The sequence below is a fragment of the Cajanus cajan genome, chromosome 1 (assembly GCF_000230855.2).
Source record: "Cajanus cajan strain Asha chromosome 1, NIPB_CcT2T_4, whole genome shotgun sequence".
NCBI lineage: Eukaryota > Viridiplantae > Streptophyta > Magnoliopsida > Fabales > Fabaceae > Cajanus > Cajanus cajan.
Genome location: NC_138517.1, coordinates 35,728,255 through 35,800,343, shown reverse-complemented (window position 1 = coordinate 35,800,343; position 72,089 = coordinate 35,728,255). Strand labels below are relative to the sequence as shown.

Below are 72,089 nucleotides of genomic sequence, written 5' to 3'. Positions count from 1 at the left end.
GATCAACGAAAAAGTCAAAACACATCTTTTGATTCACCTTAAAATGGTTTGTTTTGAGACTTGCTTTGAGGTTGTACTCATCCAATTTGTTTGATCATGAAGTTGTGAGATATTTGATTAGCATGGCATGAAAGATCAGTAATTGAACATGTAGCCAAGCTAGTGAGTGAGAGAGACTAAACAATGCATCTATCATATACACTTCTACTTTGAGAGCCATCATCATAGCATATGTGTTTACATTGGTTGAGTCTTGAATGATTGCTCTTGTGAGAAAGTTTTGGACAGGATCAAGGCATCCTATTGTGAATAACTAAAATTGTTTGAAGCCTAAAGCCAAACAGCCAGCCATAATTGAATCCATCCTTTAAAACCTGTTTGAGCCTTAACCTTCAAATAACCCTAAACCTCTCCCAAACACCAACTCTTCACCCTAACCAAACTCTTGAGAGTAAATGAAAATGAATTGGGGATTAAGTTGGGGTAGTTGGTAAAAAAAAAAATTGCCAGGTTGAAAGAAAGTGGTGAAATTAAGCTAATGCAAAGTTGAAGGGAAGAGTCACCCCTCCATCATTTTCACTGTTCAAATTCAAGTGTGCTTGTTAGTTTCATTCTATCATGATCATATATTCAAAAAAAAAACAAAAACAAAAATAAAAACAAAAAAAAATCAAGTCAAAAGAAAAATAAGCAAGCACCTGTACAAATAGTCTTAAAAGAGAAAGGGGTCTCTTGAAATCTAGGCAGAGAATCTTAAGGAAAGAGGCTGTGTAATTAGAGGAAGAATTTGGGCTGAGAGATCTAGTTGAAGTTGAATATTTAGAGTAAACAAGATGGAGCGTTTGGTTCATTTTCATTCTACTCTCTTGAGTTTAAACCTTGTTAATCTGGAAAACCACACTCCTTTGTTAACCAAGCCTCAATCAACCCTCAACCTTCAAAAAAGTCCTTGTGATCCCTAATTTTCTCTCAAAGAGTAATACTGAAGAGATGATATCAATGCTTATGTTCATAGAAATGATGATTGGAATTGAGAGAAACACTTACCCTGGAGAGCCATTGTGGAGAGAGTATGTTCAAATATTGGTTTGTAATGTTCATGCTATGATTTGCCTTGCAATTTTTGTGGTTGGGCATATTGTTGTTGTGGGCACCTCAATGAGTAGAAATTGGTTTATGATGCTGAATTGATTGAGTGTTTACCTATTGTTGATATAGAAGAAATCTCATGGTAGGAAGTGTCCTTTTTGGTTTTTGATTGGTATCTTGTTGGGGACCAACAAGAGATTAAGTTGGGGAAGTTGTTAAGTGTCTTTTATGCATGAATTGCACTCAACTTTTGGTACTCTTTTTGGTAATTGTAGATATTTATATATGTTATTTTACCCCCTAAATTGGAAGAATCAAAGTATACTAAAAGGGTAGAAGAGTAGTAGCAAATCTTAATGTTTTCCCTTCATTTTTGTAGAAAAATTGAGAAGACAGAGTTCCACAGCCATAGTTGTGGATTTGGAGCTCGAGCTGTGGAAATCTGGGAAGGAATTAGGAGGTCAGAAAGTTGCAGCTATAGCTGTGGATTTGGAGTTATAGCTGTGGAAATCTGGAATGTGCATTTTTGGGTCCAGAGACTTGGAGCTAAAGCTGCAGGTTCACGGCTAAAGCGCTGAGGCATGGGAGATCAAGAAAAGTTACAGAAACTCATAGCAATAGCTCTGGTTTCATAGCTACAGCGTTGGGAGTTGCTTAACCATGAAGGAGTCTCCACAGCTATGGCTGTGGATCCATAGTTGGAGCTGTGAAGCTTACTTCACCATGAAGAACTCTCCACAGCCATAGCTGTGGATCTATAGCTGCAGCCGTGGGAGAAAAAAATCTCATTTTGGCCCCTGTTTCGAAGCTCATATAAAAGGAAAAGAAGGAGAAAAACAGGGTAACACAAAACACAAAGAGAAAAACAGGATTTGGAGCATGAAGAGGAGAAAACAGGGCAAGAGTGAAGATTGGGAAGTTGGATCATTTGGGAACGAAGATCAACCCCTTCTCTTCATTTTTTAATTTATGATTTCTTCTTCTACTCCTCTGATCTTGTAATGGCCATGTGTGGCTAAATCTTTTGAGGATTGGTCCTGGTGTAACTACTAACTCTTCTATTTCTTAAATCTATATATGCATTTCATTCTCATTACTTGTGCTTGATTCTACTTTTAATGCTTATACCGGCTTGATCACCCGTTATATGATATTTGGTTTTTGAATCTGGTTGGAAAATGTTTTTGAAAACCCGAACTGAATCTTGCGCCTAAACATCTCTTGCTCTAGGAATAGACTTGATTTGTTTAGTCACCTTGTTCAAGTTATTGTTCTTAATGCAAAGTGTTAATCATAAAACATAGAGGAATCATGTTTTAGATTAATTACTTTAGAATTCAATTTTGAGGGATCTTGTTGAATTACTAAATGAACGTGGAAGTCATGAAGATGAAATCATATTTATTTTAAGGAAATTTAAGAGTTAGCAAGTGCTCCAGGGTCCAATCCTTGTTTTATATAATTGTTCTTATAACTTTTACATTACCGTTTTAATTTTGTTTCACATTAGCTCACTTCCAATCATATCAACATCTCTTTATTAATCATTGGAGTAAGAATTACTAAATTCTCAAATCCCTGAGGATGATACTTAAATACTACATTGAAACTTGGTCCGCTTGCCAAGTGGTGTGTTTGCGAAAATACCCATCAACTTGTTATTGAGATTGTACAAGTACATGATTCCTCTCTCTCGCTCAAATCCACTACTTTTAGAGACTGTCATAGGGTTGAAGTCTTTGGTAACCACCTTGACCTCTTCCTTGGACATGACTCATTATCTATAATGAAAATATGATAAGAGGTAATCCAAGCTCATGAACAAGCTTTCCAACAAGTTCCAATTTAGACCTTAGCTTTGAAGAAGACTCAAACTATGTGTTAACCTTTTGATGGATTAAAAAAGGGAAAGAAGAAGAAAACAAGGAGTAGGAGGAAGAAACAATTTTTCTTCTAATAGTTTTTGAAACAAACTTGGTTTTTATGCTCCATTTCAAAGGGAGATTTATGTTTCAAACTCTTACATTTTGAAGTTATACATTCAATTCTGATATACCTTATATATGCTTTAATATATATGTTAGTATATATGTTTGGATATATATATATATATATATATATATATATATATATATATATATGATCTGTTAGTATAAACATATGCTCTGTTGTATGATCTTTATCTTCACATGCAATATGTATATATCGTCTAAAATTGAACACGACTAGGTCTCATATGCTTAAAAAGTTGATTTCTCAAAAGCGTGTTTGTTACCATCAAAAATGGGAAGATTATTATATCAAAGGATGAATTGGGACCCCTCAAATGTTATGTTTTAATGATAACAAACTAGTGATTTTACAAATCATAAAATGAAAAATCTCTAAGACGATAACATAAATCACATGTTACAACAATATAAACTAAATCTTATGCATGTCCACATATCGGATTGAACGTATCATTTGTCATAGATGAATGTTTTAAATATCATATTTAATATGGTTGATATTCTTATCATATATTTTTAACTTTTTCTTTAATAGATTGAAGCAATAAAAGCTTTTCTTGATACTAACAACGTACAAAAAAGGGAAAAGATTTTCTTTCCATTAGAGAATGGATGACTAGATACCTATATTAAGTTAACCAAAAGTTGTTTGCAACCAACACATATGTTCCTTACCTTTTGTACCCTGAAATTGATAATCATCTTCATTGATCAAATAAGAAGTGACCATTTGGTGAAACACATTAAAAGAAAACATGAAAATCACCAACAAACCAATCTCCACACAAGAAAGCAAGACAAAACACATCGACAAGTGAGACTCAAAGATTTGCAACAATCATTTTCACTTGCTACTCATAAATATAGAAACATGACAAGCTTGGACAAGAACAAGCAAAAAACATTTCTTTATTCTTTCTATGTAAAGTTATTCTTGGTACTAAATAATTTTATCACATCTTGCTTGTAAGATAATTATTTGTTATTTACCCAACTTAAACTTTGTGTTTTACCTTGAAGCTTGAAAAGACTTTGTGTTTAAAGAACACTTGGTATTGAAGCTTAGAAAGACTTTATTGTTTAAAGAATATTTGAGTAGTTTACTTGAAAAGACAAATCAAAGAACACTTAGATTAAGCCAGAAATGACTTGTGAAAGAATACTTGTACCTTTGTGAGAGATAGTGAGACTTGGTCAAGTTGATCAAAAATAGGATTTAGTCTCGGTGGTTGAGAACAGCTAGTATAAATTTATTTGTGTTCTTTGTTGTACTTTATATGCAAACTTTTAGTTCATGTATCTATTTTACTACTTAGATAAAAGTGTTGAAATTTTTTATAGACACAATTTAACTTCCTTTCTTGTATCTATCTTTACTCTATAGTTTGGTATCGGAGCTCAACCTTTAGCGGGATTAGGCATCTAACAAAGTTAAAGGAAATGTTCATAAATTCCTTTTTTACAAGGCCACCAACTTTAATAGAGAATACTACTTGTATTGGAAAGACCACATGAAGATGTTCGTAAAGTCCACCAAATACCACCTATGAAATATTATGATAGGAAGTGATAATAGATTATGAAGGAAATGTGAGAAGTCCTCAAAGTAACTTATAAGGGAACTAAAGGTGTGAGAGTTAGAATAGTAGTCACTCTTTAGAGGCACTATGAGTTGTTCTCCATGAAGGAGAATGAGACCATTGAAGAGATGTTTGGAAGATTCCAAACTATTCTCAATGGGTTAAAATCCCTAGGAATTGACTCAAAGCTCAAAATAACTTGAAGATTCTGGTCATCCTTCCTAAAGTTTGAGAGCCTAAGGCCACTACTATCACTAAAGCATGTGACATGAAGACTTTCACATGCATGATATTTTTTGGGGGCCCTAAGAGTTCATGAGGTTCATCTGAACAATAGAGATCATATGAAACTAAATGATTCTATTACTCTAAGAACAAGTGAAACCAATCAAAAGAAGGAGAAAATGAAATCCTTAAAGGGGTAGTATGACCACAACAACTTGGACAAAAGCTCGAAGGACTCCATCAACGATGAGATTTCTCTCATGTCCAAAAAGTTTAAAAACATTTTGAAGATGAAAGGAAGACTAAAATGTTTCCATAAAAAGAGAGACAAGTTCAAGAAATTAATCAAGGAAGAAAGCAAAAAAGATCATTTGCTTCGAGTGCAAGAAGCTTGGACACATAAAGGAAAAATGCCCAAAGCTCAAGAAGAGATGGTCCATAAAAAAAGAATGCCAAGAAGAGCTTGATGACCACTTTGGAAGATCTACACAGTAGCATCAACTCAGACGACGACAAGGCCAACATTTTCCTTATGGAAGAGAGAGATGAAACAAGGATAGAGGTAAACACTAATCTCAACTCCATTTTTTATTTGTCTAGTGATTTAGACACTAGTTTTGATGAGGAAGAGGTTTTCTATGAAACTCTTCTGGCAAGCTCTCATATGATCACTCTTGAGTACAAAAAGTTTAAGAAAAAATACAAACTCATGATGTTAGTAAATGAGAAACTCAAGATGGGTTTATCAGATGTTGCCAAAGAGATTGAAAAGGTCACAACTTCAAAAGCTGAAAACGTACAACTTATAAAGGATCTTGCCAAGTTTGTAGATGGTTCTTCTAAAATAAACAAGCTTTAAAAATATAGAAGATTACCATATGATAAAAATGATCTTGGCTATGAGGGTAATGAAACTAAACAAGACACTCTTTTATAATGTTTGTGGTAAGGGTGGTCACCACACCAACAAATGTAAGTTGGAAAGGAAACATAAGGTGCCTAGAGATAAGAGCACCAACAGAAAAGATCCAAAAGAATTTGGCTACCCAAGTCTCAAATAATTTTTGTTGTAGATATCCTTAGTGAAAAGAAGAAAGGATTCACACTCGTACTTAGATAATAACGGCTCACAACACATGATTGGATAAAGATCTATATTCCTAGATTGCCAACCACATCATGAAACAATCTCGTTTGAAGAAAGTAGCAACAAAAAGATCAAAGGTATATGTAAGATTGATAAAGATTCTAGACCTAATATTTAAAATGTTTTATATGTTGAAGGATTAAGATATAATTTGCATATAATTTTCTTAGCATAAATCAATTTTATAATATGAATATACTACATCTTTTGACAAAGATACACACATAGTCAAAAGCTGTAAGTGATGAGTCTATATTGTTTACTACCTATAGAAAAAACAATTTGTGTGAGATTAAACTAGATGATATGAGCAAATTAAAATGTGACTTACTTAGTTTCTATAGAAGATGAGAAATCGATTTGGCAAAAAAAGTATGGGGTATATCAATTCAAACATATTTCTATGTGAAGCGTGTTAGAAGGGAAAATAAGTTAAAATATCTTTTGAATCTAAAAAAGTTGTTTTTAGTTTTTGACCTCTTGAGTTGTTACATATGGATATGTTTCGACCAATTAGAACGCTTAGTTTGGATGGTAAAAAAATATGAACTTGTACTCGTTGATGATTATTTTAGATACACGTGGATTTGCTTCCTAGCCCACAAACATAAGTTTTTTTTTCTTCATGTTTTTTAGACATTTTGTAAAAAAGTTCAAAATGAAAAAAGGTTTTTATATTTTTGTCATCAAAAGTGACCATGGGACAAGACTTGCAAACATTGATTTCAAGATTTTTTTTAAAAAAAATAATTATATTTTTCACAATTTCTTTTCATCGAGAACAACTCAATAAAATAGGATGTTGAAAGGAAAAATCGTACTCTTCAAGAAATGGCAAGAATATTTTTCTTATGAAAATTCATCTGCCAAGTACTTATGGGCAGAAGTTGTTAACATAATTTACTATATTCAAAACAGAATATTGATTAGACTACTATTGAAAAATACTCTTTTATAAATTGTAAAGGAAAAGATCTAACAAATCATACTTTCATCCATTTGGATGTGAGTATTCCATCTTAAACAATAAGGATCAATTGGAAAAGTTTGACTCTAGAGTGGATATGAGTATCTTCCTTAAATATTTTGATACTTTGAAGGCGTACAAAGTTTTCAATTCTAGAATCTTTATTGTAGAAGAATCAATCCATGTAAGATTTAATGATTTTTTAACGACTAATATAAGACTATCAAATCTAAAAAAGGAATTTGTAGATTTTCAAATCGAACCAAATAAGGTTTCTAGACTAAATGAAATAGGACACACAAATAACCAAAATAGAGGACAAACTAAACAAGTAGACGATACCTCTATATCTCAAAAGGATTGAAAGTTTGTGAATATCATCCTCAAGACCAAATCCTTAGAGATAGAACTAAAAGAATAAGGATAAGATCTACCTTTAGAGAAAAGGACTTAGTTTCAAAGATTGAACCTAAGGCAATAGACAAAGTCCTTATGGACTGATTGGATTCTGATCATGCAAGAAAAGCTTCGTTAGTTCTAAATAAATGTTTGGACTCTATTACCCAAGCTAAAGCATCATTGGAACTAGATAGGTTTTTAGAATCAACAAACTAGATGTAGAAAGCAAAGTGGTAAGAAATAAAGTTAGATTAGTAGCTCAAAGCTATAATTATTAAGAAGGTATAGATTTCACTAACATATTTGTTCCAATAGTTAGACTTGAAGCTAAAAGAATCATGTTAGCTTTTGCATCTCTTAAAGATATAAATTTTTTTCAAATAGATTAAAAAAATACTTTTTTAAATGGTATAATTGAACAGAAATTCTACCTTAGACAACCACCCAACTTTGAAAACCTACAACCCAACACACACTCACTAACTATATTAGGTCCTTTTGTAAATATTTAGAAGAATATATATATATATATATATATATATATATAATTGTTTATTAATTTTGAAACATGTTGATTATGCAACACAAGTACATGACAACAATAAATCACATATACATTATTTATTATTTAAATTATATTACCAATAATAAAGTTAAGTTTGAGACATTATGCAGCTACAATTTTACTGTAACGATTTGTAACTTAATATCTCTTACGCTTGCTTATACAAACAATATAATTAAATTAACAAATATTAGTTTAAAACTATTCATATAACTTTTAAAGCAAACATGTCAAATAAAAAATAAAAATATTTATTACAAATATATTTTAAAAAATTACTCCCTTGAGTCCATAATTTTTTTTATATTTTAAAGTTTTTTCACACCTTTTAAGAAATATTTAATATTAATATATTAAGTATAAAATACTATCATTTAATATCTTAAAAAAAATATTTATGAAATATGAATTAAATAAAGGTAATGTAGAAAAAAAATAATTAACATTACTTAGAATTCATAAAATAAAATTTTTTGGATCAAAAGAGAAAGCCTAAAACCTATAAAAAAAAAAGGGGAAATTATGAATGGGGGAGTGGCATATATCCTATGTATGACACAAGTCATCAGTACTCCTTTCAGACATTTTTTTTTATGTTTAACATTTTACACACTCCTAAAAAATATTTCATTTGTTCTTATTTATTACCTAATTTATCAAATAATAAAAATAGTTAAATTAATTGATTTAATTAATAATATGATAATTTGAAATGTTATTCTAAAAGTACTAAAAAAATTAAAGTGTTAGTAGCAATTATATTTAATGATTTCTTTTTCAAGAACAAAATATTTAATAATATTATTTTTTTACACCTTTAATAATATTATTTATAAATCAAGAAATTATTTTTTTACCAATAAACATAGTGTTATTAGTCCAATAAATACATCTACATTCACGAAAATGAATAGATATCTCATTAATAAATTCATAATAAATTAAGGTATGAAATATCATTATCAATTCATACATTTTAAAAATACTTATGTATCTTATAATGAAGATCAAAATAATACTCTCATTTATTTATTTTTAAATAAAGAAGCCAATATAGTATTTAATATTAATGTGTTAAGTCAAAAAACTCACATTTACTATCTTTGATATGAACAATTATGAAGTAGAAATCAAAATTATTAAAGAAGAGTATATGTAAATTAATATCGCTTAAAATATGTAAAACATAAAATAAATAAATAAATAAATAAAAAGAAAAAATTTAAAATATAAAAAATGTTCTTACAAAAAATCGAAGGTATTCCAATCTATGTTTGGGCTGCTCCTTCTCCAAGGCCTTGTGATTCACTTCAGAATGAAGATAACTACTACTTTGTCCAAAGAATGTTTATTCTCGTTAGGTATTCGCAAAATAGATTCCGAACATTAAATTAGTTGTCTTTTTTGCCAAATAGTCCTTATAAAAACATGTTTTATCTCTGATGGAACTGACCTTTTTTAACCGTTCTTCTCCTTTTGTCAATTGACCATCCCGTCCCCTTCTTTAAATTGGCAAGTCCAACCTTGAAAGATTTTGTTAAATTAGAGATGTTAATTTGTTGATGATCAATATTTATTTCTATTTTTTCACACCAATATTTATTTCCATCTTAATGCCTATGTATCCAGTGACAATTCAATTATCTCGTCCTCTGAAATTCGACTTGACAATAAATTTTACGCAAATCTTAACCTTACAACGTGTAGTGATAGGAATAGTGGAATACGACCAATTATTTGAACAAAGTTAAAATTTCACAAAGTTAAAAAAGTGTCCATTTTGATCATCATACATCAATATATAATAATACATCAACTAATACTTTCATGAATAATGATAACAAAAATCATTATTCAACTATCTTAGCACAAATAATATCTTATATTTATTATTTATTTTTTATTCTAATTGAAACAAAAGTTTAACAAGTTTCTCCTATAATATGAAAGATGAAAGATACATGTGATACAAATTTAAGAAAATAAAAAAGGGTTTTATAAATACAAAAATTTAACTAAAATTTTATCTATTCATCTCATAATTTATCACAAAAGTAATTAAAATATAACAGAAATTATATATTTTATTTTAAAATACACAATAAATCATTTAGAAGTATTTTTTCATCAGTCGTCTTGATGTATTCAAAAATTCGATAAATTTTTTTTCAAAATTTGAATATAAAATTAAAAAAAAGTATAGTAAATTCAAAGAAACATTTATTCTTTGATAAAAAAAAAAAAATAAAGGTAAAGCTCCCAAAACTTGAAAGAATTAAAACCATTCCATTTATTTTTGAAACTCTAAAAAGTTTTACACCCCAATTGATTCTATTATAGAGACCAACAATAACCAATAACTCCCCACAAATACAGCTTTCGACTTTCATAATACTTTACTCTTCAAAGAACAATTCTTTTCAAAATCTCAATGACACAAGTATTATACTAATTTTCCAACAATTCCACATATGCATGACGCTAGTATCATTAATTTTCTAACATTTTACATAAAGAACTTAATTGTATAAATAATTTATTTAGTAAAGTCAAAATCCTCGATATCTCTATTTATTTAAAAATATTTTAAAAATTATTAATATTTATTAAATCAATTAATATTATAAAATTTGAATATTTGATATGTAAAAATAATTAATTCTTAATATTATTTTTTACTATTTAAAAATTTAAAAATAAAACAACTCGAAAATTATCCACACGAAAACAAAAAATGACTTTTATATATGTAGGTATAAACAGAAAATGGCTTTTATGTATAAGTATAAATAGATAAGGAGGAATTCATGTCTATAAATAAAACTAGGTTTAACTTATTCATTGGGGCTTACATCCTCTAATGTGATATCTTTAGTAAAATTTCAACATTTAAAACTAAATCACCGGCAAGAAAAGAAAATAAATTAAACTTATCCTTTAAGTTAAACTCAACTTATTACCTTAAAAACTAGATCAACAAGTCGTGGAAAAAAAAAACGCGAGATTATTAGAGAGAAAAAGTGTAATTAAGCCGGGGAAATTTTATAGCAATTAAAATGAAAACTTGAGATATTTTCAAGGGACAAGAAAATACTTAACCCACATATTTAAGCATCAACCATTTTGATTGGGAAATAAAAATCTTCGCAGCTAATTTATTTGCAACTTGTTTAATTATTCATTGAAGCTGCCATAGCAGGGTGCCATCCTTACAGCAAGCATGTCTTGTAAAACAACACTTTGAACCCATGTCAACCAAACTCCCATCTCAGAATAGAACTTTTTTCCTTCTTGCTGCAAAATTGCATTTGTGCATCCTCTAGCCAAAGTTTATTCCCTGAGCTAATGGTAGTTCACTTCCATAATTGATGGTACTGCCAAGGACAACAATTATCAACTCATTATAATTATGGGACAGAATAAGAACATATATTCATCATTCACAGAACTTATAACCAAGGAATGCAACATCATGAGTTCAAGTAAGACTTACCATGTAGAACGCCGCATGTATTGCTTCCATGAGTCACTTCCTGCTTCACGACCACCACCTGTTGCCTTTTCTCCACCAAAGGCACCACCAATCTCAGCTCCATTAGTAGGTATGTTCACATTCACTATACCACAATCACTCCCTCGCGGCCTGCACCATATTATGCAATTAGGAATCACCACAAACATCTTTTGAGGGGTTGTAGTAAGTACTGGAGTGAATATGCCAAACTCAATAGCAGATATCTAAACAACAGGACATAAATAGTTTGAGCACTTACCCGATCCATTTGAATATAGTTTCAGGCCTCTGTGTAAAGATTGAACTACTTAATCCTTGAGGTACAGAATTGTTCAAAGCAATTGCTTCCTCCAGAGTCTACGTAGAAAATGAAGTTCAATCATAAGCTAAACTCCAAAAGAAAGTCCAATTAAAGATGATCTAGAATATATGCTACCTTAAATTTCATAACATACAGAACTGGAGCAAACAATTCTTCTTTAACTACAGGAGCATCTGGAGAAATCTCAACAATTGTTGGTTGCACAAAATTTCCTTCTGACTCCAATACAGATCCACCTGTTAAAATCTTCCCTCCCTGATAATCAGAGCATCAAGTACATTATTTCCATACAGAATACAACAATCCAATCCATTGTATGAGTAGAAGCTTGCATATATTACTGAGCAAATTACCCATAAGAAATGGAAAGTTACATCCCCTAAATATTTAACTTAAGTAGAAAAGAGTGACATGAAACATGCCTGAGATTTTATGACTGAAATACCCTTCTGAAAGTTTTCTACTGAAGTACGAGAATGTAAGGGCCCAACCAGAGTCCCATTCTCCAAGGGGTTCCCAATTTTGACTTGTTTGTACAATCCAATAAGTTGGTCTAGTACACTTGTGTAAATACTCTCGTGCAGAAACTGTAGTAAAAGGAAGTTAAATTAATATACCTTTAAAAAAATCACATATGACTGCATTAGAATTATGACATTCAATTTTTTAAATAGGTTCTAATACCAGTCTACGGCAAGTTGTACACCGCTGACCAGCAGTTCCCACAGCTGCAAACAAAACAGAGCGTACAACCAATTTGATGTCTGCATCGTCCATGACTATTATTGCATTATTACCGCTTAACTCCAGCAAGCATTTGCCAAATCTCTCATTAACTGTTTTCTGAACCATCATACCCACCTACATAACAGGGAACACGTCATTATGAACTAAACAACATCATAGATCATAATCTCCAAATCATTCTGAAAACATAAATGTTTGCACAGTTTTGTTTTAATAGGGGCACAAGAGCAACATTCATGATTAGACAGTACATGACACATGGAAGTAATTGCGCTAAAGGTTGATGCTTAGTATATTATTAGATATCACATGTTTTTATGACAGTGACTGCAATAAGACTGACACAATTAGTACTATAGGCAACTAAACTGAACATCACTGGTGACATTTACATCTTTTAACACTATATAAATTTATACATCCTATTGAAATTAGTTTAATTATGTCACCTGTTTAAAATATTATGAGCCTGTTTAGATACAGGCTAGAAGTGCTTTTGATAGGTTCTTTACTGAAAATAAAGAGTATTTTCTAGCAGAGAAACTCTCAAAAGAGCTTCTAAGCTTATATCCAAATAGAATTTATCCAAATCCTAAGTACACAAAGTACCTTTGAACTCCCGGTAAATGAAACCAGGGGGATGCGTGTGTCTTTTGATATTGCCTGACCAATTTCAGCACCTCCACAGAAAGAGGTGAATATTGCACCAGGTAAATTGTTCCTCTCAAGAACTTCAGCTACTAGCTTTGTCACAGCAATAGTTATCAAAGGAGTTGTTGGAGCGCCCTTCCTTTAATGCATGTTTCAGAAAAAAATCTTATATTAAAACACATTGTCGTTGAAAATTTTAAACACTCAAAAAGAATCTGACTAGTGACAATATATCACATAAAATGTTCAAACAGATCTGCATAATTGGCACTGACAGAAAATTTGATAATCTTTTCTAATAGACCTTCTTTCTTGGCTGTGTATATTATATAAAACTTTTTTTTTGGGTGGGGGGGGTTGCGAATGTGTAGGCAAATAGCACCATAGGGATAAGCATGAAGTATGCAATCATTATTAAGATAAATCAGAATTCAAGGATTATTGAACTACAAAAATATATTGCACTTCAACCATTATCATTTCATGAACAACAACAAAAGCCACAAAGCTTTACCCCAGTAGGAGGGATAGGCTTCATGGATTGATGTCATTGAGATTTTTTGCACCTAGTGAAAAAGAAAATAAGTCACAGCAAATGCAATTGGAGAAGTAAGGCATTTTATCTCCTAAACCTCCAGCTTCTTCTGCAACAACATTGTCATCTAAGATATATTCATCTAATACAAATAAAATTTTGTTAGAGATTCATCAAGGAAGTGGATTGTGCTAACAAAATGTGTAGTTAGCATGGAAGCCTAATAAAAGTCAAGATGTTCACCATATCTCTGTTTCTGAACAACCATACTAATTGGGAGCTAATAAAATACTTACACTAAACACTAATGCATCAAGAACTGAAGTATTGATTAAAAAGAGTTGAGACTTGAGAGTTTAACAGAGGTACAGATTCCTGCACTAGTTTAAGTAAAAAAAAATGGAGGAACACAAGAAGACCAACGAGAAGTCTACATATATCATTATTCCAAGTTCCAACCAATTTAGCAAAGGAAATATCTCAATCAAGGCCGATTCTTACATGAAAATAGAGAAAAAAATATACATATTGTACAGGTCATGATATTAACAAAATCAATCATGATCAAACTTAAAAATGGCCAGTTTAGTAATTTCATAAAATATACAGAGATAGATGTATAGACTTACCACACAACAGAGTTACCACAGACTAATGCAATGCAAGCATTCCATCCTGAGGCACAGCAGAAATAAAAATGTTTTAATTACAATAAAAACATCAAAAAAAAATAAAATTCAGAGCATAGAAAATGGACTATATGACACAAAATGCAGTCAAACTAGATGGAAAAACTTCAAGGAAACTATCAGCTCATATATGTCAGCATCCATCCATTTATATAATGTATAGGTCAGTAATGACACCAATACTTAATTTTTGACTGAAAAAGATTCAAAATCACAAACCCCAATCTAATTTTTTCTTTTAATTATATGAGGAGCAGCTAAAAAGTAATAAAAAGCTAAAACATATTACCAAATGGAAATGCATTGAAAAAGGACAGAGATCTGTAAAGTGATCCAAACAAGGTAATGAATTGGCTTATAACAAGCTTAATTAATTGATGACAATGTAAACTTTTATCAGAAAGACAGCTCACACATAATCAAGTTGACTACAAATCAAGATGACTCCTAGATACAACAGATTTTCAGGTGAAGTTAACAATGCATGCCAAAATTGGATGACCAAATGAGGGTGAATGAAAACACTACCATTTTCAAACTGATTATATGTATTGTTGAACTGATATCTAAGATCCAGAGGAATTTGTTGCTGTGTGAATTAGACAGGATGAGAAAAAACATACCTAGAACAGCGCATGGAAAGTTGAAAGCAGTGATTACGCCAACTATTCCTAGTGGGTTCCAAACCTGTGGTGTAAAAGCAAGCGTTACAGTTAATAACTTAATATCATAACTACTAGTATAAATCAGCACAAAGGTCAGTGAATCATTATACATAAATACGCACCTCAAACATCATATGATCTGGACCTGTTAAAAAACAAGTAGAAGAAAACAATAACTCAAAGCTGGAATGTCTTGGAGAGAAATCAGCATCAAAACAAAAGACTATATCTAACTACAAATTATTTTAAATAACTATGCAACCAGAAGGATTATAAAGAAAAGATGAACAGCTAATATAGATCCACAACAATCTTACGTTCTGATGGTATAATTGATCCATTCAGTTGTCGGCTTAGCCCAACAGCATAATCACACATATCGATAATTTCCTGCAATGGATAGAATTAAAGATAACAAAACTATATCATATACAAATCCAATGAGCAAAATATTTCTCATAATATTTTTCTCTTTTACATGGTGTTTGTGATTAATTTAGATCTGTGCATAATCAGAAAAAATACTAAAATGCATTCAGAGTGCAGTTAGCCTATACACACACACCAAACATTTATGCAATACCCCCAACAGGAGAGTGAAGCAACATTGAAAATAAGGACAGGGATATAAGCCAAGAAGATGCAGTCAATATTGAACAAATCTGAAATATAAGCAATTTAATAAAAAAAAATTCTGAATAGAAAAACCATTTTATTTTTGAGTAAAAAATAATATTATCTTCTGAGAACAGAACCCTTCAATTAGGTGAAAACATATGTGATCGAGGAAAAAGATGTAAATGTAGTAAGATAACTGCAGCTTCTAAGGAAGACCCCCACGAAAAAACATGAAAAATAATTACTTGGGAAATCCTCAAATCCCTTCAAATTTCAAAGAACATCTGCCATACGAATCACCAGATAATCAGCTACAGGGTACAAAATTTCATCAAAACGACATAAATTTGGATACCTCTACACATTTCATCATGCTAACTTCAAATCAGAAACAGTTGAAGCTCGCCACCAAATATCTTGATCTAGTTTACATTAAAGAAGTATCAAAGCCTTATACGCAATCTAAACTAATGAGTACCTGAACCTCCCCAATTCCTTCCGGAAGGATTTTTCCCATCTCAAGAGCCACCAGCCTACCCAGAGGATCCAATTTGGCCCTCAATGCATCACCAATCTGTCTCACAATCTCACCTCTCTTAGGAGCCGGAATCTGCAACAACATTACAATCACATCCTCAATTAGTTTCCAATAGCCCGTAGATGCAGTACTAACAACAACTCCACATGTAACCAGAACACAACCATAAACCCACACCCCCAAAAAAAAAAATTTTTTTTTTTAAAAAGAAAACTCACAGTCATCCATTTCTTGGTTGCTTCACTGCAAGCTTGCAATCCCTCCTCATAATCTTGCAAGGTTGCTTCAGTCACTTCAGCTATAGTCTAATTTAAAATCACCAATAAAAAATCATACGCATGCAAGTAAAAAAAAAAAAAAAAAAGGGGCAATAAATCCTCAGAAAATATATATTTTTTTTTTTTAAAAGTTATAGAAGGTGAACCTGATTGTTAGAAGGGTTACGAGAAGTGACGGAAGAACCGGTGGCTTTCCATTGACCATTGATGTAAGAGCCAATGTTGGATGAACCCAACCCGATCTCCTTCAGAAACTCCAAGCTCATGTTATCAGAACCCATTTCTCTGAAACCCAAATGAAGTTACCAGGTGCGTATAATTGATACAGAAAGTGGGAAAATAATACTTTATTTATAGACACGGATCTTCAATTCATAATATCTGACAGGGACAGAGAGGGACGGGCAAAAACTGACGCAGATTTGGAGATAATGTGCCATAAAAACAATGAATATGTTAGAATTGTTATGAATAAAAATTTGTGAGTTAATGAGTGGATATTAATATTTATTATTAATTATTATTATTTATATTTTTGTTATGTATTATTTTTTTTATTGTATAATTATTCAGTTATTATATGTATTTATAAATAAATTAATTTTTATAAGTCAGATTTTTTTTTCTATTTTATATTATTTTAATTATTCTCTCTATTTATCTTTCTTTTATAACACGTTATCAACACGATAGTTTTTTACTTATTGGTGTTACAACTACAAGAAAAAGCTGTGAAGAAATTTCTTCAAGAAGATCATATTTTTCAAAACAAATATTTCAAGGTTAGCTACTCATTTTCCATAATAAGAATTTTATCAAATATTTGTATTGTTTATACTATTATGTATTAAAGTAGTATTGAAGACATTATAATAGTCCTGAAGACACTATTAAATAAAAAATATATATACATTTGTGAAATGTGTCTAGAAGATGTTATCAAAAGAGAATATTCAATCTCTTTTAATTTGTTATTTTTTCTCACCAGAAGTGAGAAATATCAATAATTCATTGACGTAATATATTTTGTCATTATATTATATAATCATGTTTTCATATTATGAATTTGATAGAATATTTATATTTTTATGATTGTGAAATTTATTTAAATACAATTGATTTTAAAGATAATATATATATATATATATATATATATATTTATAATGGTCTAGAAGACATTGTCAAATAAAGACATTTTAATATTTTTTTCTCACCAGAAGTGAGAAAATGATGAAAAAAATGAAAACGAAAGAATAAATTTTCTCACTAGAAGTGAGGAAATAATATGAAAAGTGAAAAATAAAATAAATTTCACCAGAAATGAAAAATTTGATATAAATATATTACATTGTATTTGATCATTTGATATAAATGAGGTCACCACCAAAAGTGGAATAATTTTGTCAATGCCATAATTATAATGTTAAATGATATTTGAGACATTCATGTGTTACGTCATTGAATCTTAAAGAGTTTAGTTTCAAATTTTATCGATAGAATTGATATTATTTATTTTCATAATGTTATGCGCTAATTATTTTAATTGATGGAGATATCATTACGTTATAATTTGACTGTGATTTGTACAAAAATACTAGAATTTAATGAAATTATGATTAATGTTTATTTCCTTAATTTTTTGATACAACATTAGTAAGGAGAATAATTTTCCTAATTTTTAGCATTATTTTTTATCTCCTTAAAGTCAACCTAGCAATGACATAAATATATTTTTATTAATGATTTTTTTTAATAAATATAATGAGAAAGATTCATTTTTTTTTATAAAGAAAGACATAAACAAGTTATGATTTTTTTTTAAATGAATATGATTGTGTTGTATCCTTCATTTTCTAAAATGATAAAATAAAGTGTTAGTGAGATATGATTTTAATATTTTTTGTATGAAATATTTATTTGTAAATAATATAGATGAGATGATATAAAAAAAATTAGTGTAGATTTTGATATTAAATTGATGTCTAAAGATACACGACAATAATGTCATTTTTATAATAATTTTTCAATTTAAAAAATATATTGTATTTTTCATACATCTATTTTGCTCTAGAAGTAGCAATATTTTTTTTATTAAAAAAAAGGATTAAGTAATATCGTAGTTTGTTTATTGTCTCTTGAAGACTAAAACAAAATATTGAGATTTTTTTTATGTAAGAGACTATTTTAACTAACATTATTTCATTCCCTGAAGTGAATGTTCTAATGTATTAATTTTTGTCTTCTCATATTCAATAATGCGAGAAATTAATGTTATATGATACTACAAATATAATTGAAGGCTTCAGAAGAGCTAATATATTATTACTGAAAGAAACGAAGTTCCATATCACAAATGCATTATATTTTTTTATGTCTTACAGGAACTTATTGAGTTTCAAGGATATTCGTTTAAATGAGTTTTATATTGAAACAAACAATGAAGATCATGATGCAAAAAATAATTAAAAATTCATGCGGACATTTATTGAAGAGCCGGGAGATTCTTCAATCAAATATTTTTTCATATACCGCTTATTTCCAAGGAAAGTTAATAATTAGATCATCACCAGCAAAAATTGGGCATGAATCTCTTATTTTTAGAATGAATACAAGGTGATATTTGTGGACCAATACACCCCCTATGTGGACCATTTAGATATTTTATGGTTTTAATTGATGCATCAACAAGATGGTTACATGTTTGTTTATTATCAACTCGCAACCAGACGTTTGCGAGATTATTAGCTAAACTAATTAGATTAAGAGCTCATTTTCCTGATTATCCAATTAAAAAAATTCGTTTGGATAATGCTGGTGAATTCACATCTCATGCTTTTAGTGAGTATTGTATATCCATTGGAATTGATATTGAACATCCAGTAGCACATGTTCATACACAAAATGGACTTTTAGAATCATTTATCAAACGTTTAAAACTAATTGCAAGACCATTACTCATGAGATCAAAACTTCCAATGTCAACTTGGGGGCATGCAATCTTACATGCCGCAATATTAATTCGCATCAGGCCAACAAGTTATCACAAATTCTTTCCTTTACAGTTGGTTTTTGGTGAGCAACCTAATATTTCTCATTTGAGAATCTTTGGGTGTGTTGTATATGTTCCAATTGCCCCTCCTCAAAGAACCAAAATGGGTCCTCAAAGAAGGTTGGAAATATATGTTGGGTATGAATCTCCATCAATAATAAAATATCTTGAACCATTAACAGGAGATTTATTTACGGCTAGGTTTGCCGATTACCATTTTAATGAGTTGATCTTCCCAACATTAGGAGGAGAACAAAAACAACTAGAAAAAGATATTACTTGGAATGAATTATAATTATCTTATCTTGATCCTCGTACAAAACAATGTGAACTAGAAGTTCAAAAGATAATTCATTTGCAAAATCTAGCCAACCAATTACCAAATGTATTCACAGATCCAAAAAGGTGACTAAGGCATATGTACCAGCGGCTAATGCTCTAATAAGAGTCGAAGTCCCTGTTGGACAATTTAATACTATAAACGAGTCACAAATATGCCTGAAGCGTGGTAGACCAATTGGTTCCAAGGATAAGAATCCTCGAATAAAAAAGGGAGCTAAAGAGCAAAATGACCAAATTGATGATGTACAAACTCAAAAAAAAATTCCTCTGACATAACTAATATTCCAGTTCTAGAAGAAACTCAGGTACTTGAAATTATTGAAAATGAAGAGATCTCAATAAATTATGTCATGAATGGAATACGATGGAATCAAAACAATGTCAATATTGATGATCTATTTGCATATAATATAGCGCTAAATGAAATAAATGATATTGAGGATCAAGAACCAAAGTCCATCAACAATTGTCGACAAAGAAATGATTGGCCAAAATGTAAAGATGCAATTGAGGCAGAATTAGACTCGCTTGCTAAACGAAAATTTTTTGGACTGGTACTACATACACCAAAATGTGTAAAATCAATTGGATACAAATGGGTTTTTGTGCGAAAACGAAGTGAAAATGATGAAATTGTGAGATACAAAGCAAGACTAGTTGCTCAAGATTTTTCACAAAGACTCGGTATTGATTTGAAGAGAAATATTCACCTGTAGTGGATGCAAACACTTTTCGATATTTAATTAGTTTGGTTGTACATGAAAAACTTAATTTACATCTAATGGATGTAGTTACAGCATATTTATATGGCTCTCTTGATGCTGACATTTTTATGAAACTCCCAGAAGGATTTAATTTGCCTGACGATGCAATTTCTATAGAAGATTATTCGATTAAATTAAATAAGTCCCTATATGGGCTAAAACAATCAAGTCGTATGTGGTATAATCGACTAAGTGAATACTTGTTACAAGAAGGATATAAAAATGATCCAATTTGTCCGTGTATATTTATTAAAAGATGTCAAAATGGATTTGCCATAATTGTAGTTTATGTAGATGACATAAACATTATTGGAACTCTTGAAGAGCTTTCAAAAGCAATAGATTGCTTAAAGAAAGAATTTGAAATGAAGGATCTAGGAAGGATAAAGTTTTGTCTAGGATTACAAGTTGAATACTTAGAAAATGGAATTCTTGTGCATCAAGAAGCTTATATAACAAAGGTGCTTAAAAGGTTTTATATGGACAAATCACATCCATTGTGCACTCCCATAGTTGTAAGATCTTTAGATGTTAATAAAGATCCATTTAGACCCCAATAAAAGGATGAAGAAATACTTGGTCCTGAAGAAATACTTGATCTTTATAATGTACCTTGCTAATTATACACGACCTGATATAGCATTTGCTGTTAATTTGTTAGCAAATAGTTTTTTACCTACACGAAGACATTGGAATGGAGTTAAACAAATACTTCGTTATCTTAGAGGTACAATAGATATGGGGTTATTATATTCAAATGTTTCCAAACCAGAACTAAATGGTTATGCAGACGCAGGTTATTTGTCGGATCCTCATAATGATAAATCACAAACAGGATATTTGTTCACAAGTGGTGGTACAATCATTTCATGGCGATCTGTAAAATAAACCATATCAGCCACTTCATCTAATCATGCTGAAATTTTAGCATTACATGAGGCAAGTTGTGAATGTGTTTGGCTAAGATCTGTGATTCAACACATACGGGAAACTCGTGGTTTATCTTTTGGAAAAATGACATCGACAATTATATATGAAGATAATGTTGCATGTATTGCACAATTGAAAGATGGATACATAAAGGGGATAGAACAAAGCATATTCTACCAAAAAATTTTTTTACTCATGATCTTCAAAGGAATGGTGATATAAATGTTCAACAAGTCCGCTCAAGTGACAACTTAGCAGATCTCTTTACAAAGTCACTTCCAAGAAAAGTTTTTGAACAATTGATACACAAGATTGGACTCCGTCGTCTTAAAGATTGTATACATGAGGGGGAGAAATAAATATTTATGAATGATGTATTTTTTTCCTTCACTAGGTTTTTATCCCACAGGATTTTTCCTAGTAAGGTTTTAATGAGGCACATTCTAAATATTGGACATCCAAGGGGGAGTGTTATGAATAATAATTAGTGGCTCAATTAGTGGATGCCAATATTCATTATCAATCATCACCATTTATATTTTCATTATGTATTATTCTCTTTATTGTGTAATTGTTCAGTTACCACATGTACTTATAAATAGGTTAATCCTCTCCCAAAGATAATACACAAGTCAGATTCTTTTCTCTATCTCATATTATCTTAATTATTCTCTCTATTTATCTTTCTTTTATAACAAGATTTACCAATAAGAACAAAGAGGGTGATGATTTCTTATAGTGTCCCAATTACAGAATTTATTACAACACCAAAATGCTTATATTTGATTAATTGTCCTTACCTTAGGATGTGCTAGTTAGTTAAGTTGCACTATTTGTTAAAATGAAAAGGAAAGGAGTAAATAAGATGGAAAAAAATAACAGAAGAAATACAATATTATATTGGTAGATAGTTATAAGGTGCGTAAAATTATAAGATAGTTATGTGAATAATATGCGAGACGTGGATACGGATTTGATGGTTGAATTGAATGAATAAAATAAAGTGTGATTTTTATGCAGTTTTTTTTATTAACAAAAGTATTATTAAATATGTGAATAATTAAATGAATTGAGATTTATTATTTAAATATTTTAATTAATTTTATATAATAATATTAAATATCTTTTTTACATATATGTTTTTTCTTAATATTCTCATCGTTTTAATTTTTTTTTTCATCAAGATTACATATCTTCATCAAAAGTGTCTTTAATTTTTAAATTTTCATGACAATTTTTTTGTCAAAATTTTCAAGTTGATGTGTCCAGGAATGCCTATAGGATAGAGTGGATATGGATAGTAGTCTCTCACTACTAGTCCCACCAAATAAATATGTCTTATACCCATTATTATATATGTGTGCATATCATTAAGAAGGTACTTGTGTATTTTTCAATTACTACGGGGTATCTTAAGATATTTATTTTAAAGTAATTAAATAAATTTGTAATGATATTTTAATAATAATTTATGTTTATTCTAATAATTTCTTTCAAAATAATAGTTTAAAAGTCAAAACATAAATTATTCAGATATTATACATGATTTTATTAATCAAGATTCTTCAATTAAAAACTAAATTTAATTGTTAAAGTACTTTATATTCATAAATTTAAACAAATTTAATATATAATTATGTAATTAAATATTAGTGGACATGTAGAATATGGTATTGCATAGCGATTCGCAATTCATCACAAGCTACATAGTCAATAGTTTTCAAGCTAAGGATTCACAAGTGGCTAGATATCTGTCGAATATCAAATCACTTTCATCAAATTTTGTCAGTTTCACCTTGACTCATGTGTCTAGAGATTAGAATTCATGAGCCGATTTCTTGTCAAAGTTGGCTAGCACAAAAAAACTAGGATACAATCGATCAATAATCTAGAAGACTCTAAAAAAGCCAAGCATAAGCTATGAAATGGAAAATGTGTTGTTTCTATATGATGAACAACAATCATGGATGGGACCCTTCATAGACTACTTGACAAAAAGGTGACTTGTCGATGGATTTTTGGCTAACAAGACTTGAGACTCGAATACTATTGGTTGACTATCAAAATTGATTATGTTGACTTCCTCAAGAAATGTGATAGTTGGTAGTGACATTAACTCTACATGTGGCCCCTATTGAGAGGCTACATTCTATATCAACTTCATTGCCTTTCAATAGGTGGGTATTGATTTACTCGGTCCTTTCTCAAAATCAATCACATAATTGAAGTTTCTTATCATGGCCATTGACTAATTCACAAAATAGGCAGAGGCAAAACCCATCGTCACTATCTCCACCAAGAAGGTTAAATCTGATAGAAAAGAATGGCTCAATCCAAGAGGGGGTGAATTGGATTCAATGACACTTAAAAATTTATCAAAGTTTAAGGATCTTAATTTCGTTAAAACTTTTCTAAACCCAATTTGCAATGAAGTATATTGAACCTCTTAGTATATGAGAATGACTCCTATATGATTTCTTGGTTAATCTTTATTGAATCAACTTAAACAACAATTTATATGCAGTGCTTATGTTCTAGTTTAAACCATTTAGTCATACAAGCATATTAATCAAGACCAACCATTTTAACATTCAATTAAAGATTGTTCAATGTAAGAGATAAGGATAAGATAAAAGTGCACAGTGTTTTATCCTAGTTCAGCCACTTCACATGTGACCTACATCCAGTCTTCAATCATAACCTGATCAAGATTTGTTCCACTATCTCAATGAAGAAGTTTTACAAGCATATCACACATGCACACACTTCAATACACAAGATTGACCATTTCTTGCACCCAAGAAAGCACTTCTTATAGAAACCCACTACAAGAATTTCTTACTACTTGAGAAACGTACTCAAGATTTTTACCACAATACACAAAAAGGTTAAAGGAACGAATTCACCTGGAAACTGAACAAACCAGACTATGAATTCTTGACCAATCTTAATTCCTCTTTCTAAGAATGTAGTGATGATGATGATGATTCTTCTCAAAGCATTTCACAAAGTGTTTTACTTCTTGGTTTTACAAAGAAAATTCTCCAAGAAGATCACAAAGATCAAAAAGTTTATCACAAAGATTTCACAAAATCAATTATTCTCTTCTCTCTTAGTTTCTGAATGTGAGAATCATTTTTATAAAGTTTTCAAACTCAGATAATCGATTATTTTTAAGGATAATTGATTATTTAGTTTTTCATGAATTTTGGAAATCACTCAAAAATAGAATAATCAATTATCCCAGAGAACACTTTCTAGAATAATCGATTATTTCACAAATAATCGATTATTACAGTAAGGTTCTTCAACCTCTTGAAAAACAGAGCTGAAATAATTGATTATAGTTAGTAATAATCAATTATTTTAAGTTAGTTTTCAAAATTCGATTTCACACATTTAGAACCTTTCCAAGTTACTTTTAATCATCATCATACTCACTTTTAGATGATTAGAATTAAGATTTAACTCATGCACAAAGCACAAACATGCATAGAAAATAAAATTGACCAATAAAGCAAGTCAACACATAAGAACACATAAACTACTCCTATTACATTTGGTATTCATTCATGGTCTTCATGACTTCTCTTTGGTTCATGTCCTTTGTTATCATCAAAACTCTCAGAACTTGATTCACTATCCATGAATCTCAACAAAATCATTAGTCTAAAAATTACTCATGTGTTGATATGGAGTCCCTTGTGTCATTTTGGCAGACAATGACACCCAATTTACCAATAATAAGGTGCAACACTTTTGTAAGGACATTGACATTCACTTAATATTCACATTGGTCAAGCACCACAATCCAACAACCAAGTCGAAGTGGAAAAAAAATTCATTTTATTTGGTTTGAAGAAGCACCTAAATGAAATAAAAACAAAGTATGTAGATAACCTTAGTCAAGTCCTATGATTTTATCAAACCACTCCACACTCATCAACACATTAGACACCATTTCATCTAGTGTATGGCACTGATGCAATGAATTTGATTGAAATTGTTGAACCTAGTTTTTGGGTATCATCATTATTAGAAGAAGCATTAGAGGAGGGGCATTGGGCAAATTTGGATATAGTGGAAGAAATTTGAGAAAGGGCTCACATCAAAGAAGCTGCAATGAAAGCATTAGCTAAAAGAGAATATAACTCAAAGGTATTGCCAATGGCATTTTGAGAAGGAGATTTGGCTTTAAGGAAAGCTTAGTCGAACCAACTCATGAATAAACTTAAACTAGAGTAGATCAAACCATATCACATTTCAGAAGTTATTAGAAAAAATCTTATTGCTTGAAGAATTTAGATGAGGGTAACATCCCTAAGACCTAGAATGCTACCAGTCTTTGTTTTTACTATAATTAACTTATGTGTATTTGATACACTATTTTCCTCCCTCAGGCTTTTTATCCCTATAAGGATGTGAAGGTTTTTTGACTGAGAAAGTTTTTAATGAGGCATTTGAAATTTTAATACAAATAATTATGATAATTTTTACATGTGGCTTACACATATTTATACATTCAACAACATACTCAAGATATTTATACTCATATCTTACTCAAAAATATAGTAATCAACACCAATAAAGTTGATAAATACATAGAAATTCTTTATGTGAAAACGTCTTAAGGTCGACAATAATAAGACTAATCATTGATGCGAAGAACATCTTATGGTTGACTACAACAGAAAAAATCCTTGACGTGGAAAGCATCTTAAGGTTGGTGACGACAAGAAAAATCCTTGACATGAAGAGCGTCATAAGGCCAACAATGACAAGAAAAATCCTCAATTTGAAGACGTCATAAGGTTGGCAACGAAAAAAAATCATTAACCTAAAAAGCGTCTTAAGGTCAACATCAACATGAAAAAATCATTGATGTAAAAAACGTCTTAAAGTTGTCGAAGATAAAAAAAATCCTTGATGTGAATAGCGTTTTAAGTTTGGTGACAACACAATAAAAATCCTTGACATGAAAAATATCTTAAGGCTGGCAACAACAAGAGCATCCTTGACATGAAGAGCATCTTAATGACAAAAAAAACTTTGACGTGAAGAATATCTAAAGTCGATGAATAAACAAAAATTCCTTAACATGAAAAGAGTTTTGAGGTCGACAACAACACAATAAAAATCCTTAACATGAAAAATATCTTAAAAGTCGACAATGATGACAAAAAAAACAAATATTTGATGTGAAGAACATCTTAAGGTTGGTGAATACATGAAAATTATTCTCGCGATGAAGATCTTAAAGATGATGACAATATAGTCATAACATATATTGTATCGACATTGACAAATAATCAATCGTCCCAAATTCCATATAATTTTGCATCAAATAAAACAAACTCAATGAAATTCAAACTAACAATGTAACCTCACGTATATTTGATAAAAATCCCACACAAAAATGTAAAACACCACTTGAATCTACCTTCTATTATACCCTACAATCCAGTTGCTTGATAAGATAAAATACATCCCTTATCAAGAACGACTCAACCAAGCACCATAGGATTAGTTTATTAATGACATAAACTCAACCTTAAGGTCCACAAATACACAATGATCTCTTGATCAAAAATGTACATCAAAACAAATTGACATATGCACATTGGTAAGAACAACCTAACTTCACATCAACAATAAAGCAATAATGCTCATTTTTTGTAATGTGACATTAATGCAAGCTTTGCGTTTTTCATGTATAAATCAAATTGCTACATATCTGATTGTCAATTACATACAACTAACTTGACCCTAAAGGTGGTGATCATAATATAAAAAGTAGTCTCGATACGAGATGAATGGCATGAAATGTTGGTATTTTTCATTGTTGATTAGGGACGTATTCTTCTCATTACACTCATTGAGCCAACAATACCACTAGACTACTCGAGCCCCAAAAAACTTCTAACAACGTTTTGAAAAAGAGTGACAACACAATTAGTTATGTAGATAAGCCAATAGAGCCTCATTTATTCGTTAGATACCCAAAAATCCAAGATGTGATTCGTTAGGGAGTATTGGCTTATCTGGATAACTAACCAATACCATAGGATCATACTTTGCTACCAATGGACAATACAACTTTCTATTCTTTCAAAATAAGTATTCATTTATGTTAAAAACCTTCATTTAAACACATTTTCCCTACAACACACAGTTAACACAATGAATGTACCATTACAATTTCCATTCAAAGTTGCAAAGGGGTTACTTATGCTTACTTATCCAAAGCCAAAAACAGACATTCTTTTGCAAAAAATTTGAACAAAGCATTTAAGAAGATAACTAAATAGAAACTACTAAAACATGTAAACTTAGTTTAAGGACAAATGTTTGCCTTATTATTGTACAATAATAAACCTTGATAATTTTGACTTTCCTCAAAGAAGATAGTGCAACAACTTTTATGTATCAATACTCGATTAAAACATGGTTCAAATGAGAACACTTTAATTATAGAAAGATTCAACATGTATTAAGACAAGCATTAAGTTTGGATAACAACTCACTTAGAGATCTCCTAGAAATGAACCTATTCACATTGTCTCGGTTAAAATATCATCCGAGATTTAGATTCAAGCCATTAGTTCATTTGTTCACAATTTAATTTGGAGTGATGCCATGTATTTGGTCATTACATAAATTTAAAGCTTACAACCATATTTTTATTACAAGGTCCAATAATGTTAACCTTAGTTGTTTGAAGGTCGAACACACATTGGATATAACTCAATTAAGTATACAATCCAGTTTCCTTAGTAGAAAAATTTACTTGATAACTTTTCCCAAAAATGTTAAACTTAACACTAGATTCCCATAAAATAGCACAACAAACACTTCATCTAATTCCCTTAAAAAATTTATGCTCAACTTTAGTGGGAATTTAAACTATAAGTGTCGTCGGCCATACAATGCAAAATCTATTTGTTTACACTATGTTTGATTGATTTGTTTTACAATTAAATTAATGACATGATTGAAACATATTATCACACATCCGGTCAGTTAATTTATGATGTGTCCTATTAATTGATTTAAAAGGAAATTATATTCAACAATTGAAACCATATCAAAATGATGCAATTGCATTCAACAACGACAAATGTTTGATACAAGAAAAACCCACGTACAATTGTTTTTACAAAGGCAAACTTAGAAGGAAAATTAATAGACAACCAACAACAAAAATATAGGAAACATCAACAATCCATTAATAGTAGACTCTGTTATTAGTCTTCCTCAAGAGGGTCAACCAACTGTTCATCTACAATCTCTGACATATTCCACTTCTTTCAAATCTAGGTCACAATGTAGGACTTCCACTTGTGATAGGGCAACATCAAATCCTTCAATAGATTTACCAATTGCTTCCACCTTTATAGCATGGAGGAGAAATTTAGTCTTCTCTAATGTTGACTTAAAGGATTACAAGTTGGTCTAAAAAATGTGAGCTATATCAATAGATTTGTCTTTCGCCATCTTTAACTCTTCAATCTCTCCCTTTAGTTGAGATTCTATACCAAGAAACCAAGTTTTCTCTTCTTCCAAAGTTGGCTACTTTTCAATGGATTTATCCCTCTCTAATACCACCTAGGCCAAATCCATTTTACCTTTCTTCAGTGTCTCCTCGAGTGTTATAATCTTTTTGTATTGTCGCTTAACTTTTTTGGCTATCTCCTTTACATTATCTTCACCCACAACATAAAATATTGAAATTTAGTTGGTCAATGATTCAATATCTTTCATGACCAGAAACATACTCAGTTTTTCCAATTTAGTCATGTCCTCCTCTAACATGTTGGTTGATCGGATGTGTGCCTAATGGTTAAACTTCAAATCCCAAAATGACCTTGTTTTTCCTTTCTCGATACCCTAATCTTAAGGATCCCAATTGTCTCTAATGTAGGTTGTGATTTCCCTCTAGGCATATTGAACCTCTTTTTCAAGAGAAACAACATCATTGTACAACCCTTGCTCCATCACTTGATCCAAGTTTGTGACATTGGCATTTTCCAACCGACAATTTTTGCTAGCCCAATAGGAGATTTACTAACCATTTAGAAGGTACCCCCACCACAAAGTCATTATGAAGACATTCTACTCCCATTGCCACCCTAGCTTCGACTTGTTTGTAAACCTTTGACAACTCCCTCTTTGACATAATCGCCATATTATCTGCAAATCACCCAACATATTTATTCCATAAAAAGGACAAACAATGACTAAATATACCAGAAAAAATATAAGATAAAAACTTATACATACATACACACACACACATATATATATATTCAACTCTATTAGTCTAGTTTCTAGGTCTAACAATTTCCCAATACCAAACATGGTCTCCAACTTCTCCATCTTCTCCACATTGATCTATCAGAATTCGATAATTAAGTAATTGATACCTTGTTGTAGGATTTTATGTTCAAAGTCCTATATAATGGAAATCCATTTAGCAATGTTGGATTATTCTCCGAATGATGCATACAAAAATGACTTTTCTTAAATTCCTTATAAGAGGATTGGAACAATGAAAATTACCCTCATTTTTTCACTCCACTCATTGATACCCAACTACTTCTTTTGCTGAGTCGGGATTTGAAAAAAAAAAACTTGTCTATTATTGGAACAAAGCATTACATAATAGTTCATACACCTTACAAATGCCCAACTACTTTGTTGAAATTGGGTAGGCACAACGTTCATAACCTACAATATCTTACACTTATAGTTGATCAAAGGCCATTTAATCTTTAATCCAGATATCATCATCTCATAACAAAACATAAAGGCTTCCTCATTAGGCAATGGACCCACAAACACCAGTTCATTATCCACACAAGGTTCATACACCAACTAACTCTTATCTCTATTGCAAGTGAGCATGTGTTCATGGTAGAGGATATTAAGATAATCCTCAAGTGTAACACACTTATTGGGTTCCTAACATGTCATTTTGGACCCACGGATACAAGTGCTCATACTCCATTTTCTATGTTTACACCACCACAAAACCCAAATGAATGATGCAAAAAAGTACAACTCTAAATATGGGATTCAAAATCAGAAACAAAAATGGAGTACGCATACCTGAAGAAGATGCTCGCGATGGTAATATCCTAAGGAAATCAAAAGTTGTCATTGATAGTGGCTAGAAAACACAAACGGAGAATATTTGGGGAAGAAGACCATAGGAGTGAGTGCGCACTATTTTAGAATAGCTATACCATTCGACTTACTTTCCCCCCTATTTATGATGAATAAGGAGGCATGTGGAAAGGTTCCAAGCCAACCCAAGGGTCGTGTGTGTTCCATAAAACCCTCCATAAAGACTCCCAACTTTTCAAACCCTCGCCTTTATTGGTATGACACATGGCACCTAAAGATAGACTCATTATTACATTTGGGCACATCTAATACTCGAAAACACTTAAAAGACATCTTCATTGACCACTCTTCCTTATGCTAACATAGTATGCTTCAAGGCTTTTGTCTTTTCCCATCCACATCTTAACACATTATATCATATATCACAACCCTCTATAGAGACTTCCAACTACATCCTATATCCTTTTGAATTGTCCTATAACCGACTTTCAACAAAAACTAAACAACTCACTCATAATGACTGAACTTTCGTTAATAGGCTCTTCGCTCTTACACACTTAATCTTAGGGGGTTGTGTACCCTACAAGTTGTTATAAAAGTCATCTTAATGCTCACACACAATGGTGTGTACCAACAAGTCGGCTTGCCATTGAGTTGGGCTATGTACCATACGAATTATTTATTATAAACCTAGTGTATTGTATCAATCATATTATTTTCGACCTAATGATGGACCAATATTGGTTAACTTGGCTCACCTCCAGCGCAATTAGACTTTTCACATGCATGCACTTAAGTGTAAGGGACTGTGTACTCTACAAGTCGACCAACCATTGAGCCAAGTTGTATACCATACAGATTGTTTGTCACTGACCCAATGTATTGTATAGGTCATCTTATTTCTGACTCAACAATGGGTCAACACTAGGTAACATGGTTCAACACTAGTGCACTTAGGCTCTTTTGGCTTACACACTTAAGCTTAGGGGGTTATGTACCCTATAGGTTGCCCTATCATTGACTCATTAGCAGGTTAGTACTTGTATGGTTATCAATGTATCTCGATATATAGGGGGACTCATCTTAATGTACAAAGTAGACACCGTAGTTCACGGGATCATAAAATATTGATGATATGCACTCAATAATAGTCTTAAATGCCAAGATTCGTGGACATTAGGAGATAACGTCAATTGTGGATTTAAAAGCGAAAAATAAGAGATTTTGATTTCGAAATGAACTTGAACACTTAGAAGTTTAGTTTTTAAGTTATACTCATTGAATATTTTGAACCAGAATAATGACTAAGGTTCTCTAACGATCATCCCACATACCAATTTTTTTTAATGTATATTAATATGTCTTTTAAATTAGTCTAACAAATGTAACACCCATGTGTTAAAGAAAAAATATACCATCTCTATATAAGTTTATTTGAATATGAAAAAATATATAATTAAATAATTAAAAAACATGTTAAGAAATGGTGTTTTTATTAATTTATAGTTTGTTATAGGTTTATTGGAAGAAGAAAAAAAGATAATGTGTATTTTTGACCTTTTGCTAAAAATAAATTATCTTCACCAAATATATTTTTTATGGGTTGTGAGAAGTCTTTTAAAATTAATTCCAAACATAAAATTTTATGTCTTTTAATAGAGTCTTTTCATTGTTCATGTCAGGAATATATATTAATTAAGGTTAAACTAAAAAAATAGTTTAATTTTACTGAGTCGGTGTTGAAAAATTACTTTGAAATTTGATGCATTTTAATATCTTTCCTTTTTTAAAAAAGGCCATGATTTACTATTGGGGCCAGACAGGGGAAGATAACACAAAAGATATTTCATTTTGACCGAAATTGAAGTACTTACGTGGGCCGTCACGAAACCATTTAGTGATAGGATTGTTTATTTGGTGACCATGTGTCAATATTTGAATGACATAATAATGACATTAAATAATATAGACCCTGTCTTTTAGTTAACAAGTCTTATTTAATATTTATAAATATTAAACAATAACTTCAACTAGTTAGTTATTCATTATATATAAATTTGATACTTCAAATTTTAAAAGATCATTTTTTTAAAATTTTATCATTTAATCAAATAAGTAAAATTTACACAATTTTATTCTTTTATTGAATTTCTTTAAAAAAATTAAATGATTGATAGTCTTATACAACGACATCATTGTTAATATATATTTTTTTTATATGTAATGATTGATAATCTTTCATCGTTTTCAATATTTATATCATTAGTGTTATATCGGTTTAGTAGTGGGAGTTTAGGTATATCAAGGATGATATGTTCGAACGAATAAAATAGTATCATTAGTATTATATTAAATATAATTGAGTTTAAAACTTGATCATTGATTTCTTCTGAAGGACTGTGAATGTAATGCTTCTGCACGGTCATAATGTATATCGTAACTCTTTTGATACATGTATTTTGAGTTTTACAACGCTTTCTTTTATTTATTTTTTCATTAATTCTTCAATTTGTATAATCAATATATTTGATTAATCATAATGTAAAAAAATGGTATAAAAAATTATAATGTAAAAAATTAAAAATGCCTAGTTTTTTTTATTATAAAAATTAATTAGTTTTAATTATATATATATATATATATATATATATATATATATATATATATATATATATATATATAAAAGAGTATAAGATTATATTTTTTACTAAAGATGAACAATGTTTTGTGTCACTTAGTTTGTCTTAAATACGTTAATATTATCATTGTATAAATTTTTTAAAAGATATATATGTTAGATTATCTAAAAGTTAGGAGTAAATAAGATTCGATATATATCTCTGATCTGAAGTAGTTTGAACGAATTTAAATTTTAAAAAATTAGGTTTGATGTATATTTTGAGATAGATTTCGATAGTAATCTATAAAATTTAATAAATTCAAACATTTTTTGTAATGGATAAAAGATCCATTGATTAGAGTAAGAGCTAAAAGAATTAAATAGACTTTTCAAAGTATAGTCATGGAGTGCAAGTTAAAGAAAATTCCTGTAAAATAAAGTCCACTTCAAGAAATAACACATTTATACAACTTGAAGAGATTCTCAACCAACTAAAAGACAATTTGGAAAGTCCAATAAGCCCATGATACAATACTAACACATGCATTAGGGTAAGTTTACATGAGCTTTCATCATCTCTAGGACAAATTTTAGTGTATTTAGGCTCCTAAATCATTAGGATGGTTAGTGGACTAGTGAGAAGTTAATGTTAGTGAAAATCTAATATTTAGTTGAAATATTAGTGGAATTAAAATTCTAGTGGAAAAATTAGAAAAAGACTTTGACTAGCTTATAAATAGATATCGCTTTGTAATTCTGAAGTTGAATCCAAATAAAATATCAGTTATGTCTATTTTTTGACAAGTTTATTTGTCTTACTTTCTTCACTCTTTGTTTCAAAAACTTACTAAAACTCTTTGGATTATATATAAATCAGTTTGTCTCTCTTTTAACGTTTGGAATCTTTGCCAAATTGTTAGCATCATTGCGTTCATTTAAGACTTTCAAACACTTTTGTTTTATTACCTTCGTCTTGAACACTCTTATTCCATCAAGATGTTTTATCTTGATTCAAATGTTTTTGGTTATTATTGTTTTAATGACCTTTTAAAATTTCACATTCCGTTCTGAATGAGGTTATCACTAACTTAGGATTCTGATTATTTTTTTTTTCAATAATTTCTTAAAAGTTAATTTTTATTTATCTTTCTATATTTCCATCAATCGATTCTTCATTTCAATTTTTAAAAAAATGTTTAATATATTCCTAGCTTTCTGAACTTTTTTGATATATATTTTTTTAAAATAAATCTCTAAACTATAAAAATTTGTAATTACGTCTTTAATCAACTGTTTTTTTTTTTTTATTTTTATAATCAGGTTATGTGATTAATGTTTTGTTTACAAATTGTTAACTTGGATCGAATATTGCTTATTTTCTCTGGTGACCTAATTAAAAAAATGAAAAAATTTAAGGACTCAATTAAAAATTCTTTTGTTTGGGGACCTATTTAAAAAAGATCAAAAAGTTTTTGGATTTATAAATATTAAAAAACCAATCTCATGTTGAGGTTTAACATAATTATATATATATATATATATATATATATATATAAATTATTATTAATTTTTACAAATTATATCTTTGTAAGATTGTAATGCATCATGATACAAAACAGGAGTACTAGGAGCACACTTCTTATAATACTCTTTTGAACACTCGTTTTTCATTAATTAATTTTTTTTTGAAAATTACATAATAATTAGAGAAAATCATTTATAAAGATGTGACACTCATCAAATTTTATAATTACTAATAAATTTTAATATATAGAAAAAACAATATATTCAAACGAGTGTGAGGCCCCCTTTTTCTTTTCTCATTTTTTCCCGAACCCTCATCCACTCACTCTCTTTGACCCCATTCTTCCCTCTTTCTCTAAAATCTTTCATTGTGGTGATTCTCTTGGGTTGAAGGTGCTGAGTCGGAGTCTCGGAGTTAGCTGAAGTGGTCTTTCTTCTCCTCTCGTCTCAAGCTTTCTTCCTTCTCTCCATTGTCTTGTTCTTTCCCCGGAAGCTCGAAAACTTTTACGAGGTAAGGGAAGCTAGTCTTTTGTTTTGTTTGGCTGAAACGAGTTCTATGAGCTCTTTTGTGGTATGATGTTTGCTACGTTTGAGCTGAGAATCTGCTGGGATGGATGATTAGTGGCTCTTCGGGTCTTAGGGGTCTTTGGGAAAATTTCAGGGGAAAATCTTGTTTTGTGGTTGCATGTTAAAAAGGAGATGTTTTTCATGATGTTTGATGAAAATGCAGACTATTGGATGGATTGCATGTTAGTTTTCTGGCTGTTTTGCAGGTGTTTAGGAAAATTTTCGAACTTGGAAAGAGTTGCTGTTGAATTCGCGTTGGGCGCGTGACCACCAGGAGCCTCTGTTTAGGCAAGCCCGCTAGGCGCAAAGTTGTGCGCGCCAGGCGAGCTTGCAAATGGGAGGCTTTGGTTAGCCCGCGCTGGGCGTGACTTGGGCTGCGCCGGATGCGATATTAATGGTGACCTGTTTTGGGTACTATGGCGCCGCGCTAGGCGCGAGGTTGGACCCGCTGGGCGCGGAGGCTCCTTAGGAGTCTCTGCCAGGCGGGCGCTGGGCGCAATGTAAATTGCGGCGGGCGCGAGACCTTGATAGCTCTCTACCTTCCCCATGCTGGGCGCAGGTTAGGCCGCGCTGAGCGCACGAGACTTCTTGAGTCTCTACCAAGCAGGCGCTGGGCGCAATTTGGAATTGCGCCAGGCGTGTGAGAGCTCTAGTGCCCTCGGGTTGAGTCTCGCCAGGTGCGAGTACTCTTGCGCTGGGCGCGATGGCCCCTGGTGCTCTCGGGTTGAGCCGCGCTGGGCGCGACCTCGAGCACGCCGGGCGCGAAAGGGGGTATTAAGGCATATGCTATTAGTTGTTGGATTGAGTTGGACTTGTTAATTAATGTGGTTATATGCTGAGCTGAATTGTATTTGATGAATATGCTGAGATGACTTGATGATAAAGCTGAGATATATATATAAACATAGCTGTAGTAGAGGTGTGATATTGAGTTGAAATTGATGAATTAAAAATTTAGAATTTTATATTATAGCGGAACAATTAAAAGGTTAAACTGATTTGATGATAAACAATAAGTGTGTTGAATGGTTGTGTTGTGTTGTGCTGTGCTGTGCTGAGTTGTGCTGAGTTGGGTGATATTATAGCCGCTAAGACGGTGCTGTGATTAGCCACAAATGTGGTGTTGTATAGCCGCTAAGTCGGTGCTACTGTTGCCGCTTTGCGGTGCTGTTATAGCCACTCGAGTGGTGCTGTTGTTGCTGCTAAGCAGTGCTGATATTGCCACATTGTGGTGCTGATATTTGTTGAGTGGTAGAAGCTGTTCCAGTGTGTTGATATCTGTAGCTATTGTTTATCTTATTACTATATACTGGTATGTTGATTTTCAATTACACTAGCTTACCCTTCGTTGTTTCCTTGATGTTTGGACTGCGATGATCATACTGTGTATGGGAGCAGAGCAGGGATAGGTTGGTGACTAGTAGTTGGGTGGTAGCTGGCAGTTGGAGCTGATTCTCTAGGAATGTTTTGTGTTTTTTTTTTTGTTATTCCACTACTTGGTGTAGCAGTTGGTGATGTATTTTGTTGTACACTCTAACCCTAGTTAGATTGGGACAATGTATATTTGTATATTCTAGATCCTATATTTATATACTTGTTCTATCTGTCTGCTGTTTCCAGTGTGCTGTGCCTCGTGTAGTGACCAGCTGGGTCATTACACTTTAGTGGTATCAGAGCAGGTCGAGTCTAGTGGACACTCTTTGGGGGTGGTTCCTTTAGGCTTTTTGCTGTGTTGACTCTGTGCTGTGTTATTTTGCTGTGATGTCTGCTGTGCTGAAATTGCCGTGATGATTTGTTGTCCTATTGATTGTTGTGTGGTTTAGTTATTGTTTACTAAAGATGCTGTTACTTTTGTAGACGATGACTAGGACCAACGAATAGATAGCCCGTGCCATAGAGACGATGGCTATGGCTATGCAACAGCAAAATGCCTATTTTACTAGGATGGAGGCTGAGAGAACTGCAGCTGGTGCAGCAAGGCCTACAGGGTCACAAGAGAGCAGGGATCTTGCTGAGTTCCGGAAGTGTAATCCCCCACAGTTTGCAGGAGATGCGGATCCAAAGGTAGCTGACCGCTGGATCCGTGAGCTGGAAAAGATTTTTACTGTCTTGGGATGTCCTCCAGAGAGGAGGTTAGCCTATGCTGTGTACATGCTTGTGGGAGAGGCTGAGCATTGGTGGAGAGGCACCTATCAAATGCTTACTGCTAGAGGAGTCACAATTGATTGGGAGTGCTTCCGGACGATATTTATGGAGAAGTACTTTCCGGAAAGCGTGAGGCATGCCAAGGAGGCAGAGTTTATGCGACTGCATCAGGGAGGGATGACAGTTTCTGAGTATGCGATGAAATTCGAGCACCTGGCTCGTTTTTATTCGCAAGGTATAGCTAAGGCTTGAAAATGCAGGAAATTTGCTGATGGGTTGAGATATGAGTTGAGGAGGGTGGTGGTGCCTATGGCCATCACTGAGTTCCTGGCCTTAGTGGAAAAGGCGAAGGTGGTGGAGTGGTTGGAAGGTGGTAACCGTGCTGTGAGGACTGCTGGGGGACCATCTGGGTCCAAGCGGGGTGAGAGTCAGAGGAAGCCGTATGACAGGCCCCAGTCACAGTAAGGGGGTTCTGTTGCTCGGCAATCTTCCAGTGCTGCTAGTGGAGGTAGACAGAGTGGAGGTGCCACACTAAGATGTTTCAAGTGTGCTGGGCCCTACTTTGTTAGGGACTGTCCGCACACGGAGAGTCGTTGTTTCAGATGTCATCAGATGGGCCACGAGTTGGCTAGCTGTCCTACTAGAAGCAGACCAGAGAGGAGCACTCAAAGGAGTGATGTGTAGAGGGCTGAGACTCAGAGGAGTAGTGCATAGAGAGCTGACACTCAGAGGGGTGACAGACCCACTACTGTTGGTAGGGTGTTTGCGTTGACAGGTGCTGAGGCTTCGACTTCTTCTGACCTTGTGAAGGGGAAGGGCAAAGCTGTTGGTAAAGATGTGATGATTCTTTTTGACTCTGGTGCTACGCATTCATTTATATCTTATGCATGTACTGCTATGCTGAGTGTACCTGTGTGTGATTTAGGGTTGAGACTGTTAGTGTCTACGCCCGCTTCTGCTTCTGTAATTGCTTCAGAATTGTGTGTGGGTTGCCCGGTTGTGGTGAATGAGAAGAAATACAAGGTGAACCTGATTTGTTTACCTTTGGTGGATATTGACATAATCTTAGGGATGGATTGGTTGTCTGCCAATCGCATTCTTATAGATTGTGCCAATAGGAAGTTGATTTTCCCTCAGGAGGAGAATGAGCTGTTGATCTCAGCTGGCCATGCTGAGTCCTTGTTGAGAGATGGAGCAGAGTGCTGTCTTCTGCTTGCTGCTATGAGCGTGGAGACCGAGAGGGTCTTAGCTGATATTGAGGTGGTGAGAGACTTTGCTGAGGTATTTCCTGATGAGGTGCCGGGGCTACCCCCTGTTAGGGAGCTGGAGTTCAGCATTGACTTGGTTCCAGGTGCGGGGCTAGTGTCGGTGGCTCCCTATAGGATGGCTCCTGCTGAGCTGGTTGAGCTGAAGGGTAGTTGGAGGACTTGTTAGAAAAGCAGTTGGTGCGACCAAGTGTTTCGTCGTGGGGTGCTCCGGTGTTATTAGTAAGGAAGAAGGATGGAGGTAGTCGACTGTGTGTTGATTATCGGCAGCTGAACAAGTTGACCATTAAGAACAAATATCCACTTCCCCGTATAGATGACTTAATGGATCAACTGAGGGGAGCATCGATGTTTTCCAAGATTGACTTGAGGTCAGGCTACCACCAAATTAGGGTGAAGGAGGGTGACATACCGAAGACTGCTTTCAGGACTAGGTATGGTCACTATGAGTATGTTGTGATGCCGTTCAGTGTGACTAACGCCCCCGCAGTGTTCATGGACTACATGAATAGGATCTTCCGGCCATTCTTGGATAAGTTTGTTGTGGTGTTCATTGATGACATCTTGATTTATTCAAGGACCTGGGAAGAACACGGTGAGCACTTGAGGACCGTATTGGAGATTTTGAAAGCGAAGCAGCTGTATGTTAAGCTTTCAAAATGTGAGTTCTGGTTGGAGGAGGTGAAGTTCTTGGGCCACGTGATTTCGGTTGAGGGGATTGTTGTTGATCCGGCCAAGGTGGAGTCTATGTTACAGTGGGAACGCCCGAGGACTGTCACTGATATCAGGAGTTTTGTGGGTTTGGCAGGATACTATAGGAGGTTTATTGAGGGATTCTCCAAGATAGTAGCGCCTTTAACCCAGCTGACGAGGAAAGAGCAACCTTTTATTTGGACTGATACCTGTGAGCGGAGCTTTGTTGAGCTGAAGAGGAGGTTAACTACTTCTCCTGTGCTGGTGTTGTCGGATTCTGGTGAGCATTTTGACGTATACTGTGATGCCTCTCACCAGGGTCTAGGTTGTGTACTGATGCAAAATGGGAGAATGGTGGCATATGCTTCAAGGCAGCTGAAGACTCATGAGAGGAACTATCCCACTCATGACCTGGAGTTGGCAGTTGTGGTGTTTGCCTTGAAGACTTGGAGGCATTACTTGTATGGTGCTCGGTTCAGCGTCTTCAGTGATCACAAGAGTCTGAGGTACTTGTTTGATCAAAAGGAGCTGAACATGAGACAGAGGCGGTGGATGGAGTTTCTGAAGGATTATGACTTTCAGTTGATGTATCATCCAGGTAAGGCCAATGTGGTGGCAGATGCGCTGAGTAGGAAATCCATCCACATATCGAGTATGATGATGAGGGAGTTGGAGCTGGTTGAGGAATTCAGATATTTGAATCTCTGTGTGGAGTTAGCTTAGGATCACATTAGTTGTGGGGTAGTTACCATAACTAATGAGTTCTTGAGGCAGGTTGGACTCAAGCAATTACAGGATGCGAAGTTGGTGAGACTTCTTGGTTTGCTGGGAACCGAGAAAGCTGCTGGTTTTGAACTAGGAGAAGATGGGATCTTGAGGTTTAAGGGAAGAATTTGCCTACCTCAAGATGTTGAGCTAAGGAGAGCTGTGCTGGAGGAGGGTCACAAGAGCAGACTTAGCATACACCCGGGTATGACTAAGATGTACCAAGACCTCAAGAAGAATTTCTGGTGGTCTGGTATGAAGAGAGAGATCGCTGAGTATGTGGCGGCCTGTCTGACCTGTCAGAAGGCAAAGGTTGAGCATCAGAAGTCGAGTGGGTTGATGCAGCAAATAGAGATTCCGGAATGGAAGTGGGATAGTATCACCATGGATTTTATTGTTGGGTTGCCTAGATCAGCTAGGAATAGTGATGCTATCTGGGTAATTGTTGATCGGTTGACCAAGTGTGCGCATTTCTTGCCTGTTAACATCAAGTGGTCATTAGAGAAGCTAACACAGTTGTATGTGAGGGAGATAGTACGGTTGCACGGGGTGCCTTCCAGTATCATTTCTGATCGAGATCCGAGGTTCACTTCCAGATTTTGGCAGAGTCTGCATCAAGTCCTGGGCACGAAGCTGAAGTTGAGTTCTGCTTATCATCCTCAGACGGATGGTCAGTTAGAGAGGACAATCCATTCCTTGGAGGACCTGCTGAGGGCCTGTGTGCTAGATCACTTGCGTAGTTAGGAGGAAGTCCTACCGCTGATGGAGTTTACTTATAACAACAGGTTTCATGCTAGTATTGGGATGGCACCGTATGAAGCCCTGTATGGTAGAAGATGTAGGATTCCTCTGTGCTGGTATCAGGATGGCGAGTCAGTTATTGTGAGACCGGAGCTGGTCCTACAAACTACTGAAAAAGTGAAGATGATACAGGAAAAGATGAAGACTGCTCAGAGTAGGCAGAAATCATATGCGGATAAAAGGCGTAAGCCTTTGGAGTTTGTTGAGGGGGAGCATGTATTTCTGAAGGTGACTCCGACTTCTGGTGTGGGCAGAGCACTGAGGGTACGGAAGTTGACACCGAGGTTCGTGGGTCCCTATCAGATCATACAGCGTGTAGGTCCGGTTGCTTATCGTTTGGCTTTACCGGCATCCCTTTCCAACCTACACGATGTATTTCATGTGTCTCAGCTGAGGAAATATGTTCATGACCCGAGTCACGTGGTGGAGCTAGACGATGTGCAAGTAAAGGAGAACCTGACCTTTGAGAAGCTGCCAATAGTTGTAGTTGATCATAAGCTGAAAGAGTTGAGGGGCAAGTCCATTGCTCTGGTAAAGGTTTTGTGGGATACAACTACTGGTGAGGCTACTTGGGAAGTGGAGCAGCAGTTCTGAGAGCAGTATCCGTTTCTTTTCCCAAGTAAGTTTGTTTTCAAGGACGAAAACTCCTGTTGTTGGGGAGGTTGTGAGGCCCCCCTTTTCTTTTCTCATTTTTTCCCGAACCCTCATCCACTCACTCTCTTTGACCCCATTCTTCCCTCTTTCTCTAAAATCTTTCATTGTGGTGATTCTCTTGGGTTGAAGGTGCTGAGTCGGAGTCTCGGAGTTAGCTGAAGTGGTCTTTCTTCTCCTCTCGTCTCAAGCTTTCTTCCTTCTCTCCATTGTCTTGTTCTTTCCCCGAAAGCTCGAAAACTTTTACGAGGTAAGGGAAGCTAGTCTTTTGTTTTGTTTGGCTGAAACGAGTTCTATGAGCTCTTTTGTGGTATGATGTTTGCTACGTTTGAGCTGAGAATCTGCTGGGATGGATGATTAGTGGCTCTTCGGGTCTTAGGGGTCTTTGGGAAAATTTCAGGGGAAAATCTTGTTTTGTGGTTGCATGTTAAAAAGGAGATGTTTTTCATGATGTTTGATGAAAATGCAGACTATTGGATGGATTGCATGTTAGTTTTCTGGCTGTTTTGCAGGTGTTTAGGAAAATTTTTGAACTTGGGAAGAGTTGCTGTTGAATTCGTGCTGGGCGCTGTTCTTCGCGCCGAGCGCGTGACCACCAGGAGCCTCTGTTTAGGCAAGCCTGCTGGGTGCAAAGTTGTGCGTGCTAGGCGAGCTTGCAAATGGGAGGCTCTGGTTGGCCCGTGCCGGGCGTGACTTGGGCTGCGCCGGGCGCGATATTAATGGTGACCTGTTTTTGGTACTATGGCGTCGCGCTAGGCACGAGGTTGGACCTGCTGGGCACGGAGGCTCCTTGGGAGTCTCTGCCAGGCGGGCGCTGGGCGCAATGTAAAATGCACGAGGCGCGAGACCTTGATAGGTCTCTACCTTCCCCACGCTGGGTGCGGGTTAGGCCGCGCTGAGCGCACGAGACTTCTTGAGTCTCTGCCAAGCAGGCGCTGGGCACAATTTGGAACTGTGCCAGGCGCGTGAGAGCTCTGGTGCCCTCGGGTTGAGTCTCGCCGGGAGCGAGTACTCTTGCGCTGGGCGCGATGGCCCCTGGTGCTCTCGGGTTGAGTCGTGCTGGGCGCGACCTCGAGCACGCCGGGCGCAAAAGGGGGTATTAAGGCATATGCTATTAGTTGTTGGATTGAGCTGGACTTGTTAATTAATGTTGTTATATGCTGAGCTGAATTGTATTTGATGAATATGCTGAGATGACTTGATGATAAAGCTGAGATATATATATAAACATAGCTGTAGTAGAGGTGTGATATTGAGTTGAAATTGATGAATTAAAAATGTAGAATTTTATATTATAACGGAACAATTAAAAGGTTAAACTGATTTGATGATAAACAATAAGTGTGTTAAATGGTTGTGCTGTGCAGTGCTGTGCTGTGCTGAGTTGTGTTGAGTTGGGTGATATTATAGCCGCTAAGACGGTGTTGTGATTAGCCATAAATGTGGTGTTGTATAGCCGCTAAGTCGGTGCTGTTGTTGCCGCTTTGCGGTGCTGTTATAGCCACTCGAGTGGTGTTGTTGTTACTGCTAAGCAGTGCTGATATTGCCACATTGTGGTGCTGATATTTGTTGAGTGGTAGAAGCTGTTCCAGTGTGTTGATATTTGTAGCTATTGTTTATCTTATTACTATATACTAGTATGTTGATTTTCAATTACACTAGCTTACCCTTCGTTGTTTCCTTGATGTTTGGACTGCGATGATCATACTATGTATGGGAGCAGAGCAGGGATAGGTTGGTGACTGGTAGTTGGGCGGTAGCTGGCAGTTGGAGCTGATTCTCTGGGAATGTTCTGTGTTTTTTTTTGTTATTCCGCTACTTGGTGTAGCAGTTGGTGATGTATTTTGTTGTACACTCTAACCCTAGTCAGATTGGGACAATGTATATTTGTATATTCTAGATCCTATATTTATATACTTGTTCTATTTGTCTGGTGTTTCCAGTGTGCTGTGCCTCGTGTAGTGACCAGCTGGGTCGTTACAACGAGTACAATGAAAAATAAGTTATTAGGAGATATCTTAAACCATATGATCCCTAATTAATTTATTTGCATATGTAATTAAGTGTTGTTAATTTTTTTCATAATAATTAAAAAAATTAAATATATATTATGTGGAGATTGACTGATACATAAACACTTGATTATCTAAATTACTTAGAAATTTATGGTAAAAGAGAGTGAAACAAGATGTGTATCTAGCATTAATTTATTGCACAGAATACTGGTTGAAACCAGATGCATAGACACATAGGCACATAGGCACATAATGCTAGATAGGCGTGAGCAAGACATTTCGAACCGACCAAAATGGAACTTTCCGCGGTCAATTTTTTAATTCGGTCGGTTATTTTTGGATTTTCTGATTTTGCGGGTTGCTTCACTCAGTTTGAAATAGGTTTTGTTGGTCGGGTTCGGGTTAAAATATTTGAATCCGTCGGTACCCATACCTGACTGACAGATAACGATTAAAAGATATGTTATTTCTTATGCGAGAAACTGAAACCCTAAGCCCGCAAAACCTTCTGCATATAGTTGAAAATGGAAGGTAGCGTTTTACGAGTTGTTGGATTCTGTAATGGCAAATCTGATTCCTCAACCCACCCGCGTTAATATTCTATACTTCTATTAAATTGGATGCATGAGATAAAATGCGGGTAATGGATATTTGAGAGGGGCAGAAGAAACGAAAAGAATGGGAAGGGAAACTGAAAAAGAAAAGCTGAAAAGATATGAATTGAAATAAGAACAGGAACACTAGAAAGGTAAGGTGGCCTAACGCTCCTTTTCTGCTCTTGCATTTACTTCCTCTTTCTTATTTCCTTTCTCTCTATGTTGTGTTGAAGTGAAAATGGAGCAGTATGAGATTTAGAACAGATTGGAAGAGGCTCCTTCGCTTCTGCTTTGTTCGTCAGACACAGACACGAAAACAAGACCCCATAATCCCCTAACCCGACTAATCCGATCCAATTAACCCGATACCCGATAAATCCGAACCCGACAAATCCGAAACACTTATACGGTCGAAAATGGGTTAATTTTTTTTGGGTCGGTTTAGATTGGGCTGAATATTTTTTACCCGAACCCGTCCGTACCCGCCCCTTGCTCAGGCCTAGTGCTAGAGCAGTTAGACTTTTAAATAGCGCTAAAGAGTGGCCTCGACCTTTCTTGTCAAGTTAGGTGAAAATTCAGCGAGTCCGTTGTTCAGAAATCATCTTTTTACTTGCTAAGAGCTTGACATGGCACACCATCTCTGTTTACGTATAGAGGATTGCTATATCCTTTTTTAATAAATTTGTTATAAAATAATTATTTAATTTAATATTTTATAATTTAAATTATTATTTTATATATTCGAACAGATTTTTGGAGGATTTATCATTTTTCATAATCTATTCATCACTTTATGAATAGTACCCTCCTTGAATTATTGGCGTATTCAGTCACCGAACGAGGAAAAAAAATGGGCAATTGGCCATAATAAATAAAAAAAATTAAAATTACTGAAATAAATTAATTTAAAAATATTTTATTAAAATAAATTATTTTGGACATATAAGATTATAGAGAGTATAAAAAACATCACAGTATAAGACACGTTCAATATATGAATGCGTCAAATCATTTGATGATTTTAAATTAAAAACATCATGCTAATTGACGTTTTTTTTTAATGAGTTTGCATTATGATTAGCGGATAAAAAAAGACATTGCACAAGTAAAAATTACATGTAAAAAGTAACCCATTCTTTATAATGACCTCCACGGTGACACCCATTCTTTATCCCAATCTCATCAATTCCATTCTCACTAGTGGAAAAAAGGCTTTTAAAATCGGTTATTTGGACTTTTAAAATCGGTTATGGAACCGATCTTAAAAGAGCCGATTTTGAAAAGGTAGACTTTTAAGATCGGTTATCAACCGATTTTAAAAGTAGACTTTTAAGATCGGTTGATTTATAACCGATCTTAAAAGTCTTGACTTTTAAAATCGGTTGTTATATAACCGATCTTAAAAGTCTTGACTTTTAAGATCGGTTAACATCATAACTGATCTTAAAAGTCAAGACTTTTAAGATCGGTTATGTAACAACCGATTTTAAAAGTCAATTAAAATAAAAAAAAAAATTTAATATGAATCTTATAATAGTTAAATGAGTAACATAGTTGGAAAAAATTGTTGCAGTTATAATATCTTATAAACAGCGTTCAACCACTTGATATGAAAAGCATTGTCACCATCATCATCCTGATACAAAGTTACATTAGAACCTTAATGAAAAGGACATAATGGTGAAGCTTCCTTCCAAAAGATAGGGAACATATAAACTGCCAATTATTTCTACGAAGTAAACAAAATTCAAAACTAAAATGTGTTCTCTTATGAGTCAAACATAACCTGCTCACACTTATAATGGTTCATATATAAAATCTAGTGCAAAAGGGTCAAATATATAACCTGCTCACACTATAACCATGTAATCCATATGCCACGAACTACCATCACCAACAAAAATATATGCCACGAACGAGTCTATATTCATACAAATTGAAGAAAGTATATATATTACTTACTGTGTCTGCAACCACATGATCAAGAGAAGGAACATAACCATGTAATCCATCACTACCACCATGACCTGTAACAAACAGACAAATCACCCCAAATTCAAACTTGGAAAATAAAAAGCAGACTACACTAGTCCCACAATGAAAAACAACTATTAAGCCCAGAAAGAATGCAATTTCACAAAAAAAGTAGACCAAGCAAGATTACCTGTGTTCATTAAGCCCGTGAATGATGATCAGAATACCCCTGTAAGAACAAAAGGGAAAATAACTTGAGCCAAGTGTTAAACAAAGCAACACGACTGCAGGGAACAAAGAGCTAGTTATCCATGCTAACAAGAAAACAAAGCACTGGCAATGAACAGGAGCTTTCTCGAATTCAGATCCTCGCCATTTCTTGTACATTTCTTGTATATTTTACCTATGATTATGTAAAATTTTAGTCGAATCTTGGAGATCAGCAGCGTCCCCATGCCGGAGCCAGTCCCTCCCCCAAGCGAATGACACACCTGAAACCCTACATCAACAATAGCAATCACCGATTAACAACCGAATGAAGAAGGAGCAAATGAATGGATCATGAATCAGTACCTTGCAAGCAATCGCAATGCTCGGCTTCTTTGCGGACGACGTCGAGGACCGAGTCGATGAGTTCAGCGCCTTCGGTGTAGTGGCCCTTGGCCCAGTTTTTGTCGGCGCCGGACTGGCCGAAGACGAAGTTGTCAGGGAGGAAGATCTGGTCGCAGGGGCCAGATCTGACGGAGTCCATGGTGCCGGGCTCCAGATCCATGAGGACAGCGCATGGGACGTACCTTCCGCCGCTGGTCGAGTTAGAGGTTGGAGTCGCCGCTGTACCTGCCGGTGTGGTTGATGCTGTGCTCGTTGCATATCATCTCCCAGAACTTGGCGCCGATTTGGTTCCTGCACCTAATGTTGTTCACAGAGAGCTGAATACCCGAACAGAGAGTTGTCTCTTTGCTAACCTGAACTAAGAAGACCAGTAGAAACCTTAAGCACGAATGAAGGAACGAAGAAGACTAGTAGGAACGAATGAAGCAAGAAGCCTGAACCCTAAGCACGAACAAACGAACCTGCACGAACGAAGCAGAGAGTGGAGGCCGAAATTGTAGAAACGGAAAAGGATATTTAAGATCGGTTATCTAAGAACCGATTTTGTATGTTACATACGAAATCGGTTCCTATATAACCGATCTTAAAAGTAGTAAGAAAGACATGATTTAAAATCAGTTAAATTGTGATCGATTTTAAAAATAATTTTTAAAATCGGTTATATTTGAACCGATCTTAAAAGTTGTGCTAGACATATCTTTTAAAATCGGTCATAAAATAACCGATTTTAAAAGTACTTTTAAAATCGGTTAAATTTTAACCGATTTTAAAAATATTCATATTATTTACAAAATTGCCACCGCATCACTTTTAAGATCGGTTACAGAGTAACCGATCTTAAAACTCCGATTTTAAATCCAATTTTTGCACTAGTGTCTCTAGGCCTAGCTCGCTAGTTTTTGGACATCCCATACCACCCGCAAACAATGGCCACTACTCCCAATAATAGACTCACATTTGCCATGGAGAGAATTGGGCAATGGTACACAACACACTCAACTAATTTCATTTTCAAACCCATCTTCCATGCATGCATGCACATGCTTACTATAATCTCCAATCAATCTCTATAATAACCAATTTCTTGCATTTTTTTGCAGGGTTTTCTCTCAGGACATACCCACTAATGTTAATAGTTGAAATTGGATAAGCCATTTTCTCTCTCCACAAGGTGAGTATTATGAATGAAGTGGCATGTTGTTATTATTTGTTACTCCTACCTAATATGTGGTTACTTTTTACAAGTGATTTTCACCTGCCCACAGTCCTTTTTTATTTGCTAGCCATAGTGCAAAATCATAAAAAAAACGTCAACCAGCATAAAATTTTTAGTTTTGAAAATTTATGCACAAAACGTTAAATAGTTTGATGTTTTCAAATTGTTTGTATCCATGTATTGAACGCGTCATATAATGTGGTGTTTTCTTCACTCTCTACAATCCTACGTATCCAAAATAATTTATTTTGGTAAAATGTTTGTTAATTAACTTATTTTAGTAATTATTTATTTATTATTTATTATGGCCAAAAGGCCAAAAAAATGCTTACATTAATGTGTATATATATATATATATATATATTAACACCATATTTTTTCTTAATTATTCTTTCTTAATTATGTATATTTGTGAAATATGTAATTAATTAACAATTATATTTTTGTTATTTTATTGTTTTTAACTTATGTGCGGTGAAAATTAGAGTTGACATAACTCAAAATTTAAGTTATAAAGGATATGACTTTTAAGTGTGTGAGAGTTAGTATGAGAAGGATTAAGATATATAAGGAGAATTCTGATAAATAAACTTCATAAATTCACAATTTTAGAAAGAAGTTAGAGATATGTGTTTTAGAGTCCAGGAAATCTGATATTTGACTCGATTCCATTGGAAGATCACGTTTCTTCCCCTAATCATGAGTTGGTGTGGTAGAAGCTGAGATTCCAACTAAGGAGCCGAGAATCTTAGAGAGAAGTCGTCGTACGAAGAGTTTCATGGTTTCTCTTCCTTCCTTTCTTTGGTTTAGGAGTAATTGAAGTAAGGGAAGCTTGTTATTTGATTATTTGAAGTTATTGCATGTTGAATTGTTGTTGATTTGACCATTGGTGGCATAATTTGTTATTTTATGGTAGTTATTGCAGTTGTGAAGTTATGGATTTTGCGAGAGATGAAACCAAAACCCAAAGTTGTTGATCTCTCTTGTTGAATGGATGCATGTTGGATTCAAACTTATTTCCATGTTGCATATGTTGTTTAGAATCACTTTGATGGAGTGAATGTGAGTTTGGTGATTTTGATTTGATTTTGGGGCTTATAGATGAGTTTGGGATGGTTTGAAAACAATTGGAATGTTGTTGAGGGTTATATGCTCATAACCCCATGTCTGGAATTATCATGGGCGTGACTCGGCAGTCATAGTTGTGATTGACACTGTCTGAGGTTGAAAAATGTTGTAAGTGTTAGAACAAAGTCTGTCACAAGCATGCCTCATTGGTCATGGTCATGATCTTTGCTACCAAGAAGTCAAAAACATTTGTAGTAGCAAAATAGAGTCTAAGGATCAAAAAGAGCTAAAATGATGATCAAAAAAACTACTGAAAAGGCCTGACCAATCCTTAAGCGTAAGCCTACGAAAAAGAGGGCTCGAGCACACGTATTCCAACAGTTAATTTCAAAACCAAATCTCAGACAAAGCACCACAAATAATATGACAAAAATGCGAAATAAAGCTAATAAAAATAGGGTGAACTTCTTAAGCACTTTAGTATTATGACGAATAGTCATTGATTCCATTTGAATAGATTGATTCTGGAAATAAACAGGTATTTTGTCGCGGTTCACGAATGTGATAAAATTGTCATGATCGTGATTGTCTCGAGAGTCCATATATTAATTGAATTAGATTTTGTGGTCTTCATCAAAGTTGTAGCTTTGGATGTTATCTTTCCAATGACTTTAGAATCACCTAAAAATGATGTCTAGGACTCAACATAAGAGTTGTAGATAATCTTCTTAGCTTTAATATGAGATAAAGATGAGCATGATAAGATTAATGGAACTCCACATATGTTGTTTTATGTAGAAGTTGTTGTATGGTAATTGATAATTACATGTTGTAAGTGATATGTGTTAATTCTCTTATAACATATGATAATGTATGATGATGTATAATGGTGATCTAAGTTGTTTTAAAGTTGATAGTAAGTTTTATATTGGTTTGAAGTTGTATGATGATAAGTTGTGAATGTAAGTTGCTCTAGATGTTGCAAAATACATGAAAGATGATAATGAATCATGTCTTATGAAGATGAAGCATGGTTAGATGAATGAGTTGGAATGGATGATGTTAAGTTGAATGGTTATATATATATTGGATTTTAATTAAGTTGAAAGAGGTATGATGATGTACGATGAAGAATTAAGTTGTATATTGCTTGGAATTGATGTAAGTTGTATGAAGTATGTGTGATAAACTTGTAAAGTATGTTGAGCTGTGTTGAGAAAGTGAAAGAGGCATGTTGTGTTGAGCTGTCTTGTGAAATGCATGAGGCATGTTGTGTTTAGTTGTGTTGTGATATGCTTGAGGCACACTATGTTGAGTTGTGTTGTGAACTTAGAACTAGAGGAGTGATATTGTTTTAAAGAAAATTCTAATATCCCATTGTCTGGATATGTGTTGAGGTACTCAGAGAGCCCAATCGTTGAAAACCCTTCTTGAGTTTTATTGTCTCTTAGAGTGGAGTGTTGAGTCTCTTTTAGGTCCTTAGTTATTTTGAGTAAGGTATAAAGTTGAGGGATGTCGCAACCCGAAAATTTCCGATCTCGCGACTAATGGTTTAGACATCCTTTTAAAAGTCTCATCAATTAAGGAATGCCCGGACGTCAGACTAATCCTTAATCAATGGTTTTTGAAAATAGGTTCATGGAGTCGCCACCAATGTTTTACTCAAAACATTGGAAAAAGAAAAGGGTTTTAAAGATTCAATAATGGTCTTGATAACCAGAATTGAGTTCGGGGGTCGGTTACGTGTAGGGAAGGTATTAAGCACCCCTACAACGCCCTTAATTGGTACCCTATGACAAAGTTAATATTATAAACAATAATAATATAAATACTAAATCCCCTTTTATTGGTAAATATTTACATGCTTGAAATTTAAATTAAACAATTAACTTTAAAATATCTACATGATTGCTTTTATTATAAATAATATTTATCAAAAATAAGAAATAAAAGAGAGAGAAGAAAATTAGCTGAAATACCTCTTGAACAAGCTCTATTAATCTTCAAATATGGAAATTTAGGTGCTTTGTGGCAACCTTTCACACTACAATGCCTCACAATCTCAAGAAATACAAAAGAGAGAAAGAGAGAGAAAAAGAGAGAAATTTCGAGCCTCTAAGGAGTCTGGACGAAATTTTTTGGGGCTCCTCAAAAATGTGCCCAAGCTGCCTATTTATAGGCTTCAGACAAGGTCCAGAACGGCTTGTTCTGAAATTGGAACGGCCCGTTCTGGATCTGGCCGTTTCGGAATGGCCCGTTCCAGAGGCGCGTTTAACACATAAATGCCATTCTGGAACGGCCCGTTCCAAATTAAAAAATCAAGCCTTTTTTGTTATTTGGAACGGCCCGTTCCAATTTGGGAACGACCCGTTCCAAATGTATGTTTTAGCCTTCTTTAAAAATCCCGGAAAGACCTGTTCCAACTTTAGAACGGCCCGTTCCAAATTTGGAACGGCCCTTTCCGATTTTGGAACGGCCCATTCCAGTTTAGGGTTTTAGGCCCTTTTAGAAACTTGGAACGCCCCGTTCCGATTTTGGAACAACCCGTTCCGGTCTTCTAAAATCAGCTTGTTTGGGCTTTTGGGTCCTCTAAAGTCCTGTCCCGTTGTTTGCATGCCCCCCGGACGAAATTGGGTGTCTACAGCTGCCCCTCTTTACTTGTCGTTTGGAATAGTAACGTGTTGCTTTTCCACAGGCAAGTAAAGACGTAGACATTTCGTCCGGGTATTCTCTTCGTCTCTTTGGTGTTGGTGCTTCTGCGCTATTTCCCTTAGATAAGTGCATTTGTTCGTATCCTCACCCTTTAGAGTAGTTGTGTACTCTATTGGGTAACAAGGCTGACAAACTGTACACCTGGTCTTCAGTCTTCGAGTAGAAGCTCCATTGTCTCTCTTGTGATAATGTTCCTTTATTTGTTGCTTGTTGAAGAGGGAGTATATTCTAAGCTCAGCCTTTCCAAGCTGGACTGATATTTAGGGCTTTAGCCGGCCCATCCTAAAGGTAGGTAACTCTCTTTGTTGTTGTAGTATTTTCGTAACCTCTGCAGGCCGTAGTATTTTTGTAGCCTCTGCAGGCCGTAGTATTTTCGTAGCCTCTGCAGGCCATAGTATTTTTGTAGCCTCTCCAGGCCGTAGTATTTTCGTAGCCTCTCCAGGCTGTAGTATTTTCGTAGCCTCTCCAGGCCGTAGTATTTTCGTAACCTCTTCAGGCCGTAGTATTTTCGTAGCCTCTTCAGGCCATCTGCTAATATTGTGAGTATTATTATGTCGGCCTCTCCAGGCCGCCTACTGATGGTGAGTATTATTGTGCCGGCCTCTCCAGGCCGCCTGCTGATGATGATGATGTGATTCCCCTTTTCTTTGGGAGGACGTCTGATGAAGACGAGGATTGCTGATAGGTGGTGCCCTTGTGATTATGGGCAAAGGAGTAAATGCTGAGTATTATTATGCCTAGCCTCTCCAGGCTGCCTGCTGATGATGATGTGATTCCCCCTTTTCTTTGGGAGGACGTCTGATGAAGACGAGGATTGCTGGTAGGTGGTGCCCTTGTGATGGTGGGCAAAGGAGTTGATGGGTGACAGGGATTCTAGTGTTGCCCCTGTCGTGTGAGTATTGTGATGCCTCTCTAGGCGCAATGTTGAGTCCTTTTGATTTATTGATAACTGATTGTTTGATTGTTGATGGATGGTTATGGAATGAAAGACTGCCCCTAGGTGGATGGGCAGGAGATGTTTATTTGTGCCCTTGTGTTGGTGGGCAGTGAAGTGGATGGTTGGCAGGAATTTTAGTGTTGCCCTTGCCACTTGAGTATTGTGATTCCTCTCCAGGCACCTTCATTGTGGGATGGTTGGTAAGAGTTTGGTGTTGTTCTTGTCAAGGTGAGTATTGTGATGCCTCTCCAGGTGTCTTCTTGTGGTAGATTTTTTTGGATTTTATTTCTTTGTTTAACTTCGGCTTTTTTAATATTTGAAGCTTGCCTTTTTTGCTATTTTTCTAAATGCTTCGGCTTTTTCAATATTTACGAAGCTTGCCTTTTTCTCATGTTGTTTCTGCTTTTTTATTGTCATCATTGGTGGAGGGATCTATTCTCATGATGATGTTATGTGCTGAATCTTTATTGACGAGTATTGTTTTGGAAGCCACTTCAGGCTTTTATTAGGGAGCCATTTCTAATCTTGGCATTCTCTTAGATCATCCTTCATTCAGTTGAGGAGTAGGGCGTGATGACCTCTTCATGCTTATGGGCTTGCTTATCCCGTCTTGCTATTGATGTGTCTTTTTTCTTGGTGGTTATATGAAACCACTTGTATGGAATGTCCTTGTTGAGGCTATGCTTTTTGACATGATCTCGGATTTTAAGGCACTGTATAGTTGTTGATCTTTTTTGCGAGTGCTTCAGCCTCTTGATTCTTCCAGCAAGTGATGGGTAGACACACACAAAGAATGCAAGAATGCAAAAGAAAATGCAATGCAAAAATGAATTGGATTTTTTTTTAAATGAACTTATACCCTTTTGTGCACGCTTGTGCCATATGCATGTTATGCAATGATGCTTCTATGCTAATGCTTAAAATGAAAATTTATTTTTACTTTCAAGAAATTAATCTATGCGCATTGATCAATGACATGGACTGTTAGCCTTTAGCCCTGTCAAATTCAGTGTTGCTTCTTGAACCTGAGGTTTGTGTAGTTCAGCCCTCTCTTTTGTACCGGATGTGATATGTTAGCCCTTAGATCAGGTGTACCTAGACTCTGTTCTAGGACACCTCCATCTTTTCCTTGTGAGTATTCACTGTGCATACTCCGTGTATCTCTCAAATTTATCTTAATGCCATATAAGTCAAGAGGAAAGAGAGGAAGAGGATATATACATATATTTTTTGCAGAAGTTTTGTCAGAAAAGATTTTTTCAAAAATGGTTTATAGAAGAATGGCTAGCCGAGGTAGGCTAGTGGTTTAGGCTGATGAACAAGCACATTCAAAGTGAGGAAATCATTTTCCACGTTAACTTATTATTTTCTTCAAAGTTAAGCGATGACTTGGGATTGTGTATTGATTAAATGATCTTCTCGAGCCGCCTTTTGATTTTCAGCTCAGGATGCTACTTTGTCCTAACTTTTGCCTAGGTTACTTGAGATGTGTTCCCTAGCGGACATTTAATTTTGACCCTTACTTTTGCCTAAGCTACCCTTTTTAATTGTGGGTTGCCTAGCAGATCTTGCCCTAACTTTTGCGCAGCCCCCTTAGTGGGTTTCCTGTCGGGCCTTTGTCCTTACAGCATTTGTGGTCATTTTTCATTACTCCATTAAAGGGGGATGCCCCTTGCACTGATTTCGTTTGGGCTTTTATCCACAAGTCATGCCAAGTTTGATTGATCTTTATGTGTTTCATTTTGTGTATAAAGCCATTATTTCTAATGACGTCTTTATTTCAAATGTACTTGTTCATTTAGGATTTGCTGACGAGGCTTAAAGTAGATAAAAGGGAGAAGAGAAATGAAGTAGAAAAGTGTGTGGCATTAAAATGAAATTTTCAATTTACACGTGCCCCTTTAATGTAGCTCGAGGGCCCGGGCATGCCCCAAGTTCGTGATTCATACACAAAAAGAAAGAAAGAGGTTGCCCCTTAGAGAGGCTTAGGTCATCTTACTGTAGAGCTAGTCCTCCACTTGCTTGGATGTGGTGCTTCAGAAGATTTCGTGTAGAGGGAGGGCCTTTGGCTTCTTCCCTCATGAAGATGTTCTCAACCCGTATCTTTCCTGAGATATAGGAATGGGTAGAAGCGATGATAGAGCTTACTATGAAGTCTCAAGAGAAACATTCAAGCTATCTCTCGATTTTCAACTTGAACAAACATTGCTTTTTTTTTTTTTTTTTGGCCTAGAACGCCCTTTGTAGGTTTTCATTCTAGCAGCTTCTTAACAAGAAATGCTTCTCTCTTGTTGAAATCACCTTTCAAGAAAGCTCTAATCGTTTTGCCTTAGTGTTTGAGAGAATCATCCTCCTCAGGTGCTTACAACTCGTTAGGAGTGTGGATTCGTCCTTTCCTATTTCGCCTGAATTTCACGGTTGCACGACACAGCTTTGTCCTCTTAGGGCGTCTTGATGATTTACCCTAAACTCTTTATGCACGGTTTGCTTCCATTACTTCTGACTAACGCACATAGGTTAATTTCCCTTTTTATTCTCATTTATTCTTTTACAAGGAGGGATATGCACTAAATGAATGTAATGCAGAATGTATAGAAAGTTGAGAATAATAAATATCAGTCTCATTGATTTGTTTATCTGTGAATGCTCAAATAGATTTTGACAGTATTAAGCGAGAATCTATATTAGATTCTAAGAAGACTTACTTAAAAAAAACATATCAAAGCAAGGGCCCCACCATAGTATTTTTAAAATTGATTTGGGCTTTTCTTTAGAGTGCAGGTACTGTCGTATATTAGAGCATTCACTTCTCTTAACTTTCTATACATGCTACAACCTAATCTTCCTTAGCTAATAAAATAAAATGAATGAAATTAATGAGCTAATCTAGAATGCATGTCATCTTTTTTTTGCCTAATCTTTATCATGTTTCTATTATCTAAAAGGTAATGATGCATGGTAAATAAGAGACTTCTTTTATTGATTTTTTTTTACAAAAAGGAAACTACATATATGATGTTAATGGAATGCTGACCTAAGAATGTAAGAAGCGGTATAAATTTTTTTTTATTATTTTATTATTATCTATTTACTTATTTTAAAATTCCAATCCACTCTTATTAGAAGAAATAGTACAAACAAATGCACACACACATGCTCAATCAATGTACACCCACGAACGATTGTGTTCAAATCTTTGGTCTGTAGTCCCTGTTAAGAAAAGTGTGTTGTATAGGACGGTTCTAATCTCACTGGTCTTTAAGGCCCCCAAGGTGCCCCCATTATAGGGACTCAGTATGTCTGTCGCCGTTACCTGACAAACTCTAAGGTCTGTCGTAGTATTTCAGGCTAGAGTAACCGGTTATCACCTTGAGTGTGATTTTCGACAAGGCTTGCAGGCTCCAAGGCCAAACTTGGGCCGGTCGTACGTCAACCACTCCCTATGTTTAATACCCTCATGCCCCCGGGTGTAGGGGGAACTGTTGTGTGCAAAGGTTTTGCGTACAATTTGTATTCCAACAAGTACAAAATTTAAACAGGCAAATAGATATTAAAGCCAAGCAAATAAAACAAACAAAGTAAAGGGAAAAATATTTAAATTATTATTTTTATTTTATTAACTTCATCAATTAAATGGGCTTGATCCTCTTTAAACGTCCCTAGTGGAGTCGCCATCTGTCGCAACCCGAAAATTTCCGATCTCGCGACTAATGGTTTAGACATCCTTTTAAAAGTCTCATCAATTAAGGAATGCTTGGATGCCAGACTAATCCTTAATCAATGGTGTTTGAAAATAGGTTCATGGAGTCGCCACCAATGTTTTACTCAAAATATTGGAAAAAGAAAAGGTTTTTAAAGATTCAATAATGGTCTTGATAACCAGAATTGAGTTCGGCGGTCGGTTACATGTAGGGAAGGTATTAAGCACTCCTACAACACCCTTAATCGGTACCCTATGACAAAGTTAATATTATAAACAATAATAATATAAATATTAAATCCCTTTTTATTGGTAAATATTTACATGCTTGAAATTTAAATTAAGCAATTAACTTTAAAATATCTACATGATTGCTTTTATTATAAATAATATTTATCAAAAATAAGAAATAAAAGAGAGAGAAGAAAATTAGCTGAAATACCTCTTGAACAAGCTCTATTAATCTTCAAATATGGAAATTTAGGTGCTTTGTGGCAACCTTTCACACTACAATGCCTCACAAAATCTCAAGAAATACAAAAGAGAGAAAAAGAGAGAAAAAAAGAGAAATTTTGAGCCTCTAAGGAGTCTGGACGAAATTTTTTGGGGCTCCTCAAAAATGTGCCCAAGCTGCCTATTTATAGGCTTCAGACAGGGTCCAGAACGACTCGTTCCAAAATTGGAACGGCCCGTTCTGGATCTGGCCGTTACATGTTAATTTAGTGTATTGGAACGGGCCGTTCTGAAATCGGAACGGCCCGTTCCAGAGGCACGTTTAACACATAAATGTCATTCTGGAATGACCCGTTCCAAATTAAAAAATCAAGCCTTTTTTGTTATTTGGAACGGCCCGTTCTAATTTGGGAACGACCCGTTCCAAATGTATGTTTTAGCCTTCTTTAAAAAGCCCGGAACGACCTGTTCCAACTTTGGAACGGCCCGTTCCGATTTTGGAACGGCCCGTTCCAGTTTAGGGTTTTAGGCCCTTTTAGAAACTTGGAACGGCCCGCTCCAAATTGGGAACGGCCCGTTCCGATTTTGGAACAGCCCGTTCCAGTCTTCTAAAATCAACTTGTTTGGGCTTTTGTGCCCTGTAAAGTCCTATCCCGTTGTTTGCATGCCCCCCGGACAAAATTGGGTGTCTACAAGGGAGAAAATCTTTAACTAATTATTAAAAAGGTGCATGCTATCGCAAGGATAAATAGCGAGTTGTGCTTATAAATAACTTGGTTAATGCATGCCAATATCGTAATAGACACATACCCAAGCAATACTATTCCTAATGATAGGTACCGAACTTTCCTAGCTTAAGTGGTGAAATCTAAGAAATCGTGTTGTGTTGTGGATTGATATCTAAATTTGTTGTTGACTTAGAAAGCCAAAAAGGTTGGGTTGTTAAAGTTTGATTCGGTAGAGTCAAACTACTTAGACTGTTCACTTGTGTTGTAAAAGATCTATTAGTTGAAATGTGTGACAACGAATGAGTTGTTATGTTGTTTAATTAATGTGTTGCTAATATGTTGTGTTGATGAGTTATGTTGTAAGTTGGAAAGTTGTCATGTTGTTGTATACTTGCATTGGTATGTTGATGTGTTAATTCATGAGTTGTATTGAAAAATTGAGATGATGATATGCTATATGTTGTTAAGTTATATAATGTGTTGTTGTGCTATCCAATATTAACATTGTTGAAGATTGTATGCATGGTTAGATACTTAGTTGCCAAGTTGTTATGTTGATAAGTGACTATGATGATTTGTTGTAAAGTTGTATACTAAGATGCAAAATGATTGATTAGTTGTGTTATTTTATGTTGTTTAGTTGAGCTTATGGCTCTGGATGTATAGTAGAGATGAAGTTGTTTTTAATAGTTAACTTAATTGTTTTTATATAATATGTTGATTTCTTTGTATACAAGATAACCCTTGCTTTTCCATCATGGAGATGACTTGTTTTTTTGTTGAGCTATTCTAATACAACATGTTTTCAAAGACACTAGACCAGTGCTAGGGCTTTGTGTTTCTAGTATTCTATGCTAAATGTGTATTAGTATATATGTATAGGGTTTGTTGTAATCCCATAAGGAGATTTATGTTTTTTTAGTCAAATTGGTAGGGCTAGTTTTAGGTTTTTTGCACTCTATACATATATATGTTGCATAGATGTTTAAGTATTGTTGGATGATGACCCCAATTTAGTAGATTTTATTATATGTTTTCCATTGGATAATGTTGTACTATATTAAGTGTAGTGACCTGTCATGTCGTTACACAGAGAGGAACAATTCACTTATTCCAAGAATAATTTTTAAAAAATTTGAAAATCATATGATATATTGTTAAATAAATTCAAATCAACGTATAAAATATTTTCATGATTATTCATCAATTTGAATCAATGAAATGAAATATCAAATAGTTTTAAAAAATTTTTAAAAAAATTTATAAATTTGGTTTCTTTATTAAGAATTTTTTAATTTAACAATTGAGTAGATAAAATTTGATGTAGAACATGAGTTATTGGATGAAGTAAGTTTATGAAGACTTACTCTTGAAGTAAGTAGGTCCACTTACTTAAAAAGTAAGCTTACCTAGATTTACCATTCAATAATTCATTTTTTCTACATCAAATTTCAAGGATCTAACCATTAAATTAAAAGTTCATAATACATAGATCAAGTCTATAAATTTTTAAAAAATTTAAAAACTATTTGATACTCCGTTATATAAATTCAAATCAACATATATAATATTTTTATAATTATCCGTCAATTTGAATTAATGGAGCAAAATACCAAATAATTTTTAAAATTTTTAAAAATTTGCAAACTTGATTTATGCGCTAAGAACTTTAAATTTAGCGGTTTGATCATTGGAATTTAATGTAAAACTTAATTTACTAAGTTGAGTAAGTTTAAGTAAACTAACTTTTAAAGTAAGTAGATCTTTTTTCTAAAAATAAGTGAATCTTTTCTCATTCATATATATATATATATATATATATATATATATATATAAAAGAAAAGATTAAATAATTTTTATAATTATTTATCAATTTAAATTAATAAAATAAAATATTAAATAGTTTTTTAATTTTAAAAAAAGTTTGTATATTTTTTTATGTATTAAAAATTTTTAATTTAATAATTAAATTATTAAAATTTAATATAAAATACGAGCAATTAAGTAAAATAAGTATATCTCTCTTTTCTCTATATATTTATATATTTTAAAGAGAAAATAAAGCATTGGTTTCGATTCAAGTATTATCTCTTATATTAATTACACGAAACTAATCATTACTTAAATATAGTACACGCATGAATTCACGATCCTTTGAATTCTTTTCAACCAAGTTAGTCGCCGTGCCTAATTTTATTTAATTAATCTGTCCTTCAGTCCCAAACTTTTAAAATTCATTCATCACCAATCCAATTTCACACAAAGATTCGATATCAGCCTATAGATAAGCACTAGGAATAATTAAATTACATTCACATCCATCATTGTCAAACAAGTAAAGCGAATTAACGATATTATAACAATAGCTTCACGTAAACTAACAGTCCAATTTCCTTTCCATCATATACGACATTTTCCTAGACCAGTTGCTTATTATCCCCTTAATTTCTCCAAAATTATACATATTTGTTATAAGAGTAAACCAATTGTTTTATACAATAATAATTCAGCAAAACATAGCACGCCCTGCACAATTTCGGACTCAACAATACGTGGATTCGCCATAAATGTAGTCAAGAATGGCAATGACTCCAAAAACAAACGCTTGATCCATCCCAGGTTTCACCACCACATGATACAGATCCTTACTTGCCATCAATTTCTCCACTTCCTTGTTCACCCCCACCTGTGTATAAATGAATCACACACATTAATTAACAACTAAATAATAATGACACATTGTATATGTTATAGTTTACAGATTTAATTAAAAGAGTTGCATAATCAATTATGTACCTGGGCTATTACATTGCCCCTAATGTCAACAATGCTACAACTCCTATCTGGGAAATAACCTCTGATCTCAAAGTCCCAGCCTTTGTTACTAGCAGCCTTTGGCTCACTGGAGATTCTAATCCCATTGTTCTTAACCAAACAAGAATTGGGTTCCTTCAAGCTGAAAACCAGGTTCTGTAATCCTTCATAGTCTAGACTATAACCTCTCCACTTCTTGTAAATGCTAAGGGCCTCAACCATGCCTCCCTGCACACCACAAAAATGTTAAAATTCAAGTTGCAAATTTTACCTTTGTGTAACAAATCATTCTCACATAAATTGCTTTGAGTTTGTGTGTAGAAGCAAAACTCACTAGATATAGCAAATTAAAACAGTTAAACAAACATCCACACATATATATGTACACAATGCATACACAATACAGGATTCATATATTTGATGTATACGAGGTGGCTACATACATCACACGACTCTTTCGACTTATTAATGATCAAGGTTCTAGAGTTATTATTACACAAAGTATGTTAGAATACAAGTTTAACTTAAAAGAAATTTTATAAGATTTCTTTATTTTTAATAGAAAAACTCTCGAACTTGTATGGAAATAAATTTATGCACACAAATATATACATTATGTATACCTTTCGACGGATGAGAAGTAAAGCATCTCCTTCACCATCTCTTAGAATCAACTGTCCCTTTGTGCCATGAATCCCACAGCCATCAACCCTGAAAACAACCCTTTGGCCACTGCAATCCGTGACCACAAAACCCCCTCCATTCACCACATGTGGCCTCTTCCTAACCTCCAGCACCGTCTGAGAAGATGAACAGTATAGTTTGCTAATGATTGGTATCATGCTCATCTCTTAATGCTTTCTTAATTTCTCTATGTTTATATCTTGTATATAAATATATACTTGATTTGGTTCTATCTTCTACGTGCTCACAATGTACAGTTGCAAGCTTCTTGGCTTTCAACTCAATGCCAACCAATTAGTCTTATATATATACACAAAGCATACCAATCATTGAAATGAAATAACCTAAACAAGGCTTTTCTCACTTGTGTTACAAGATTTCTTGTGCGGCCTATGGCGATAGGTTTGGCAAGTTTTGACGTATAAGAGATAGGAGAATCTTACGAGGCATTATTTGGTTGAGGTTGCTTGTGGATATGAGATGAAAGTTTGGGTTTGTTCACATGTGCATTATGTTGCTTAACAATACCCTATTCTCTGATAATTAGCCCAATTGATAGCATGCGTGGGCGTCTTATACTGCTCTCTTAGTTATCATAGATTGACTTGCCATAGGGGTTTTAACAAGCTGTGTTGAGAGACACGTGTCAGAAGATCATATCAGTTTTGAACAAGGGCAAGAAGATTTCCTTCTTAGAAGTTTTGGGTCAATAGACAAAAGAAATATAAAGTAGTTAGCAAAAAAAAGTGTGTTTGCAAGCTTTTCAAAATTCGGTAGAGCTAATTAATCAAACCTGCAATTTCAAAGAGGAATAATTGAAAAATTGAAATATGTACACGAATCTTGTACTTTGATGGAGAAAAGAAGCACCATGGGTACCTATAGATGACTTGATGATGTGACCTTCTTCAAAATTATATTTTCTTCATGAAAAAAATCGTTACATCGAAACATCTTAAACGAAAAACTTGATGGCATTTGGTGCAGGTACAATCAACACCTATATAAATTTACATTCGGTGTTTGTTGAGATTTTTTTAATTTTTTTTATCATATTTAATTTTTAATCTTTTAAATTCTTTTAATGTAAAAATTATTTTGCTTAAGAGCATTTAATTTTTCATTTGGTAGTAAATTTGGTACCCTATTTTATTTATAATATTTATTTATGAATTATTTTTTTTAAAATATTTTTACATAATGCACAAGTTTTTTGTTTATTATATATTACTAACATCAACTTTAATATATAAAACATAAAAACTTATTTTGCGCGAGAGTATTTTTTAGAGTTTTTTCTTTCAAAATATGATTCTTACAAAAATTTTTAACTTTATATCTAATTCAATTTTTATTTATCATAATTTATTTATGAATTAAATTTTAATATTTTAAAAATAAATTATCAATAAATGAAAATAATTTTGTTTTATAATACAAATTATTTAGCATAGATCTAAAATATAATTTTTATATTTAAAAATATATATATTTATTTAAATTTTAAATATAATTTATATATTTAAATATAATATTTATTTATATACATAATTTATTTTAAATTTTTGTTATATAGAACAAATCAACCCCTAGATAAAAATATCTTGCAAGAGAGTGTTCTTAGGAGTTTTTTACTACACACACTTATATATATATATATGAGGGTTCAAACGATACTGGTGTAATTTTTACTAACTGTTACACCGCTCAATAACTTTATATTAATTGTGAATTTTGTAAAGTCAACCTTAGATTGAAAATTCATATCACTTTATATGTGCATATCAAATTTTGTCAAAATTGAATAACAACTGGAAGGTAATCAAAGTGTTCATATTAATCAAAATAGAAAAATTGAAAGTTCTTTACACTTAGATCATATATACAAAATTTTATATTAATTCAAGATGATTCGATACTTCATTCTTACAAAACAAATTGACGTAATATATTAATTTCAAAATATACTAAAATATGGACACTTTGATTACCTTCGAGTTGTTATTCAATTTTGACAAAATTTGATATACACATATAAAGTGATAAAAATTTTCAATCTAACGATTGAATTTTTAAAATTCACATTTATATAAAGTTCTTGAGCGGTGTAAAACTTAGTAAAAGTTATACCGGTGTATATCAAATGTGAATTTTGAAGATGATTTGATACTTCATTCTCATAAAAAAAATTAACGTAATATATACATTTCAAAATATACTAAAATATGAACACTTTGATTACCTTCAAGTTGTTGTTCAATTTTAACAAAATTTGATATACACATATAAAGTGATATGAATTTTTAATCTAACGGTTAGATTTACAAAATTCACATTTAATTTAAAGTTATTGAGCGATATAACACTTAGTAAAAATTACACTAGTGTCGCTTGAACCATCCTTTTATATATATATATATATATATATATATATATATATATAAATTAAATAGGCTACCAAATTTACATAATTAGACTTCTTTATATTATGCTACATGTAAAAATTAAGGGTACTAAAACTCTTTAGTTTTTTAATCTTTTTAATTTAAAAAATAATATTTATTTGAAATCTTAATAGAAATTATAATAAAAAGATAATACTTTGTTTGTAACTAAATTCAAAATCTAACCCTAAACCTTTTACTCCTTGCTTCCTTTAGGTTATGTTTGTTTTTAAAGATGGAAAAGGGAGAGTGAAAAAGGAGGGATTTGAAGGGAAAGTGAGTGGAAAGTGAGGTTGTTTGGATTAAGGGAAAGTGAGTGGAAAGTGTAGAGAAAGTTTGTGAGTGAATTGATTGATGTGATAGTTAAAAATTTGTTTTTAATTGATTAATTGGTAAGATTACTATTTTGCCCCTGGGGTAAAAAGAGGTTTATAATTATTGTAATTAATATTGTAATTGATAGTTTATTAAAGATATTATGAAATTTAGTTATTTACAAATATTATAAATATAAATATTTTACTGAATATAAAAAATAAAAAATATTATGAATATAAATATTAATTTAACTTTGTAATATATTTTATGTAATATATATATTTACAAATATTATAAATATAAATAGTAATTTCACTTTATTAAATATTTCATGAAATTTAATGATTTAAAAATATAAAAATAAAAATGAAATTAACTCTATATTTTTATTAAAAATAAGATTATCCATTTAATTATCCAATTATTGAGTAGTCTATTTAAATGTTTAGTAAATATAATATTATTAATTTAATAAATATGTGTAATATAAGTGTAGATTATATTAAAATTCATATATTTTTTGTTTATAGTATTAAATAATTACTATCACCCTAAATAATTATAATACTTAACAAATTTTCTCAAATTACAGCTTTCTTATTCGTCATAATTCATGTTTAAAAGTATCTAATAATTATGTATGTATTCATAAATTTTTAATAATTCAAATTTGTATATTATTTTAAACCATGTTAGAAATTTTAAAATTTATAACTCTAACGGAATAAAAATTTGTTAAATTTCATAATTTCTAGTAAGATGATATTAGCTTATCTAATAATAATGAAAAATTCTTTACCCCTACATAATGTCATATATATATATATATATATATATATATATATATATATATATATATATATATATATATTGCATAAAAATAGTAATATTAATCATAAAAATAATATGAAATCAATAATATTCATACAATAAAAAAATTATATTTAATAATTAAATAAATATATAACATATTCTTACAATAAATATATAATTGTAATAATTGAATACAACAAATAAATTCAACAAATATACATATCAAATATTCGTATTATATATAAAGATATAATAGATATATTTAACAAATAAATAAAAAAATAAATACATTGAATTATATATATATATATATATCTATGCTATTATTAAATAAATACAATATGAAAAATATAAATAACCATCATTTTACAATTTTTTTCATAATATATTACTGCATTAAAAACGTGTCTGATTTAAACATGTTCTATTGATGGTAGCTTTCGTCGAGGGGCTTCGTCTGCGGTGGTAGTACCTTTTCCTTTTCTATCCCGTGGAGTTCTTTTTCTAGTGGGCCTCGAACTGGATGCCATACCTGAAAATAATGTTCAACATAAACAATAACAGATATGTTTTAAAAAATACCTGAATACATAAAACATATTTTCATATACAAGATTTAAAGTCATTGCAGGATAAACCGTACATTTATATGTTACATAAATGAGAAATTGTGACATTACATTTAAGGTATTATAATTTGAAACATTACAGAACCCTAAACAATACAACAAGTTATCGGATAGCCAATCAATCACTTGCACCCATTAACTTTAGCAACTGGTTTAGACGCAGATGTGAGGGCAAGCCAAAAAGTCGCCTAACATGTGATGGATTATTGCACAACCAATCATAACATTGAACCATAATCTGCTCATCGGGTAGGTTCATGGCGACTAACATCTCCCATATATCTGACTCTGAATACTGAACAGTTGATGTGCGCCTCATAACATTTATTTGCTCATTAATTAAATCATTTCTGCGTTCTATAGCGACCACCTGTCTTCACTACAAGAAAAAGTCAAATTTCCCACGGATTATTTCCCACGGACCAAAATCCGTCAAAAATTTCCCACAGATTTTTACATGAAGGAATTTCTGACGGAATTTCCGACGGATTTAAATCCGTGGGAAATTTCTAACGGAATTTCCCACGGATTTAAATCCGTGGGAAATTTCCGACGGATTTTCCCACGGATTTAAATCTATCTAAAATTTTTGACGAAGTTTCCCACGGATTAAAATCCGTTTGAAATTTCTGACGGAGTTTCCCGCGAATTTAAAACCGTCTAAAATTATTAAATAAAATTTAAGCCAATTATTTTTCAAATGCAACCAATCCTGATCGCATCAATACACAACAATTATGCACTATATAATATTTTCATTATTATATGTGTGTTTTCAAAATATAAATAAGATAAATATAAATCAAAGTGTGTGAGGTATGACTTATATTACGTATATATAATTATATGTTTAGGTTATTATAAATTATAAACTAATTAGCATAAATGTGTTTTTTTACTTATCTTGAAAAATACCAATTAACACATGACGTCCAAATTTAAGAATACCATATCTTTTCTTTAATTATTAAAAATCTCTCATCTCTTTGAAAATAACGTTATTAATTAGATAAGGAGAAAATTAAAAGTTAAATTATGTTCTGCAAATATCATATATATATATATATATATGTATCATTTATTTGTAAATTACTTCCAATATTATGCATGTCATTTTCATGAAAACTTTGATTGATCTTCAATTTTGAAAATAAGATTTTTTTCAATTCATTTTCAAAATTATTACTTAAATTTAATATTTTTTTTAAATCACAATATTAATGTGCATGATATAAATTTAAGATAAATTTCAAAAAAGTTGAAGTAATGAAATAAGAGATCAAATCTCATTTAATTAATGATATTTGTATTATTAAATTATTTTCTCTTATTAGTATATATATAAATAGTATTATCTTTATGTGCCACTTAAATAAATAAATAGTATATTTTTGTCTTTTTACTTAAAATATTTAAATTTTTATATTTTTATTTGAATAATTTTTTATGTATATTTTTGTCTTTTTATCTTAAATTTTTGAATTTCTATATTGTAATTTTAATAATTTTTTATTTATATTATTTATTAATTCTTTTCTTTTTTAATGTCTTATATCATTATTAAAATTTTATAATTTTAATCTTTATAATTTTATCTTATTTTTATTTTATAAATATAATTTAGATTGTTTATTTTATAATTAAATTAATTTTTTTAAATTTAAAAATATAATGGTCTACTAAAAAGTGAAGACCAAAAATAATTACATAACCTTAATATATTTTGTATAATAGTTATAGATAAAATTTAAAATAAATTTAAAAGTTTAATACAATACTAATATATTTAATAATTATTTTTTTAAAAAAAGGTGTGTCTTATGTTTTATATGCCCAAAGCACTTAGTCGCGCGCTGAAGGTGGCTCATTTTCGTGGAAAGGGAAGTTTCTCCTCCTTCGTCCGTGTGGCTCCTTGTGGCTTTTTGTGGTCTCATCTCATTGCAGGTGATTACATTGTTGATAGATTGAATGTTTTTGGTCCCATTATTGATGCAATTTCTCCTTTTATTTCTTTATTTGTTAAATCGCGCGTTAGGGTTTCGTTTAATTTGTGGTTTGCATAATTTTTGTTTATATTTTGGAAAACACTGAAATTTGGCAATGTCTAATTCTGATGGAGGGGCGGAGCCAATATGCTTGCTAATTTGGCCCTTTATTTTTTGCGTAATTTTTGTTCAATCAACTCACCCTTGTCTAGGGAACAGTTTTAATTTTGTCCATATTATCGATTTTCGCTGATAAGAGGGCCGCCTCATGTTGGTTATTCAATTGATTAGTCATTAGTTAATACTTTTTTCTTCTTGACGTCTGTTTAGATGCACTTGAAAACACAAATTTAAGTTTACATCATTTGTTAACAGTAACCACTGCCTCGACACCCTATTATTCCCTTATTCACACCTTGAACCAACTCCTGAGGAAATTCCTTGAACATCAAAACTTGTGACAGTGAGGCACGAGTAAAATCATTGCCCTTCTTGTTAGAAAATCTAGCTATGTGCATCCTTTGGCTCTCTGATGAGAAAACAAGAAGATTTTATTGCAATAAATACAAATAGTTATAGGAGATTTTATTCCTATATACATTACATGATATGACTATAAATCAGATTCTAATAAGATATGCCTATAATTACAAAATCCTAATTAACTTAAATTAAATAAGGAAACAGATCATAGAATATAAAAGAAGAATGTCTTAAGAGATGATCTTCTAGGGCACTCTAAAATATTCTAAGATAAAAAGGAAATCATCATTTATTTCTCAGATTTTCTAAGGAAGTTCATTTATTCAATATATGATAATTCACCAATTTTTGTTTTTGTATCCTAACAGGGTGGCGATTTTTCTAGGGGTAACGGTATGTTTTTTTGTTTCTGTTGCTTACTTTATATAATCTTTGACCTATATCCTTTACAAAGACTTCTGAGGAACAATATTAGACTGATTTACAGGCACAGGTGGAGAAATTATTTACGGAGGCAAATTTGCAGGTAGTTTACCTCATACCTATTATGAGAGGAGGTTTTTTTTATTCTACATATAAGAAAAGAGAATCAAAGTGTGCTTTCATGTAATGATACCTTTGTTTTAATGTAGTGAATAATTGATTAAGTTGAATTTTTCTAATTATGTATAGCTTTAGCACCAGGCACAATAATTCAATACTGCATCATTGATTCGTAGCTCTGGTGTTGCATGCAATCTTGATAGTGGCTGATGCATGATATATTTATATGAGTGGCTAAAAAAATTGTTTCCAAAATTAGTTAATCCTTATTCTTCCCTATCTATAGTTTTCTTTCTTATTATATTGTTAGATGTTAGAGCAATATTTTGTTGTCTAATCTCTTTTATTTCTTGCATCTCTATAATTTTTTAAACTTCTTGAAAACTGTTAATTTTTAAATCTTTTTCAAAACCTGAATTTGGTGTTTTAATATTATCATTTTGAGTGATATGTTGGACTCATGATTATTACTGCAGTACTAAATATTAAGTTAAAACTTAAAGAAGTTTGTGATCAAAGTGCACATTGTTTTCTAGTTATTATATAGTAATGAGTGCATATTGAAATCCTCATTACTCATGTACTAATCTAAATTTCAGTTCCCACATTTTGAAGATGGCTGGCTTATTGTCTTAAGTTAAAGTACAAATCTTACATTTTCCTGATTGTGTGTTTATGAATAGTTTTTCCCCCTTTAGTCATTAAGCTCCTAAATTCATTAGTTGGGCCTAGAAATCAATCAATTATAATTTTTATTTTATCTATATGATATATCCATCCACATTTTCATCACCCCAGAATTTTTTTTTTTTTGTCTTGTGTCTTTTGTGAACTTGATTGCAATTGTTTAGTTTTGTTTTCTGCATAATGTCAATATCTCATTCTCGCAGTTTCACCTTCTAAACCAGAGTACTATTCTTCATCGGTTTCCTCGTATATACAACTCGTCAGGTACTTATACAGTTATACACACTTTTTTTTCATTATTGTTATGCAATTTTCTGCTGCATTTTTTTTCTGATTGCATTTTGTTTTCGAGTTTTGTTGCTGGTGCTTATGTAATTGTGTTGATTGTTGAAGTGGATTGTTGAAGTGGATTGTATTTTTTTATTTTATTTTATTTGATTTGAATTGTTTGACTGTTTTGAATCTGAGTTGCTATTAGATATTTTGGTGCTGGTTTTCATTTTTAATTATTGTTATGCAGTTTTTTGTTACATTTTTTTTTCTGATTGGATCTTGTTTTCGAGTTGTGTTGCTAGTGCTTGTGTAGTTATGTTGATAATCGAAGAGAAATTGTTGTTTTTTTTTATTTTTTTTATTTTGTTTTAATCTGTGGCAAATCTGAGTTGTTAGATATTTTGATGGTTGGATCAAAATTGGGAAACTAGATAGGAAGAGTTTACTTATTTCTCATGATTATTACTTATTTTATTTGTCTTTAATATAATTAATGTTTACATTATTTTAACGTATTGTTTATGATCATAATAGGAAGAGTTTGAAGCTAGATTTTCTCAAGCTATATCTGAGGTTGGGTCCACTGTTGGCACCTCAGAAAGCACCCCTTTAGACCCTATTGACCAGGATAGACTTAGGAGTCAATGTTGGAATGCAGTTATCGGTGGAAAATACAAGGGACGTCGTTATGGTACAGGAGATCTTTATGAGAATGGGGATAGCAACTTTGTGGGGACATCTTTAAGTCAGTCTCAGAATACACAGGAGATTTCTCAGTTGACACAACGAGTTTTAGCTAATGAGGAAGAGATGCGTCAGATGCGCTCCCAATATCAGACTCAGTTCAACACATTTCTCAATGCTGTACTCCCATTCCTACCACCTACTATGCAAACTACTTTTCAACAGCAACAACATCAACATCAACCTCAACAACCAAACAGACACCAACAAGACAATCGGCAACCAATAGAGGATCAACAAGCTAATGACCAACATCAACAAAATTCACCTGGATATTCTGATTATTAGATATTATGTATAATTATACTAATCGTATTATATTACTTTTAAATTTGAATTTCTAAACTTTATTTATGTATGACATTTTATTATTTATGTATGACATTTTAATATTTATGTATGACATTTTGTTATTTACGTATGACATTTTATTTTGTATGAATGAATTTTGTTTTGATTTACATTTTATTTACGTATGACTCAAAATATAGGGAATAGATATAATAGTTTAATACAATTTTGATTAAAAAAAAAACATATTTCCTACGGATTTTCCACGGATTTATCCGTGGGTAATTTCCCACGGATTTATCCGTGGGAAAGTTACCCACGGATAAAAATCCGTCGGTAAAATTTCAGACGACCAATTTACCGACGGATTGATGTCCGTCGGTAATCCATCGGAAATACCTCATTACCCACGGATTTTGGGCATTTCCCACGGATTTTTGCCGTCTGAAATACCAAATTTTCTTGTAGTGCTTTCAACAATGTCAGATAACCTCTCAGTTAGGTCATTACCTCGACCGAAGTAATCTGTAAATAAATCGAGTTTCGTTGTCAATTTATCAAATTGGGCATCCATCATATCAACCATAGCAGCTTTTCTTTTCGTGCCCTGCGACGACGATGTGCCACCAGTACCAGTAGATGCAGCAGATGGTATTGACTGAGTACCATCACCAGGACTGTTCGAATCCACGTGCGGTGGGGATCGATAAGCTGTATCAAATCCTGCATCAAATGGCTGCTCCTCTGGGATCGTGTCAGCATCATCGTTCAGGTCAACCGTGACTGTAGATGGTGTGATATTCCTACATGCCTGACGCGCTGTCCTGGCCATATGGCCTGTGGCACGATCAGCACCCCACAATTCTTCCATCAAGTCATAGTAGCAGATGGGATTGACTCTCCATTTAGCTGCGGAAGGTTTAGTCTATACAAAAATGAGAATTATTAACAGTCGTAATTACAATGTTAGAGTTATTGAAGCAATAACAACGTGTAGAATACTACCGTTAGCAACTCATCCCATACTTCAGGCTCAGCTGAAAAACGTTTTGTAGACTCATCCCACGCGAATCCACTAAGTCCACAAAACAAATCGTGAACCTCACGCCATTTATCCTTAAGACTTTTCTGCCTATTTTTGACATTATTTTTTGTTATGCCAATTAATCCAGATTGTCGGAGAGATTCAACGATGTTATTATATGCTTGGGTTGTCCAACTACCATCAACCCGATTACCCAACCTAGCCTCATCAAGCATAGCACTTAGTAATCGAAAGTCCATTTTATCTGTCCATTTTGTGAACTCGCGGACCGCAATAGACGATTCAGGTGCAATAGCCTTGCCTCTATTCATTTTCCACCTATTACAAACACAACAAATGTTATCATGATAAAGATATATCGATATTATGCATGACACGTTGTGATGGAAGACATATATACATTTACTAACAAACATTTTATTTCATACACTATTTCATACAATGTCTAATTATTTTGATAATCTCTCCACATTTCATTAGCTATAGAATCCCTTAGGTTTAACCCCTCCCTATAATCCTCCTCACGCACTTCAGTAGACATG

The 72,089-nt window shown here is 33.1% G+C and overlaps 4 protein-coding genes and 1 long non-coding RNA gene across 6 annotated transcripts; 2 read left to right on the top strand and 3 right to left on the bottom strand.

Annotated features, from left to right (window-relative positions):
• Positions 1 to 11,005: 11,005 nt before the first annotated feature.
• Positions 11,006 to 16,927, bottom strand: ALDH7B4 (aldehyde dehydrogenase 7B4). Its single transcript, XM_083059893.1, has 14 exons — positions 16,688 to 16,927; positions 16,482 to 16,568; positions 16,204 to 16,335; positions 15,425 to 15,497; positions 15,230 to 15,252; positions 15,066 to 15,129; positions 14,383 to 14,428; positions 13,177 to 13,357; positions 12,505 to 12,681; positions 12,239 to 12,407; positions 11,935 to 12,071; positions 11,758 to 11,855; positions 11,478 to 11,627; positions 11,006 to 11,358 (listed from the first exon to the last, which is right to left on the bottom strand). Exons 1-14 carry the CDS (start codon positions 16,820 to 16,822, stop codon positions 11,304 to 11,306), a joined length of 1,527 nt encoding a protein of 508 aa, XP_082916019.1. The 5' UTR covers positions 16,823 to 16,927; the 3' UTR covers positions 11,006 to 11,303.
• Positions 16,928 to 37,365: 20,438 nt separating this feature from the next.
• LOC145954395 (uncharacterized) lies at positions 37,366 to 41,071 on the top strand. Its single transcript, XM_083068500.1, has 7 exons — positions 37,366 to 37,799; positions 37,869 to 38,029; positions 38,384 to 38,631; positions 38,746 to 38,959; positions 39,682 to 39,860; positions 40,341 to 40,493; positions 40,928 to 41,071. The coding sequence occupies exons 1-7, from the start codon at positions 37,366 to 37,368 to the stop codon at positions 41,069 to 41,071; spliced, it is 1,533 nt and encodes a 510-aa protein (XP_082924626.1).
• Positions 41,072 to 44,291: 3,220 nt separating this feature from the next.
• LOC114917126 (tubulin beta chain) lies at positions 44,292 to 48,001 on the bottom strand. Its single transcript, XM_083068496.1, is given in 4 exon segments — positions 44,292 to 46,867; positions 46,942 to 47,183; positions 47,185 to 47,387; positions 47,936 to 48,001. Coding segments are annotated over 4 exon segments (696 nt in total). The 3' UTR covers positions 44,292 to 46,682.
• A 12,117-nt stretch (positions 48,002 to 60,118) lies between these two features.
• LOC109817469 (protein LURP-one-related 6) lies at positions 60,119 to 61,778 on the bottom strand. The gene is made up of 3 exons (XM_020382716.3): positions 61,232 to 61,778; positions 60,591 to 60,836; positions 60,119 to 60,480 (listed from the first exon to the last, which is right to left on the bottom strand). The coding sequence occupies exons 1-3, from the start codon at positions 61,454 to 61,456 to the stop codon at positions 60,337 to 60,339; spliced, it is 615 nt and encodes a 204-aa protein (XP_020238305.1). The 5' UTR covers positions 61,457 to 61,778; the 3' UTR covers positions 60,119 to 60,336.
• A 4,847-nt stretch (positions 61,779 to 66,625) lies between these two features.
• LOC145953945 (uncharacterized) lies at positions 66,626 to 70,622 on the top strand. Of its 2 annotated transcripts, XR_014431162.1 has the most exons (5): positions 66,847 to 67,440; positions 68,333 to 68,357; positions 68,452 to 68,490; positions 69,398 to 69,458; positions 70,002 to 70,619. It is a non-coding gene; the product is annotated as an uncharacterized LOC145953945 (long non-coding RNA). The 2 variants fall into 2 exon arrangements; XR_014431161.1 differs by lacking the exons at positions 68,333 to 68,357; positions 68,452 to 68,490 and having other exon boundaries at positions 66,626 to 67,440; positions 70,002 to 70,622.
• The last annotated feature ends 1,467 nt before the right edge of the window (positions 70,623 to 72,089 follow it).

Bases quoted from the DNA above. Each gene is read 5' to 3' on its own strand.
- ALDH7B4 (XM_083059893.1), bottom strand. From the start codon at position 16,822: ATGGGTTCTGATAACATGAGCTTGGAGTTTCTGAAGGAGATCGGGTTG. The intron at 15,130-15,229 runs GTGCGTATTTAT...TTTACACCACAG, and splicing joins CAGATCATATGATGTTTGAG to GTTTGGAACCCACTAGGAAT. The intron at 12,408-12,504 runs GTATTAGAACCT...CTTTTACTACAG, and splicing joins GTACAACTTGCCGTAGACTG to TTTCTGCACGAGAGTATTTA.
- LOC145954395 (XM_083068500.1), top strand. From the start codon at position 37,366: ATGGCTATGGCTATGCAACAGCAAAATGCCTATTTTACTAGGATGGAG. The intron at 37,800-37,868 runs GTATGCGATGAA...TTGAAAATGCAG, and splicing joins GGAGGGATGACAGTTTCTGA to GAAATTTGCTGATGGGTTGA. The intron at 40,494-40,927 runs GTGCTGGAGGAG...GTTCACTTCCAG, and splicing joins ATGTTGAGCTAAGGAGAGCT to ATTTTGGCAGAGTCTGCATC.
- LOC109817469 (XM_020382716.3), bottom strand. From the start codon at position 61,456: ATGAGCATGATACCAATCATTAGCAAACTATACTGTTCATCTTCTCAG. The intron at 60,837-61,231 runs GTATACATAATG...TGTGGTGTGCAG, and splicing joins TACTTCTCATCCGTCGAAAG to GGAGGCATGGTTGAGGCCCT. The intron at 60,481-60,590 runs GTACATAATTGA...ATTTATACACAG, and splicing joins GGGGCAATGTAATAGCCCAG to GTGGGGGTGAACAAGGAAGT.